This window comes from Phaseolus vulgaris, chromosome 10, assembly GCF_051622355.1.
Source record: "Phaseolus vulgaris cultivar YP4 chromosome 10, ASM5162235v1, whole genome shotgun sequence".
In the NCBI taxonomy this organism is placed as follows: Eukaryota; Viridiplantae; Streptophyta; class Magnoliopsida; order Fabales; family Fabaceae; genus Phaseolus; species Phaseolus vulgaris.
The window spans coordinates 27,470,426-27,541,692 of NC_143507.1; the positions used below are offsets into that span (position 1 = coordinate 27,470,426).

Below are 71,267 nucleotides of genomic sequence, written 5' to 3' on the forward strand. Positions count from 1 at the left end.
GTGCGCGCCGCTTTTCACTTCCGTTCCTCCTCTGGATCTATCTCAAGAACCTGCAAAGAAACGATACGGCGCCGCTGCGGCCGATCGCACTCCGACGCTCAAGTCAGTGACGGTATCACCAAATACTAAGAACTGGAACCGTGCAAACTCTCTCTCTCTCGAACAGCTCTGTCACTCGCAAGCGTAAAGTGTATGAACTGAACGCGCGTACCTTAGAAAATCTGTTAAGAACTCTTATATACCTGGTGGTTTTCTCTCTCCTGGCAGTTACAGACTTGGACACGTGGCTCGCATCCAACTGTACACGTGCCATCATCTGGAGGCTCCCTGACTTGGCGCTGCTTCTACTCTCATTTTGGCTAAGTTACCTATGCATGGTACTGCCCAGTGCATAGCTAACTCAGGAGTGCGATCTCTACTGAAACTGGCGAGTTAGGGCCTTCATACACCTTCCCTGTGGTCTCGCCGGCCGCCTTCATAATCTGCTTCTCCTTCGTCTTCGGCGATGTGCTTATTCTGGCGATCTCCGACTGCCTGGTCGCCTGAGTCTACATCTGGCGACTTCATCTTCAACCTGGCGATCGCCTATTCTGGTAAACTGGAAATCGGAACACGCCAACTTAACAATCGGCGACCACACGTGCCTCCCGACTTCCTTCCCACCTACCAACCTGGCGCCTTGTCAACACGCCTACACTGTAGCAGGATGCCACGTCATCACACCCGTCCACCAGGGCGGTACACAAGCCCCCCAGTCTTAAGCGAAGACTTGTCTAGCGAAAAGACTGAAAGAGCCCTCGTCAACACCGATCTACGTGGCACTGACGCAGAATTCCAAGCGATAGTACTTTCTGCTGCTCTGACGCTCCACCAAACCCTTCGCGCATCGTTCGACACGTGGCTTCATCAACGGCTCTCTTCATCTGCCGTTAGCGCTTCCAAAACTTATTTCGAAAACCCTTAAACCCCTTACGCTCCTACTGTTCCATCACTTTCTTCACACTTGCATACGCTCTCATTTCCCTCTGCGAAAGCTCTCGACGTTCCTCGACGCTCTAGATCACCACCTCCCTTCAACGTTTTCCTGATCATCGAAAGGTAACTACTTTCCTTCATCTGCTGGGTTCCCTTGCATTTTCACCGATTTGCATCATCCTGTAACTGTCTGGTGCATACGTTGTGTGCTGTTTTTCCATTTCTCCTTCTGCGTAACTTAGGGCTTTGTCGATCGTCGCAACGAACTCACATTCGTTCGTCTTTCACCTTCCTTCTATGATCGAGTCAGCCTTTGTAACCCTCCTGATTATTTTTTTTTTTTCTTTCTTCTTCGTTTGCAGTTGCTATCATGACTCGCACGAAGATCACCCCGAATCCCCCTCCATCAGCGCGAAACCCTCCTTCACAAGCACACGACTCAACGCAAGTTCGTGGTGCTCCCTCTTTGCAGGCTGTGAGGCCTGCGTCTTCCCAAACTGCTCTGGCCCAGGCGACTCCACCAAACGCTGGAGGAGCCCCCATCCCTCTGCCAGACTTCAAGACTTTATACCCATGGGCTACTCCAACCCTTCTAAAGGAGACCTCGTCGGTGAACACTGCGGGAGCAGTTCTGCGTTTGACAAAGGGGGACGAGGCCTATCAATCGTTTCATAAGGAGCACGATGAGAGGATGATGGTGCTGCCTTGCCCCGCCGCTCTGCCAGTGTGCGCTGATGACAAAGTGAGCGCCGACGGCCCCTTTTGCTTCGTTTACACAACTTTCTTCAAGAAATTCAAACTCAGATTTCCCCTCACCCGATTCGAGAGGGAACTCTTGACCGAGCTCAACATTGCTGCCGCCCAGCTTCACCCCAACAGCTGGGCGTTTGTTCGAGCCTTCGAAATAACGTGCGCCCACCTGGGGTTGCCCGCGTCGGTGGACGTGTTTCTGTTCCTGTTTGAGGCCAAACACCCAGGAGACCGCCTATGGGTCAGCCTGAATGGCATTGCTGGGAGATCCATTTTTACCATCTTCCAGCAATCATACAAAGATTGGAAGGGGAAGTTAATCCAGGTTCGCGCAAACGATAACGACACTTCCCTTCTCGACGGCTTCCCCTTGTACTGGGTGGACAAGGGGAAAAAGGAGTCCAAGAGCTGCTTCAGGAGGCCCAGAAGTCCTGATAGCATGGGAGCTTTGGACCGAGACCTTTGCCTATTCTGGAAGAGGGTGGCAGATGCCAACATAACATTCTTGACCCCCACCCTGATCTCCTTCGAGTTCTTTGAGGACCAGTTGGAATTCCAAATAGGTTAGGACGCTACACTTTTGTCTTGACATTGCTTCTGATATTGTTTCTGGGCGTCTTGTTCGCACAAGACTTTGGTTTTATCTTTTCTGCATATGCCTGTTTTTGCTGTCTCATTGCCTTGTACACTTACCCCTTTCTCCTTTGAGCTAACTTATGCACTTTCATTTCATGCAGACACCATGTTGGGTAAGAACATGCTCGCCGACTTAAAGGCGCTCGCCCGCAACCACGGGTTGGCGACCGGTTCCCAGACGGTGCCCAACTCGGCGGTCGAGAAGGCCATCATTCATGGGCGATCACTGCCCAAGGAGCCCACCCAACGCAAGAAGCTGGTCCTTAAGAGGCCTAAGCGGAAAGCCCCCCAAGTTGTCCAAGAGGAAGAAGAGGACGACGAGGTCACAGAGGATGGCCTTGTCACGAAAAGGAAGAGGGTGGCACCATCTTCTCCACCTGCTCAACCCCCTCTTCCAACCTCACCACCCCCATCAACGCCTACTCCTCCTCCCTCATTGCCAACACCACAAGCCCCTTCACCACCAGTCCAAGCAGTTCCATTGGCCACTGCGCCACCTGCAACTGAGGCCCCAGAGCCAAATTTCTTGGAGGACCCCCCGAGCTCCTCTACACCACATATATCAGCAGGAGGGGGCCCTCCTTCCAACACTTCAGCTGCAGGAATCGTTCCAATCGGGGATGAGGTCGCTCACACCTCTCCAATCCTAATCACCGAGTCCCCGATTGCGTCGCCACGCCAGGAAGCAACCACTGAAAATATTGCTAAGGAAGGTGGCGACGAGAACCCTCAACAAGCCCCCCTGGCGCCTCTCCAAGCCGCAAACCTTTCCCTCGAGGTCACGAGGATGTGGGAACCTCTGACTGCTAAACTGAAAAACATAGCGGAGGACATCCCATCGATTATAACGAGGGCTGTGGAGAGCTCCACCAGGAGGCTTCAAGATGATCTCTTCAACCTCAGGACTGACAACAGCACCATGAGGCTCGAGGTGGAGAAACTATCTGCCAATCTGACGCTCGCGGAAATGGAGCATTCCCGAGTAGAAGACGCGATGAGCACCGAGCTCAGATTGGCGCGTCAAGAGGCCACCGACCTTCGCCGCAAAATTCATGACCTTGCCCAAGAGAAAGTTGAGCTAGAAAGCAAAATCGTGCCTTTGCGCACCAAGGCGAGCGACCTGGAGGCTCATATTAAAGCTAGTGCCGATAAGGTACAAAAACTGGAGCAAAGGTCGATTGACCGCGAAAAACTACTTGGGCAAGTAGAAAAAGCAAGGGATGACGCCATGGCTGATCTCACCGAGGCGAACAAGGAAAAAGAAAAGATGGCTGCCAAGTTGACCCGAGCTCAAGCGGAATCCAAGAAGGTTGCTGACGACCTTCTTCATGCTCAAGAGACCAACAAACAACTCCGAAAACAGGTCGAAGAGCTGGAGCAGCAGAACAAGGAGCTTAAGCAACAAGTTGAAGAATTTCAAAGGCAAATTGAAGAACTTAAGCTAAGCTCCGCTCAGATTCTGGTTGCTGGATTTGATGCCGCTCGGGAACAATTCGCATGCCTATTCCCTGATCTCTACCTCAGCATGGTGTCGTTAAACAACGAAGTAGTAGATGGAAAGGTCGTTCCCGCCGAAGGCTCAACCAATTCCACCCCATCTGCTTCTTTATAAATTCACTTGTATTTACCTTGTAAAAACTCTTGCATATGTGTTTTGAACAGTTACTTATTTCAATAGCGAAACATGGATATTCTTTCTTCTAACTTCTTTTGAGCGCTTTCACCTTCTTTGTATGTTTAACTTTGCCGAGTTTAACTTAGCGATTTTGCAAACACGACCTTTGGCGTAACTGCTTCGAGCCGATTCAAACTTAAGCAACAATCGCTTTAAACAACTTGTACCCTTGAGGCACTAACCTGATCATAAGAAAAGTTTCCAAGCAACGAACTGTAACTCAATCGCGGTTCAAACAACGTCCCATTCGACCTGCTTTATCAAACAAGTCTTTCAACCTTCTCGCCGTCGCTTTAACTTTTCCCGATCGCCAAAACCTCTTGGTAACACCAGCTTTTCCCAGCCTCATGCTTTGGCAGTCATTTCTTTATCTGGGCAGAAATGCCCTTTGGGATCTTCCTTTACCCCCCTGAACTTCAGAGCTGAAGACCGGCTGGCTAGGCGTTCTCTTCGAACCTACCTTAGCCACCTTTCAAACTTCTTCCGCCCTCTTCGCCATACCTGAACTCGTTCAAGACGAGAAGGATTTTATCTTGCCTATACCCGCATATAAGCGAGAAGGTCTTTAACTCGCCTGAGCTCGCACAACGGCGAGAAGGACTTTATTTGATGCCTCAACTTGCCCAGGGTGTACATCTCCTCCCCCTGGATGCACTGAGGATCTTTTCTTTCTCTCGCCTGCACTCGCTCAACGGCGAGGAGGTCTTTAATTGGCCTTGGCTCGCACAACGGCGATAAGGACTTTATCCGGTGCCTCAACTTGCCCAGGGTGTACATCTCCTCCCCCCTGGATGCACTGAGGACCTTTCTCGCCTGCACCCGCTCAACGGCGAGGAGGTCTTTAACTTGCCTCTACGTTGCCCCGGGAGTTACATCTTCTCGCTCCCAGAAACACGGAGGACTTTTCCTCTTTCTCGCCTGCACTCGCTCAACGGCGAGGAGGTCTTTAACTTGCCTCTACGTTGCCCCGGGAGTTACATCTTCTCGCTCCCAGAAACACGGAGGACTTTTCCTCTTTCTCGCCTGTACTCGCTCGACGGCGAGGAGGTCTTTCGTCTGGTGCCTCCGATCGCCAATAAACGATGAGGACTTAAAACTTAACTGGTGCCTCTAATCGCCGAAAAACGATGAGGACTTTAAAAACTTAACTGGTGCCTCTAATCGCCGAAAAACGATGAGGACTTTAAAACTTTTTTAGAAAGCACGCTATATATATATTTTCTTGCCTCAAATCATGTACAAATGACAAGGTCTTTCTTCAAACTTTCGAAAATAGCACACATGCAATCTGGAAACACCTTATACTTCGAAAGCTCTTCTTTTATTGGGTGGCCTCATTAAAAACCCTCCTTAGGGAAAAAAGAGTGCCCCCTTGAAACTGTTTTAACAGAGACATTGTAATATAACATTGTGTTTGTCTTTACTTACAAAGCTCTTAACTATAGTACAACTTCAGGTGTGTGGCGTTCCAGGTACGAGGGATCGCCCCTCCTTCCAGCGTCTCTAAGCGGTAGGCTCCGTTCCCGAGTGCCTCGGTTATTCTGAACGGTCCAGTCCACTTGGGTGATAGTTTATTCTCCATCTCGTACTAGCGGGCCTTCCTCATCACCAGATCGCCTTCTCTAAACTGCCTTGGCATCACCTTAGAATTGTACCTTCGCTCGACCCTTCTTTTCACCGCCTCAGCCTTCAGCCTTGCCTCCTCCCTGACTTCATCCAGCAGATCCAGGTTCAGCCTTCTCTCTTCATTCGAGTCTTCCTCTACGAAGTTCTGGAATCTCGGTGAGCTTTCCTGGATCCCCACCGGAATCATGGCGTCACACCCATAGACCAAGCTAAACGGGGTCTCATGGGTTCCGGACTGCTCGGTGGTGTGGTACGCCCAGACTATACGGGGCACTTCCTCAGCCCAACTTCCCTTGGCTTTCTCAAGCCTTCTCTTCAAACCTCTCAACAACACCCGATTAGCTGATTCCACCTGGCCATTCGTCTGAGGGTGCTCGACGGATGCAAACACTTGCTGAATTCCAACCCCTTCACAAAGCTTCTTCAACAGGTGGCTTGCAAACTGAGTCCCATTATCTGACACCAGGCGCTTAGGCACTCCAAACCGGCACACGATGTTCTTCCATACAAAGCCTTCGATCTTGTGTGCGGTGATTTGGGCCACTGGTTCTGCTTCAATCCACTTGGTGAAGTACTCAATCGCCACTACCAAGTACTTCATCTGCCTGATCGCCAGTGGGAAAGGTCCCAGGATGTCGATTCCCCAAGTATGAAACGGCCAAGGGCTATAGATCGACTTCAACTCCTCGGGAGGTGCCTTATGCCAATCGGCGTGCTGCTGGCATTGTTTACAGCATTGGGCATACTTCTTGCAATCTTCTCTCATGGATGGCCAATAGTAGCCTGCACGGAGAGTCCTCGCGGCCAGAGCTCGACCCCCGACGTGACTTCCACATATTCCTTCGTGGAGCTCTGCCATAATTCTCGTGCACTTCTCGCCGTGTATACATTCCAGGAGTGGGTGAGTGAACCCAAACCTGTACAGATCGCCATCAATCAATGTATACTTGCTGGAATTTTTCTTTACCTTCCTAGCTTCTGTTGGATCTAGCGGGAGGAGGCCATCTGCCAGGCACCGCTTGTACTGCGTTATCCAAGTGTCTGGCTCATGGGTGGCGCAGACCTGCATCACGTCCACCTTCTCTCTTCGACAAGCTCTAACTCTCGGCGATCTCAGAGTTTCTTGCGTCAAAGACTTGTGGCTTCTCGCTGCTCTCTCCGTCGACCTGCTTATCTGAAGGACCAGGTGATCTGCTACAAATGCCCTCGGCGTCTTCAGAGTTTCTTGAATCATTGTCCTCTGCCTACCCCCCTTGCCTGAACTGGCGAGCTTAGCAAGCAAGTCAGCTCGGGCATTCTGTTCTCGGGGCACATGTACCACTTCAAAAGAGGCAAAGGAACTCTTCAATTCCTGCACATACGCCAAGTAAGCCGCCATTTGTGGATCTTTAGCCTGAAACTTGCCTGTTACTTGCCCTGTGACTAGCAGCGAGTCACTCTTAGCCATCAGCACTCTGGCTCCCATTTCCTTGGCCAGCAGAATCCCGACGATCAGCGCCTCATACTCTGCTTGATTGTTGCTGGCCTTGAAGGCGAATCTCAACGATTGTTCGATCAGCACGTCGTTGGGTCCTTCCAATATTACTCCAGCACCGCTACCCTGCTGGTTCGATGATCCATCCACCGAGAGTACCCAACGGAAGTCGTCACCTTCAACCCGCGTTACCTCTGATGAGAGCTCGACTACAAAATCTGCAAAGATTTGCCCCTTGATCGGGCCTCGGGGCTCATATTTAATGTCAAATTCTGACAACTCGACTGCCCACTTCACCATTCTTCCTGCAACGTCAGGTTTCTTTAAGACCTTCTGGATGGGCAGGTCAGTCATCACCAGTATTGTGAAACTGTGGAAGTAGTGGTGCAACCTCCTCGCCGAAAACACCACAGCCAGCGGAGCCTTCTCAAGGGCCTGATATCTCGTTTCTGGGCCCTGCAACACCTTGCTCACAAAATAAATAGGCTTCTGAGCCTGATCTTGATCCTGGGCGAGCACCGCGCTCACCGCCCTCTCAGTCACAGCGAAATACAACCTGAGAGGGGTTCCCGCCAGTGGCTTGCACAGAACCGGCGGGCTCGCCAGATATTCCTTCAGCTTGACGAAAGCTTCCTCGCATTCTTTCGTCCAAGCGAACTTGTTATTGCGCCGCAGACATTGAAAATAGGGATGCCCCTTTTCTCCGCTAGCTGACACGAAGCGAGATAGGGCTGCCATCCGACCTGTCAGCTGCTGGACTTCTTTCACTGTAGCCGGGCTTCTCATCGCCAAGATGGCGGCACACTTGTCCGGGTTGGCCTCTATTCCCCTTTCAGTCAAAAGAAAACCCAAGAACTTTCCAGCCTCCACGCCGAAAATGCATTTCTCCGGGTTGAGCTTCAACTTGAACTTGGCGATCGTCGTGAATAATTCTTCCAAGTCTGCCACGTGCTTGCTCTTCTCCTGCGAGGTCACGACCATGTCATCGACGTAGGCTTGCACGTTCCTTCCCAGCATCGGTGCAAGTACTCGATCCATCAACCTCTGGTACGTGGCCCCCGCGTTCTTCAGCCCAAACGGCATCACCTTATAGCAGTAGCACGACCTCTCCGTCATGAAGGCTGTTTTTTCTTCATCCATGGGATGCATCTTGATCTGATTATAGCCCGAGAAGGCGTCCAGGAAACTCAGCAGCTTGCACCCTGCAGCACTATCAACCAGGGCATCAATGCTTGGTAAAGGATACGAATCCTTCGGGCAAGCTTTGTTCAGATCGGTGAAATCGACGCACATGCGCCATTTCCCGTTGCTCTTCTTCACCAGCACGACATTCGCCAACCATTCAGGGTACTGGACTTCCCTGATGTGGCCTGCAGCGAGGAGTTTCTGGGTCTCATCCCTGATCGCCTGCCTCCTCTCTTCGTTAAATTTCCTTCTCCTTTGTCGCACCGGTCTCACCATGTTGTCCATCGCCAGATGATGGCACAAGAAGTCGGGATCGATCCCAGGCATGTCCGAAGCGGACCAAGCAAACGCGTCCAGATGCCGCTCAATCACCTTGGCGATCTGGTCCTGGAGATCGATCTCCAGAGATCTTCCGAGCTTGAAAACTTTCCCCCCGATCTCCTTCTCGAGCCACTGCTCGACGGGTTTGGGCCTGGATTCTCTGACGATCACCGCCTTGGCGATTCCCAGTTCCCTCGCCTCCTCGGGGCGATTCCGCGCCTCTTCCTCCTCCAGGCCAGCCTCTCTCTCCCCCAGCTCAGCGTCTACCATCTCTACATCCCTTCCAGCGATATCCTCTGTTGCCGGCGGTCTGGGCTTCACACCGGGAGGTGGGGTGGTTGTTACATAGCTCACGGACCTTTTGTTTTTCAGGCTATTCTCATAGCACCTTTTCGCTTCTTTCTGGTCCGACTTGATCGTGATCACCACCCCTTCCATGGACGGCAGCTTCACCTTCATGTGCCGAGTCGATGGAATTGCACCTATCCTGTTAAGAGTGGGCCTTCCCAACAGGATGTTATATGCTGAAGGGGCGTTTACGATGAGGTACTTGATTTTCTCCGTCCTCGACCCAGCCTCATCGGTAAACGTGGTTCTCAGCTCAATGTACCCCCTGACCTCCACCTGGTCGCCAGCGAACCCATACAAGCACCCTCCATAGGGCCTTAGCTGGTCAAGGGGCAATTCCAGCTGCGTGAAAGTCGGCCAGAACATTACGTCTGCCGAGCTTCCTTGGTCCACCAGAACTCTATGGACCTTCCTTCTCGCCGTGATCAACGAAATAACAATGGGATCGTTGTCATGAGGCACAACGTCCCGAAGATCCTGCTTTGTGAACGTAATGTCCACCTCCGGTGAGTGATCTTCAAACATGTCCACTGCCATCACCGATCGCGCATACTTTTTCCTCTGCGATGCGGTGCATCCACCACCTGAGAAACCCCCTGCAATGGTGTGGATCTCCCCATGGATTGGCATCTCGTGTTGCTGGGCTTCTCCACCTGCCGGCTGGGAACTCGACGCTCCTCCGGTCCTTCTGTCCAGCAGATAGTCGTTTAGGAACCCGCTCTTAACCAGATCGTCGAGCTGGTATCCTAAAGACAAACACGAGTCCAGGTTGTGGCCAAAGCACTGGTGGAACTCGCACCAGGCGTCCGGTTTTGACCCCAGCACCTTGTCGCCCACCTTCTCGGGCGCCTTCAACCTAGCAGATATGTTAGGGATAGCGATCAGGTCCGCTAGTCCCATGACGAATTTGTGCTTAGGCGGGCGATTGTACTCTCGGCGTGCTGGTTGTTGGCGTGCTGGCGGTTGGCGCGCTTGGCTTCTTCCCTTATTTCTCCTATCGTAAGGATAGCGAGTCCTTTGGTCTTTTCTGGCCGCCGCTGCCGTTTCCAGCACCCTCTGTGGCTGGATCCTGGTCTGGGCGCGTGGCCTGGCGGGAGCCACGCTGCCTCTCTTCTCGGCGACTTCACTCTCGTCGGCGATGTGGGCCACCGCAAGTCGCCTGACTTCAGCAAACGTTGCTGGATGAGCCCTGATCAAGGCCTTGCAGAATGGCCCTGGTTGCACGCCCTTCTTGAAGGCATAGACCAGCATTTCTTCATCCTTGGCCGGCGATCTGACCATCTGCGCTCCGAAGCGATTGAGGTAGTCTCTGAGGGACTCCCCATGGTACTGCCTTATATCAAACAGATCATAGGACACCCTGGGCGGTGCCTTGTTCACGATATACTGCTCGACAAAGATTTTCGAGAATTGTTGAAAATTAGTTATGTGGCCATTAGGCAGGCTCACAAACCACTCCATCGCCGTTCCCTGGAGCGTGCTCACGAACATCTTACAGTAGACGGCGTCCGACCCTCCCAACAGCATCATCTGTGTGTGGAACGTGGTCAGATGAGCCTCTGGATCCTCCACGCCGGTAAAAACAGCTTTAACCGGAACCACGCTCGTGGGAATTGGCGTGTCGGTAATCGCCTGAATGAAAGGCATTGGGAAAACACGAGGTGGCGTCGACGGTGCCACCTCTTCAGCTGAAGAACGACCCTGCTGCTCCTGAAGAGCTCGACGCAGCTCCTCAGCTACCTTGCTGAGCTCCTCGTTCCTGGCGCGAGAGGCGACCAGGTCTTCATGTATCCTTGCCTGCTCCACGCGCGAGGCTTCCACAGTCGCCTGCAACGAGCGCATCATTTCTGCCATCTGCGCCATGGTCATGGCGGCGTCGCCTTCAGCTGCGACGGGAGCCACGGGACTGGAACGATTGCTTCTCATCTTTCTCATTAACTTCAGCGAACCACAGAAATACAGCAAATAACACTTCAACCACGAACGAATCAGCGATCAATCGGAGAAAACTCAAGAAACTGCGCAAGAACCCAAGAACACCGCAAACCTTCGCAGAAAACCACCAAAGAACTCTAACTTCCACCAGACAGATCGCGCGCAAGCAACAAAAGACCTCACTCCACCGATTGAAAGACAAACAAACGGCACAAAACACAAACTCACCGAACGAAACTCAAAGAAACTGCAAACGACGGTTGCACCAGCACACAACCGCGCAGAAAACCTCGAAAACTTCCACGAACTCACGCTGTGGATGGGAGCACGTTTTACACGGTCCCACGGTGGGCGCCTGATGATCCTGCCTGTTGACCGGAGCGCTGGAGAATGCCTCGTCAAAGGATCGACGTGCGCGCCGCTTTTCACTTCCGTTCCTCCTCTGGATCTATCTCAAGAACCTGCAAAGAAACGATACGGCGCCGCTGCGGCCGATCGCACTCCGACGCTTAAGTCAGTGACGGTATCACCAAATACTAAGAACTGGAACCGTGCAAACTCTCTCTCTCACGAACAGCTCTGTCACTCGCAAGCGTAAAGTGTATGAACTGAACGCGCGCGTACCTTAGAAAATCTGTTAAGAACTCTTATATACCTGGTGGTTTTCTCTCTCCTGGCAGTTACAGACTTGGACACGTGGCTCGCATCCAACTGTACACGTGCCATCATCTGGAGGCTCCCTGACTTGGCGCTGCTTCTATTCTCATTTTGGCTAAGTTACCTATGCATGGTACTGCCCAGTGCATAGCTAACTCAGGAGTGCGATCTCTACTGAAACTGGCGAGTTAGGGCCTTCATACACCTTCCCTGTGGTCTCGCCGGCCGCCTTCATAATCTGCTTCTCCTTCGTCTTCGGCGATGTGCTTATTCTGGCGATCTCCGACTGCCTGGTCGCCTGAGTCTACATCTGGCGACTTCATCTTCAACCTGGCGATCGCCTATTCTGGTAAACTGGAAATCGGAACACGCCAACTTAACAATCGGCGACCACACGTGCCTCCCGACTTCCTTCCCACCTGCCAACCTGGCGCCTTGTCAACACGCCTACACTGTAGCAGGATGCCACGTCATCGCACCCGACCACCAGGGCGGTACAACAAGTGATGTAAAATGTTTCAAATGCTTAGGAAGGGGACACTATGTTGCGGAATGTCCAACAAAAAAAACTATGTACATGTTATCAAATGGAAAAATAGACAGTGAACCTTTAAGTGAAGAAGAGAAGGAGGATGTAGAGGTGGAGTTGGATGCATTGGAGGGTGATTTGTTGATGATTCGAAGGCTTTTAGGAAGCAAAATGCAAGCTTTGGACCAAACCCAAAGGGAAAATATTTTCCATACTAGATGTTCCATTCAAGGGAAAATATGTTCACTCATAGTTGATGGAGGAATTTGCACCAATGTAGCTAGCTCAAGACTAGTTACCAAATTGAATTTGGAGACAAAACCGCACCCAAGGCCATATAAGCTTCAATAGCTTAGTGAAGATGGAGAGATGACAGTGAGTAAGTAAGTGGAGGTGAACCTATCCATAGGACAATATAATGACAATGTCTTGTGTGATGTGGTTCCAATGGAGGCAACTCACATTTTGTTAGCGAGGCCGTCGCAGTTTGACACCAAGGCTATTCATGATGGTTTCACCAATAAAATCTCTTTTATGCAGAATAATAAGAAGATCATTCTCAAACCCTTATCTCCTAGAGAGGTGTGTGAGGATCAAATCAAATTGAGAGAAAAGAGAGTCCAAGGGAAAAGAGAGATGAGTGAAACACCTAAACAGAGCAAGAGTGAAACACCTAAAAAGAGAGAAACACATGAGAGAAAAATGAGTGGATTACTGAAAGTGAATGAAGTGAAAAAGTTGCTACTTTCTAGCAAACCCCTTTACTTACTTTATTGCAAAAACAATACTTTGGTTGCTGACCATTCTAATAAAATTAATTTTATTTCTAGTGTTGATTCTTTGTTGCAGGAATTCCAGGATGTGTTTCCAACTGATGTTCCTAGAGGACTCCCACCCCTAAGAGGAATTGAACATCACATTGACCTTCTTCCAGGAGCATCTTTGCCTAATAGGCCAGCTTATAGAAGCAACCCTCAAGAGACAAAGGAGATCCAAACTCAAGTAGAAGAACTGATGAACAAAGGATGGCTGCAAGAGAGCATGAGCCCCTGTGCTGATCCAGTTATTTTGGTGCCTAAAAAGGATGGTTCTTGGAGGATGTGCACAGATTGTAGAGCACTCAATAACATTACCATCAAGTATAGACACCCTATTCCTCGGTTAGATGATTTATTGGATGAATTGTACGATGCTTGTATATTTTCAAAAATTGACTTAAGAAGTGGTTACCATCAAATTAGGATTAGGGAGGGGGATGAATGGAAAACTGCGTTTAAAACAAAATATGGATTGTATGAGTGGCGTGTGATGCCATTTGGGCTAACAAATTCCCCAAGCACTTTTATGAGATTAATGAACCATGTTTTGAGAAAATTTTTGAGCAAATTTGTTGTGGTGTATTTTGATGACATCTTGATCTATAGTACTAGTTTGGAATTACATGAGGAACAGTTGTGTGCTGTTTTAAATGTTTTTAGAACAAAAAATTTGTATGCTAATTGTACCGCCCAGGTAGTCGGAAGTGATGACGTGGCAGCAAGCTATAATATAGGCGTGTTGAACGGGATACCTGGCTGACAGAAGGGAAGGAAGTCAGGGGGCTCGTGTAGTCGCCAGTCGTTAAGTTGGCATGCCCCGATCTCTAGCATACCTAAACCGGCGGTCACCAAGTCGTTAAGTTGGCGTGCCCCGATCTCTTACGTTCTGGTCAACAGGCAGGATCATCAGGCGCCCACCGTGGGGCCGTGTAAAACCTGTCCCCATCCACATTGTGAGTTCTTGGAGTTTCTGTAGTTTCTGTGTGGTTGTGTGCTGGTGCAACCATTTTCCACCGTTCATTCAAGCTTTTGTTCGGTGATTTCAAGTTTTCCACCGTTCATTCAAGCTTTTGTTCGGTGAATTCGAGTTTTCCACCGTTCGTTCGAGTTTTGTTCGATGAATTCGAGGTTTCTACCGTTCGTTTGGGTTTTAATCGGTAGTGTGAGGTTTTCCACTGTTCGTTCAAGCTTTCGATCGGTTTTCTTGGAGTTTCTTGCTGTTCGCGCGGTTTTCAATCGGTTGTTCGGTGTTTTTTTCCGTTCGATTGTGTTTCTGGTTAGGGAATCGGGAGCTTGCTGGAGAAGCGGTGGTTTTGTGGTGAAGTTGCAAGTTTCTGTGAAGGTTTCGACGTCCGAATCTATCGGCGTGCTGTTGCAGTTGTGTTTGCGGAGGTTCTAGGGAGTTTGAGAATTTCTAACCGGTTGATTGCTGGATCGATCGTTGCTGGAGGAGGTTTTGTTCGTCGAACTTTGGTTTGCCGAGTTTTCATGAGAAAGATGAGAAGCAACCGTTCAAGTCCCGTTGTGCCAGTTACTGCTGAAGGCGCCATGACCATGGCGCAGATGATGGAGATCATGCGTGCGCTGCAGGCGAATGTGGAGGCCTCGCGCATAGAGCAAGCAAAGATGCATGAGGACCTAGTCGCCTCTCAGGCCAGGAATGAAGAGCTCAGCAAAGTGACTGAGGAGTTGCGCCAAGCTCTTCAGGAGCAGAGAGGACGCCCGGTCGCTGAAGAGGTCGCACCGTCGTCGCCACCTCGCGTTTTCCCTATGCCGTTTGCTCAGGCGATCACAGACACGCCTATCCCTGCGAGCGTGGTACCTGTGAAGGCTACTTTCACCGGCGTGGAAGACCCTGAGGCACATCTCACCACGTTCCACACGCAGATGATGCTGTCAGGAGGCTCGGATGCTGTATATTGCAAAATGTTTGTGAGCACGCTCCAGGGAACAGCGCTGGAATGGTTTGTGAGCTTGCCTACAGGTCACATAACCAATTTCCAACAGTTTTCGAAGCTTTTCGTCGAGCAGTACATTGTGAACAAGGTGCCACCCAGGGTGTCTTATGACCTGTTCGACATAAGGCAATACCAGGGAGAGTCCCTCAGGGACTATCTGAATCGTTTTGGAGCACAGATGGTCCGCTCGCCTGCGAAAGACGAGGAGATGCTGGTATACGCATTCAAAAAGGGCGTGCTGCCGGGACCTTTCTGTGAGGCGCTGATTAGGGCTCACCCCGCCACGTTTGCTGAGGTTAGGCGACTTGCGGTGGCCCACATCGCCGACGAGAGTGAAGTCGCCGAGAAGAGAGGAAGCGTGGCCCCTGCTAGGCCACGTGCCCAGACCAGGATCCAGCCACAGAGGGTGTTGGAGACGGCGGCGGCCAAGAGGGATCAAAGGACTCGTCATCCTTATGACCCAAGAAAAAACAAGGGAAGGGGCCCAGGGCGCCCCAGGGAGTACAATCGCCCGCCAAAGCATAAGTTTGTCATGGTGTTGGCGGATCTGATCGCCATTCCCAACATAGCAGCCAGGCTTAAGGCACCTAAGAAAGTGGGCGACAAGGTGTTAGGACCAAAACCAGACGCCTGGTGCGAGTTCCACCAGAGTTTTGGTCACACCGTTGATTCGTGTTTGGCACTGGGGTACCAGCTCGACGACCTGGTCAAGAGCGGTTTCTTGAATGATTACCTACTGGACAAGAGGACGGGGGGCGCGTCGAGCTCCCAGCCGGCGGGTGGTGAGGCTCAGCAGCATGAGATGCCCACTCATTGAGAGATCCACACCATCGCTGGAGGTTTCTCGGGTGGTGGATGCACCGCATCACAGAGGAAGAAATATGCAAGGTCTGTGATGACGGTGGACATGTTCGAGGACCACTCGCCAGATGTGGACATCACGTTCACGAAAGAAGATCTCAGGGACGTTGTGCCTCACGACAACGATCCCATAGTTATCTCGCTTGTCACAGCGGGAAGGAAGGTTCACCGGGTACTGGTGGACCAAGGAAGCTCGGCAAATGTGATGTTCTGGCCGACTTTCACACAGCTGCAATTACCCGTCGACCAGCTGAGGCCCTATGGAGGGTGCTTGTATGGTTTTGCTGGGGATCAGGTGGAGGTCAGGGGGTACATCGAGTTAAGAACTACATTCACGGATGAGGCGGGCTCGAGGACGGAGAAAATCAAGTACCTCGTCGTGAATGCTCCCTCAACGTACAACATTCTGTTGGGAAGACCGACACTCAACAGAATAGGAGTTGTGCCCTCGACCAGGCACATGAAGGTGAAGTTGCCGTCTATGGAGGGGGTGGTGATCACCATCAAATATGACCAGAAGGAAGCAAAGAAGTGCTATGAGAATAGCCTGAAGAATAAGAGGTCAGTAAGTTACATCACGACCACCCCGCCTCCCAGTGTGAAGCCCAGGTCGACGGCGATGGAGGCGACCGCCGGCAGCGATGTCGTCATGGTAGACGCTGAAGCAAGGGGAGAGAAAGCCGATCGGGAAGAAGAGACGAGGAACCGCCCAGAGGAAGCGAGGGAACTGGGAATCGCCAGGGCGGTGATCGCCAGGGAAACTAGACCCAAACCCGTCGAAGAGTGGCTCGAAAGGGAGATCGGAGGAAAGGTCTTCAAGCTGGGAAGATCTTTGGAGGCTGAACTCCAAGACCAGATCGCCAAGGTGATAGAGCGGCATCTGGATGCTTTTGCATGGTCTGCTTCAGACATGCCGGGAATCGACCTCGACTTCTTGTGCCATCACCTAGCAATGGACAACCAGGTCAAACCAGTGCGGCAGAGAAGAAGGAAGTTTAACGAGGAGAGGAGGCAGGCGATCAGGGATGAAACACAGAAGCTCCTCGCCGCAGGCCATATCAGGGAAGTCCAGTACCCTGAGTGGTTGGCCAATGTCGTGCTGGTGAAGGAAAGCAATGGGAAGTGGCGCATGTGCATCGACTTCACTGACCTGAACAAGGCTTGCCCAAAGGACTCGTATCCTTTGCCAAGCATAGACGCCCTGGTCGACAGCGCTGCAGGGTGTAAGTTGCTCAGTTTCCTGGACGCCTTCTCAGGGTACAACCAGATAAAGATGCATCCCATGGATGAAGAGAAGATCGCCTTCATGACCGAGAGATCGTGCTACTGCTACAAGGTGATGCCCTTTGGGCTGAAGAACGCGGGCGCCACGTACCAAAGATTGATGGATAGGGTACTTGCACCAATGCTGGGAAGGAATGTGCAAGCGTACGTGGATGATATGGTCGTGACCTCGCCGGAAAAGAGCAAGCACGTTGCGGACCTGGAGGAGTTGTTCACCATAATCGCCAAGTTCAGGTTAAAGCTGAACCCCGAGAAGTGCATTTTTGGCGTGGAGGCAGGGAAGTTCTTGGGATTCCTCTTAACTGAAAGAGGAATAGAGGCAAATCCTGATAAGTGTGCTGCCATTTTGGCAATGAGGAGCCCGGCTACTGTGAAGGAGGTGCAGCAACTTATAGGTCGGATGGTCACCCTGTCTCGTTTCGTATCAGCTAGCGGAGAGAAAGGCCATCCGTACTTCCAGTGTTTAAGGCGAAACAATAAGTTTGCCTGGACGAAGGAGTGCGAAGAGGCCTTCGTCAGGCTTAAAGAGTACCTGGCGAGCCCGCCAGTTTTGTGCAAACCCCTGGTAGGAACCCCTCTCAAGTTGTATTTTGCTGTGACTGAGAGGGCGGTGAGTGCGGTGCTCGCCCAAGACCAAGACCAGGCTCAGAAGCCTATTTATTTCGTCAGCAAGGTGTTGCAAGGCCCGGAGGTGAGGTATCAGGCCTTGGAGAAAGCTGCACTGGCTGTGGTATTTTCGGCGAGGAGGTTGCGCCACTATTTTCACAGTTTTACAATACTGGTGATGAACGACTTGCCCATCCAGAAAGTCCTGAAGAAGCCTGATGTAGCTGGGAGGATGGTGAAGTGGGCGGTGGAGCTGTCGGAGTTCGACATCAAGTATGAGCCCCGAGGTCCGATCAAGGGGCAGATTTTGTGGTCGAACTCTGGTCAGAAGCAACACGAGTTGAAGGGGATGATTTTCGTTGGGTGCTCTCGGTGGACGGATCGTCGAACCAGCAGGGTAGCGGTGCTGGAGTCATTCTAGAAGGGGCCAACGGCGTGCTGATAGAACAGTCCCTGAGGTTTGCCTTCAAAGCCAACAACAGTCAAGCAGAGTATGAGGCGTTGATCACCGGAATCTTGCTGGCCAAAGAGATGGGAGCTAGGGTGCTAATGGCTAAGAGTGACTCGTTATTAGTCACGGGACAATTAACAGGCGAGTTCCAGGCCAAGGATCCACAAATGGCGGCTTACTTGGAGTATGTGCAGGAGTTGAAGGGTTCCTTTGTCTCGTTTGAAGTGGTGCATGTGCCCAGAGAGCAGAATGCCCGAGCAGACTTGCTAGCTAAGCTCGCCAGTTCGGGCAAGGGGGGTAGGCAGAGGATGGTGATCCAAGAAACTCTGAAGATGCCTAGAGCATTTGTGGCAGACCACCTGGTTCTTCAGATAAGCAAGTCGATGGAGAAAGCAGCGAGGAGTCACAGGTCCTTGACTCAGGAGACCTTGAGATCGCCGAGAATAAGAGCACGTCGGGGGGAGAGGGTGAACATGACGCAAGGTTGTGCCACACGTGAGCCAGACACATGGATAACCCAGTACCAGCGCTGCCTGGCAGATGGCCTTCTCCCGCTGGATCCGACAGAGGCTAGGAAGGTAAAGAAGAACTCCAACAAGTTCACCATGATTGATGGCGAGTTGTATAGGTTTGGGTTCACACACCCACTCCTGGAATGTGTGCACGGGGAAAAATGTACAAGAATTATGGCCGAGCTCCATGAAGGGATATGTGGAAGTCGCGTCGGGGGTCGAGCTCTGGCTGCAAGAACTCTCCGTGCAGGTTACTACTGGCCAACAATGAGGGAGGACTGCAAGAAGTATGCATAGTGTTGCAAGCAATGTCAATAGCACGCCGATTGGCACAAAGCGCCTCCAGAAGAGTTAAAGTCGATTTACAGCCCTTGGCCGTTTCATACGTGGGGAATTGACATCCTGGGACCTTTCCCATTGGCGATCAGGCAGATGAAGTACTTGGTGGTGGCGATTGAATATTTCACCAAGTGGATCGAAGCAGAACCAGTAGCCCAGATCACCGCACACAAGATCGAGAGCTTTGTATGGAAGAACATCGTGTGCCAGTTTGGTGTGCCTAAGCGCCTGGTGTCAGACAATGGGACTCAGTTTGCAAGTCACCTGCTGAAGAAACTGTGCGAAGAGGTGGGAATTCAGCAGGTGTTTGCATCCGTAGAGCACCCTTAGACAAACGGCCAAGTAGAGTCCGCCAATCGGGTGTTGCTAAGAGGCTTGAAGAGAAGGCTAGAGAAAGCCAAGGGATCGTGGGCTGAGGAGGTACCCCGCATAGTCTAGGCGTACCACACCACCGAGCAGTCAGGAACTCACGAGACCCCGTTTAGCTTGGTCTATGGATGCGACGCAATGATTCCAGTGGAAATCCAGGAGAGCTCGCCGAGATTCCAGCACTTTGTAGCGGAACACTCGAATGAAGAAAGAAGGTTGAATCTGGATTTGCTGGATGAGGTCAGGGAGGAGGCGAGAGTAAAAGGCGAGGCAGTGAAAAGGAGGATCGAACGAAGATACAACTCGAAGGTGATGCCAAGGCAGTTTAAAGAGGGCGACCTAGTGATGAGGAAGGCCCACCAGTACGAGATGGAAAACAAGTTATCGCCTAAGTGGACAGGACCGTTCAGAATAACCGAGGCGCTCGGGAACGGCGCCTACCGCCTAGAAACATTGGAAGGAGGGGCGATTCCTCGCACTTGGAACGCCACACACCTCAAGTTATATTACAGTTAAAGCTTTGTAAGTAGAAACGAACATGAAAAGATTTGCAAGCTTTCTGTTAAAACAGTTTAAAGGGGGCACTCTTTTTTCCCTAAGAAGGGCTTTTAATGAGGCCACCCAATAAAAGAAGAATTTTCAAGCTTACGTTTTTGAGTTTGCATGCATATTTGTGTTGAATGAAGAAAAAGTGCATGCTCTCAGTTAAAGTTTTAAAGTCCCCATCGCTTTTTGGCGATCGGCGGCACAGTTAAAGTTTGAAAGTCCTCATCGTCTTTCGGCGATCGGAGGCACCAGCAATGATTAAAAGACCTCAACGCCCTCGCGCGTTCTGAGGCGAGAAAGAGATTAAAAGTCCTCCTCGACTTTGTGCGAGTGCAGGCGAGAACAGATTAAAAGTCCTTAGTGCATCCAGGGAAGAGGAGATGTAGTTCCTGGGCAAAGTAGAGGCACTAGATAAAGTCCTTCTCTCCGTTGAGCGAGTTCAGGCAAGATAAAGTCCTTCTCGCCGTTGAGTGAGTTCAGGCAAGATAAAGTCCTCCTCGCCGTTGAGCGAGTTCAGGCCAGATAAAGTCCTTCTCGCCGTTGAACGAGTTCAGGCAAGATAAAGTCCTTCTCGCCGTTGAGCGAGTTCAGGCCAGATAAAGTCCTTCTCGCCGTTGAGCGAGTTCAGGCAAGATGAGCTGAAAAGTCAGGGGTGTTTATGACCTTAAGTGGTGGGAAAGGAAGGAAATGCCTTTTCCCTTTTAAGTGAAACATCAATATTGACCCAGTAAGACCAGATCATTGTTCTGAAACTCAGGGAGGTAGAGAAGGATCTGAAAAGCGCCTCTACCCCCAGATGAGGGAACAATGATCAAGTTACGAAGATGAGAAGGGCCACATCGCCAGAATACTACGGCAATCAGAAGAACCACAGGCGATGACAGGAGTAAAGGCCCACTTCGATGGAGCAGATCAGGTGAACTGCATCTTAAAATATCAGTTTGGTTTGAAACTTGCTGTTTAGTATGTAGTTTCACGCTGAAGTTTGTTACCTTAAGTTCACAAGTTATTAAAATGTCATCGTTTGAGAGTTGATAAGTTGCTCAAGCTTTGCTTCGAGTTAACAGTTTGATGAGTTGTTATGAGATTGATGGTTTGCTAAAGTTCAAAGTGCGAGTAAGAAAGCATATGAAGGTTAAAGAATGCGGAGTAAACAGAAAGACGAGGTGCAAAAGCGGAAGAAGTTATAATAGAAGCGGTATCAGTTCAAATGCATAAGAAGAAAAGAAAAAAATTGTTACAAGTAAAGGTCGTACAAACAGAAATAAGCGCTAAATCTCAGGAAACAAGTGGTGGAGGGAAGCAATCAATCTTCAGAAGGCACGATCTTCCCATCCACCACTTCGTTGCAGATCTACACCATGGAGAGGTCGAGCTCGGGGTACTGGCAAGCGATTTGCTCCAGGGCGGCGTCGAACCCGGCGGCAAGGACTTGGGCGGAGCTTTGCCCGAGCTCTTCGGTTTGTTGCTCGAGCTTTTCAGTTTGTTGCTTCAGTTCGTCAGCTTGTTTCTTCAGTTCTTCAGTTTCCAAGCGAGCTTGAGCAAGGTCTTTAGCAACCTTTTTTCCTTCGTCCCGCGCCTGGGCCAGCTCTGCAGCAGTTTTCTTGCTTTCCTCTTGAGCCTTGGCGAGCTCAGCCATGGAGTCGTCCCTTTCCTTCTTGACCTTTCCCAGGAGTACCTCCCGATCAGCCGACCTTTTCTCAAGGTTCTCCACCTTGGCTGCATCCGCTTTTATTGATGCCTCCAAGTTGGCCACCTTGAGCCTGTAGGGAACCAGCTTACTCTCCAGCTCGATTTTCTCTTGAGCTAGGAGGTGCAGTTTCTGGCGCAGATTGGAGGCCTCCTTGCGTGCGCCCCTCAGCTCAACTCTAATGGCGTCCTCCAGCCTTGAGTGATCGCTTTCTGCCATCATCAGATTGCAAGACAATTTTTCTGCCTCAATCCTTATCAGGCGATTCTCCTCCTAGAGCATTGAGATCTCGTCCTGAAGCCTCTTGTTCGAGCTCTTCACAGCCTTTGTTATGATTGAAGGGAGGTCCTCTGCCATCATCTTTAGTTTAGCTGTGAAGGGCCCCCAGAACTCTTCGATCGGGGGGGAAGGCTTGCAGCTGTTGTTGGTGGAGGTGCTGAAGGACTGGTGCTGACTTTCACCACCATCCTCTTGAATTGGTAGAGCGAGGGGGGCTTATTGGCGTGGTGGTGAAGTGGGAGATTCGGTTATGAGAATTGGCGAGTTGTGGGCACCTTCATCTCCACCTGGTGCGGCCCCAGCAATAGAGGTGGTTGAAGGAGGACCCTCTCCAGCAGATACAAACGGCGTGGAGGCGCTTGGAGGGTTCTCTATGAAGTTGGGCTCGCTGCCTTCAACCACAGGGAGCGCGACCGCCAAGGGTGTTGCTTGGACTAGCGGTGTTGGAGCTGGGGGAGAGGCCGATGTTGGTGTTAAAGCATAAAGATACACAGGCTAAGGTTGACAATGTGAGAAAGCAACATAAAAAGGTTGAAGCACAAGTTGAAGAAAAAGGTGAAGGTTCTTCTAAACAAGCTAACAAAGGAAGAAAGAAAGTAATCTTTGATCCTGGAGGTGGGGTCTGAGTACACATGAGGAAAAAAATGTTAACTAGACAAAGAAAATCCAAGCTTCAACCTAAATGGGATGGACCTTTTCAAGTGTCAGAAATGATTAATGACAATGCCTACAAGATTGATCATCCAGGTAAGTACAATATGAGTAGCACTTTTAATGTGTCTGATTTGTCTCCTTTTACTACAGGTGATGAAGCTTTGGATTTAACTTCAAGTCTTTTTCAAGAGGGAGGGAATGATGCAGACATCCTCCAAGGTCTTTCTCAAGAGGGAGGGAATGATGCGGACATCCAAGCCCAAGGGCGGCTAATCTTTTGGAGGCCCACATTTTAAAAAGACTAAGTTGATTACACGCACAACAAGATTGGAATATTAAAATAAAATAATATTATTATTTTATTTGGAGTTAGGATTTGAACTCAGGACCAAGTACAGAGTATCAACCTAACCACTGGGACAAATGATCATTCTTGAAATATAAGTATTGTAATATTGTCTTATTTTCTTACAAACAAGAAAAGACCTCTAGCTAAATTTGTAATTTATACACTGTTGGAACTCATAACAGGGAAACGAATATTTTGACAATTTTAGAGAGTGTTTCTCTGCTAAGGTTTTTCCCTGCATCTTGCGATCTTATCAAGAATCCACCAATTCTTGTGACGATCATCCTTAGGCTTATCAAACTTTTTTTGTGGCACCATCCTTTATCCAGGTTTCTATTGTTACTGTTTTGAATTTATTCCGTTCCGTAATCCTAAATTCCCAATTTTATTGTTATTTCTATTTGAATTCATATCATTAAGGAAAATAGGTTTAGGGTTTAGGGTCAGGAACAACAAACCCTCTTTGTGGTGCAGAGATTTGAAGTAGATTTGGAAGTCAGAGGAGTGGGGAGGAAGTTTGAAGACGGTTGTAATTGGAAGGTTGGAAAAGGGACAAATATTTTGTTCTGGGTAGGATCTGGAGTCTTGAAAAATAGATTCCTGAGGTTGTTTTCTCTATTTGACAATAAGGAGGCAAAGTTAAGCAACTGCGGAGTTTGGGTCAATAATGTTTGGTAGTGGAACTTAACTTGCAGAGGGGAGTTTTTTGCTGGGAAGAATCTCAGGTATGCCAGTTGTTTGAGGTGGTATCCTCTAAGAGCCTCGCCTTGGAGACTATGAGCCTGAAAATTTTTATGTCAAGTCTACTTACAGTTTATTAAGGGGAGAGGAAAAAAAGGATTGTTTGGGGATGTACAACTTTTTCTGAAGGATTAAGGCTCTTCCTTCAGCTCATGTCACTACTTGTAGGGTGATTGAAAACAAGATTGCTACCAAGGTCAACTTGGAGAGACGAGGGGTTTAGGTTGAGAGCAATCTTTGTTGTTTGTGTAGGGTGTCAGAGGAGTGTCGACAAGTCATATGTTCTTCGGTTGTAGAGTCGCTTGGCTAGCTTGAAATCTTTGTTACGCTTGGTTAGAAGTGAGTTCGATAAATCTTCTCTCTCCTGGGTCACATTTCGAGTAGTTTAAAATTCTTGATGCGACCACTTCAATTAATCTTATTTTGGGTAATGTTTGGATTGTGTTGGTAAGCAAGATTTGGAGGCATAAGAATAATTGTTTATTCAATGAAGGAGTGGTAGACTATTCCGAAATTTTCTCCTTGGCATAGGTTAAAGTTTGGTCTTGGATCTCGTCAAAGGTACCTTCAGCGAGTTTCTCATTCTCTGATTGGTGCCTAGAACCTCTTATATGTATGTACTCAATTAATAGTTGTTGATAGGGTGACGAGGTTGGACTTTGAATTTTAAGTCGTTGTTTAGATAGTTGTGGCAAGTTAGGGTTCTTGAGTTGTATGTCTCTTTAGAGAGAGAATGGTTTGTTGAGTGTTTTCCGGTGAGGTTGAGTGTTTCAGTTGAGAAAAGAGTGTTCAATCTATGGTGGATACTTCATTTTTCTTCACAAATTTTCCACCAGATTATTTCGAAAAGGATCTTTGGAAAATTTTCCAAAGATGGGGACGAGTCTTAGATGTTTTTATCTCCAGAAAGCTAAACGCTAGGAATCAGCGTTTTGGGTTTGTAAAATTCCAGAGTATAAGGGATGTGGATGTGTTGGAAAGACAGTTAGACTCTATCTGGATCGGTTATTGAAACTGCGGGTTAACAAGTTGAAATACAGTAAACGTGAATATCCAAAAAAAAAGAGTGGAATCCTAAGCGGGGGTCTTTAACAACTCGGAATGTGTGGATCCAGAGAAAACAAAAACATTCTTTCGTCCAGGTGGTCAAGAGCGGGTGTGAGAGTCCTCCTTTGAAGGCTTCGGTTTTGGATGAAAATTTGATTTCTCATAGTGTCAAGGTTGAATCCCCTTCGTGGTTGGAGAAGTGTTATGTCGGGAGGTTGTCTAAAGCTTCTAATGTTTAGACAGTGAAAGAGTGCTTATTCTTGGGAGGGCTTAGTTTTGTGAGGGTTAGATCACTGGGGGAACAGTTCATCCTTTTGTCAAGTGAATCTTCAAACTCTCTTGAGAAGCTTATTGAAGAAAACAAAGAGTGGTTAGACGGTTTTTTCAATTCACTCTTCCTCTGGTCCGAATCTTTTGTGGGAACTGAAAAGCTCGCCTAAGTCTGATGCTGAGGTATCCCGTTGACGCTCTGGAACAGACAGTGTTTTGAGTTGATTGGAGCTCTAGTTGGTTTGTTATTCAAAGTGGACGAGGCAACCAGCGCTTGGGAGGTTTTAAAAATTGCAAGGTTACATATCAGAATTCCGGTGGGTGAGGTGGCAAATTTAGTTAAAAATGTAAGGATTATCGATACTTTGTATCAAGTTGTTATCGTTGGTTGACTCGCTCGCCGGTTGACTCGAACGACAGTCTCTGGCCCACTTATCTCCTTCTGAGAATCGAACTTCCTTGGTTGAAGAATCTCTCACCTGCAAAGACAAAAGGCGCCTTGACGGTCGTTTGCACTCCGACGCTCAAGTCAGTATTGGGGCAAAGAAACAATGAGTGTATAAAGTAGTTTCAGCCTTAGAAACCATGTACCTTGCTAGGGTTCTTAGCACCCTTTATATAGGTTGCAACTAGGGTTTACTTTTGTTTTGTTACCCAGGTCTAGGGTTCCTTGGAGAATGTCCCTGTGCCGCTATTACACAATCTTAGCATAATCTGGCACATAAGACTTCCCTTAATTGGAGTGCAACGACTAACAGAATGGCCACCAAGGTACCAACTCATGCATCCATGCTACAGGGCCATCTATTCTATGGGTGCCCTAAGTGTTCACGTGCCATGCATGCAGGCTACCCTTTGAAACCCTAACCCTAATGGGCCTTGGCGCCTCCAAGGGTTCTTTACTTATGTCGCGCCCGAATGCGCCATACACCCCACGTGCATGGATCCCTCGTGACTTAGGCTTTCTTATATATGAGTGTTTCATCTAATAACTAATATGATTTTGGGGGCCCACCTTACGTGTCCCCTCTTTACTATCTGACACCAATGTCTGATGTTTGAGATCTTCTCTGAAGTCGATGATCGAGGACTGGTCGGTACACAAGTGTCCTTAGAAGAAAAGATTTGTGCGGCTGACCCTCCTCTTGGATGCCTCCACTCTAAGTGGGGTGAAAATCGAAGGGCGATTCCGAGGCACGTTTTGATGATAGCCTTGAAGAAGAGTTCTCTATTTTAGAGGTTTCTCAATATGGAGTGCGGGTAGAGTAAATGATGGCGAGGAGGTCACCGTGCAATGTCTGACAGCGGAGGGAGAGGGATGCCAAGACGTGATGCATGCAAAGTAATTAATTCCGTCAACAGTGGAGAATGCAAAGCATTTAATTATGTCGTTAGTGGAGCACATAAAGTAATTAATTCTAGTGTTAGTGGAGCACATAAAGTAATTAATTTTGTCAATAGTGGAATTACCCCTCCATTGGGAAGTCAAAACGTTGCTTGGGAAAGAAAAGAGGAGGGTAAAGTATTTTTGGAAGAAGAAATTAAGAATTTGGTTTGGAGTTGTGATTGCTTGAAAAGCCCTGGTTCGGACGACTTTGGTTTTTTAAAATTTAGCTGGGATATTATCAAGAAGGATATCATCTTGGCTGAGAATGAGTTTTCGAAATATGGAAAGTGGCCCAGGGGCACAAATTCTTCTTTCATCTATTTGGTTCCTAAGTCGGATAATCCTCAATAGGTTGATGATTTTAGACCTATTTTTCTTGTTGGGTGCTTATATAAAATTATTTTAAAGTTCCTTTCTTTGAGGTTAAAAAGGTGACCAATAAAGTTATCGACTCTAGGCAATCTGCTTTCCTTGAAGGTAGGGGATTAATGGATAGTGTCCTTGTGGCTAATGAGGTATTAGAGGAAGTAAAGAGGAAGAAGAAGTCTTGCGTAGTTTTTAAGGTGGACTACGAGAAGGCATACAATTCAGTGAAGTGGGAGTTTATGTATTACATGTTAGCCAGGTTGGGATTTTGTGATAAGTTGATCCTGTGGATTAAAGCTTTTTTGGAATCTGCAACTGTTTCTGTTCTTATTAATGGGAGCCCAACTAAGGAATCCTCTCCTCTAAAGGGCTTGAGGCAAGGTGATCCTCTTACTCCATTTTTGTTTCTTATTGTACCGCCCTGGAGGTCGGATGCGATGACGTGGCATCCTGGTACAGTATAGGCGCGTTGACAAGGCGCCAGGTTGGCAGTTGGGAAGGAAGTCGGGAGGCACGTGTAGTCGCCGATAGTTAAGTTGGCGTGTTCCGATCTCCAGCTTACCAGAATAGGCGATCGCCAGGTTAAGGACGAAGTCGCCAGATGTAGACTCGGGCGACCAGGCAGGAGAAGCAGAAGAAGAAGGAGATCGCCAGAATAATCACATTGCCGAAGAGGAAGGAGAAGCAGATTATGAAGGCGGCCGGCGAGACCACAGGGAAGGTGTATGAAGACCCTAACTCGCCAGTTTCAGTAGGGATCGCACTCCTGAGTTAGCTAGGCACTGGGCAGCACCATGCATAGGTAACTTAGCCAAAATGAGAGTAGAAGTAGCGCCAAGTCAGGGAGCCTCCAGATGATGGCACGTGTACGGTTGGATACGAGCCACGTGTCCAAGTCAGTAACTGCCAGGAGAGAGAAAATCACCAGGTATATAAGAGTTCCTAACAGATTTTCTAAGGTACGCACGTTCAGTTCATACACTTTACGCTTGCGAGTGACAGAGCTGTTTGTGAGAGAGATTTGCACGGTTCCAGTTCTTAGTATTTGGTGATACCGTCACTGACTTGAGCGTCGGAGTGCGATCGGCCGCAGCGGCGCCGTATCGTTTCTTTGCAGGTTCTTGAGATAGATCCAGAGGAGGAACGGAAGTGAGAAGCGGCGCGCACGTCGATCCTTTGACGAGGCATTCTCCAGCGCTCCGGTCAACAGGCAGGATCATCAGGCGCCCACCGTGGGGTCGTGTAAAACGTGCTCCCATCCACAGCGTGAGTTCGTGGAGGTTTTCGAGGTTTTCTGCGCGGTTGTGTGCTGGTGCAACCGTCGTTTTTGGTTTCTTTGAGTTTCGTTCGGTGAAGTTTGTGTTTTAAACCGTTTGCTTGTCTTTCAATCGGTGGAGTGAGGTTTTTTGTTGCTTGCGCGCAATCTGTCTGGTGGAAGTTCGAGTTCTTTGGTGGTTTTCTGCGAAGGTTTGCGGTGTTCTTGGATTCTTGCACGGTTTCTTGAATCTTCTCCGATCGATCGCTGATTCGTTCGTGGTTGAAGTGTTATTTGTTGTGTTTCTGTGGTTCGCTGAAGTTAATGAGAAAGATGAGAAGTAATCGTTCCAGTCCAGTGGCTCCCGTCGCAGCTGAAGGCGACGCCGCCATGACCATGGCGCAGATGGCAGAAATGATGCGCTCATTGCAGGCCACTGTAGAAGCCTCGCGCGTCGAGCAGGCAAGGATACATGAAGACCTGGTCGCCTCTCGCGCCAGAAACGAGGAGCTCAGCAAGGTAGCTGAGGAGCTACGTCGAGCTCTTCAGGAGCAGCAGGTTCGTTCTTCCACTGAGGAGGTGGCACCGTCGACACCGCCTCGTGTTTTCCCAATGCCTTTCATTCAGGCGATTACCGACACGCCAATTCCCACGAGCGTGGTCCTGGTTAAAGCTGTTTTTACTGGCGTGGAAGATCCAGAGGCTCATCTGACCACGTTCCACACACAGATGATGCTGTCAGGGGGGTCGGATGCTGTCTATTGTAAGATGTTCGTGAGCACTCTCCAGGGAACGGCGATGGAGTGGTTTGTGAGCCTGCCTAATGGCCACATAACTAATTTTCAGCAACTCTCGAAAATCTTTGTCGAGCAGTATATTGTGAACAAGGCACCGCCCAGAGTGTCCTATGATCTGTTTGATATAAGGCAGTACCATGGGGAGTCCCTCAGAGACTACCTCAATCGCTTCGGAGCGCAGATGGTCAGGTCGCCGGCCAAGGATGAAGAAATGCTGGTTTATGCCTTCAAGAAGGGCGTGCAGCCAGGGCCATTCTGCGAAGCCTTGATCAGGGCTCATCCAGCGACGTTTGCTGAAGTCAGGCGACTTGCGGTGGCTCACATCGCCGACGAGAGTGAGGTCGCTGAGAAGAGAGGCAGTGTGGCTCCCGTCAGGCCACGCGCCCAGACCAGGATCCAGCCACAGAGGGTGCTGGAAACGGCAGCGGCGGCCAGAAAGGATCAAAGGACTCGTTATCCTTACGATAGGAGAAACAAGGGAAGAAGCCAAGCGCGCCAACCGCCAGCACGCCAACAACCAGCGCGCCGGGAATACAATCGCCCGCCTAAGCACAAATTCGTCATGGGGCTAGCGGACCTGATCGCTATCCCTAACATATCTGCTTGATTGAAGGCGCCCGAGAAAGTGGGCGACAAGGTGCTGGGGTCGAAGCCGGACGTCTGGTGCGAGTTCCACCAGTGCTTTGGCCACAACCTGGACTCGTGTTTGTCTTTAGGGTACCAGCTCGACGACCTGGTTAAGAGCGGCTTCCTAAACGACTATCTGCTGGACAGAAGGACCGGAGGAGCGTCGAGTTCCCAGCCGGCAGGGGGAGAAGCCCAGCAACACGAGATGCCTATCCATGGGGAAATCCACACCATTGCAGGGGGTTTCTCAGGTGGTGGATGCACCGCATCGCAGAGGAAAAAGTACGCGCGATCGGTGATGTCGGTGGACATGTTTGAATATCACTCGCCCGAAGTGGACATTACGTTCACCAAGCAGGATCTTCGGGACGTTGTGCCTCACGACAACGATCCCATTGTTATTTCGTTGATCACGGCGGGGAGGAAGGTTCACCGAGTTCTGGTGGACCAAGGAAGTTCGGCAGACATGATGTTCTGGCCGACTTTCACGCAGCTAGAGTTGCCCCTTGACCAGCTGAGGCCCTATGGAGGGTGCTTGTATGGGTTCGCTGGCGACCAGGTGGAAGTCAGGGGGTACATTGAGCTGAGAACCACGTTTACCGATGAGGCTGGGTCGAGGACGGAAAAAATCAAGTACCTCATCGTGAACGCCCCTTCAGCATATAACATCCTGCTGGGAAGGCCCACCCTTAACAGGATAGGCGCAATTCCATCGACTCGGCACATGAAGGTGAAGCTGCCGTCCATGGAAGGGGTGGTAATCACGATAAAGTCTAATCAGAAGGAAGCGAAAAAGTGCTATGAAAATAGCCTGAAAAATAAAAGATCAGTGAGCTATGTCACAACCACCCCACCGCTCGGTGTGAAGCCCAGACCGCCGATAATGGAGGAGGCCGCTGGAAGGGACGTAGAGATGGTAGATGCTGAGCTGGGGGAGAGGGATGCTGCCCTGGAGGAGGAAGAGGCGCGGAATCGCCCGGAGGAAGCAAGGGAACTCGGAATCGCCAAGGCGGTGATCGCCAGAGAGTCCAGGCCCAAACCCGTCGAGCGGTGGCTCGAGAAGGAGATCGGGGGGAAGATTTTCAAGCTCGGAAGATCTCTGGAGGTCGATCTCCAGGACCAGATCGCCAAGGTGATTGAACGACATCTGGACGCGTTTGCCTGGTCTATTTCGGACATGCCCGGGATCGATCCCGACTTCTTGTGCCATCATCTGGCGATGGACAACATGGTGAGACCGGTGCGGCAAAGAAGGAGGAAATTTAATGAAGAAAGGAGGCAGGCGATCAAGGATGAGACCCAGAAACTCCTCGCTGCAGGCCACATCAGGGAAGTCCAGTACCCTGAGTGGCTGGCAAATGTCGTGCTGGTAAAGAAGAGCAACGGGAAATGGCGCATGTGCGTCGATTTCACCGACCTGAATAAGGCTTGCCCAAAGGATTCGTATCCTTTACCAAGCATTGATGCCCTGGTTGATAGTGCTGCAGGGTGCAAGCTGCTGAGTTTCCTGGACGCCTTCTCGGGCTATAATCAGATCAAGATGCATCCCATGGATGAAGAAAAAACAGCCTTCATGACGGAGAGGTCGTGCTACTGCTATAAGGTGATGTCGTTCGGGCTGAAGAACGCGGGGGCCACGTACCAGAGGCTGATGGATCGAGTACTTGCACCGATGCTGGGAAGGAACGTGCAAGCTTACGTCGATGACATGGTCGTGACCTCGCAGGAGAAAAGCAAGCACGTTGCAGACTTGGAAGAATTGTTCACGACGATCGCCAAGTTCAAGTTGAAGCTCAACCCGGAGAAATGCGTTTTCGGCGTGGAGGCTGGAAAATTTTTGGGTTTTCTCTTGACTGAAAGAGGGATAGAGGCCAACCCGGACAAGTGTGCCGCCATCTTGGCGATGAGAAGCCCGACTACAGTGAAAGAAGTCCAGCAGCTGACGGGTCGGATGGCGGCCCTATCCCGCTTCGTGTCAGCAAGCGGAGAAAAGGGACATCCCTATTTCCAGTGTCTGCGGCGCAATAACAAGTTCGCTTGGACGAAAGAGTGCGAGGAAGCTTTCGTCAAGCTGAAGGAATATTTGGCGAGCCCGCCGGTTTTGTGCAAACCACTGGCGGGAATCCCTCTCAGGTTGTATTTCGCTGTGACTGAGAGGGCGGTGAGTGCTGTGCTCGCCCAGGACCAGGATCAGGCTCAGAAACCTATTTATTTCGTGAGTAAAGTGTTGCAGGGCCCAGAAACGAGATATCAGGCCCTGGAGAAGGCTGCATTGGCTGTGGTGTTTTCGGCGAGGAGGTTGCGCCACTATTTCCACAGTTTCACAATACTGGTGATGACTGACCTGCCCATCCAAAAGGTCTTGAAGAAACCTGACGTTGCAGGAAGAATGGTGAAGTGGGCAGTCGAGTTGTCAGAGTTTGACATTAAATATGAGCCTCGAGGCCCGATCAAAGGGCAAATCTTTGCAGATTTTGTAGTCGAGCTCTCTTCAGAGGCGACGCGGGTTGAAGGAGATGATTTCCGTTGGGTACTCTCGGTGGATGGATCGTCAAACCAGCAGGGTAGCGTTGCTGGTGTCATATTGGAAGGACCCAACGGCGTGCTGATCGAACAATCGTTGAGATTCGCCTTCAAAGCCAGCAACAATCAGGCAGAGTATGAGGCGCTGATCGCCGGGATTCTGCTGGCTAAAGAGATGGGAGCCAGAGTGCTGATGGCTAAGAGTGACTCGCTGCTAGTCACAGGGCAAGTAACAGGCGAGTTCCAGGCTAAAGATCCACAAATGGCGGCTTACTTGGCGTATGTGCAGGAATTGAAGAGTTCCTTTGCCTCTTTTGAAGTGGTGCATGTGCCCCGAGAACAGAATGCCCGAGCTGACTTGCTTGCTAAGCTCGCCAGTTCGGGCAAGGGGGGTAGGCAGAGGACAGTGATTCAAGAAACTTTGAAGACGCCGAGGGCATTTGTAGCAGATCACCTGGTCCTTCAGATAAGCAGGTCGACGGAGAGAGCAGCGAGAAGCCATAAGTCTTTGACGCAAGAAACCCTGAGATCGCCAAGAATTAGAGCATGTCGAGGAGAGAAGGTGGACGTGATGCAGGTCTGCGCCACCCACGAGCCAGACACTTGGATAACACAGTACAAGCGGTTCTTGGCAGATGGTCTCCTCCCGCTGGATCCAGCAGAAGCTAGGAAGGTAAAGAAAAATTCCAGCAAGTATACATTGATTGATGGCGATCTGTACAGGTTTGGATTCACTCACCCACTCCTGGAATGTATACACGGCGAGAAGTGCACGAGGATTATGGCAGAGCTCCACGAAGGAATATGTGGAAGTCACGTCGGGGGTCGAGCTCTGGCCGCGAGAACTCTCCGTGCAGGCTACTATTGGCCATCCATGAGAGAAGATTGCAAGAAGTACGCCCAGTGCTGCAAACAATGCCAGCAGCACGCCGATTGGCACAAGGCGCCTCCCGAGGAGTTGAAGTCGATCTATAGCCCTTGGCCGTTTCATACTTGGGGAATCGACATCCTGGGACCTTTTCCACTGGCGATCAGGCAGATGAAGTACTTGGTGGTGGCGATTGAGTATTTCACCAAGTGGATTGAAGTAGAACCAGTGGCCCAGATCACCGCGCACAAGATCGAAGGCTTCGTATGGAAGAATATTGTGTGCCGGTTTGGAGTGCCTAAGCGCCTGGTATCAGATAATGGGACTCAGTTTGCGAGCCACCTGTTGAAGAAGCTTTGCGAAGGGGTCGGAATTCAGCAAGTGTTTGCATCCGTCGAGCACCCTCAGACTAATGGCCAGGTGGAATCAGCTAACCGGGTGTTGCTGAGAGGTTTGAAGAGGAGGCTCGAGAAAGCCAAGGGGAGTTGGGCTGAGGAGGTACCCCGAATAGTTTGGGCGTACCACACCACCGAGCAGTCAGGAACCCATGAGACCCCGTTTAGCTTGGTCTACGGGTGTGATGCCATGATTCCAGTCGAGATTCAGGAGAGCTCGCCGAGATTCCAGAACTTTGTAGAGGAAGACTCGAATGAAGAGAGAAGACTGAACCTGGATCTGCTGGACGAAGTCAGGGAGGAGCAAGGCTGAAGGCTGAGGCGGTGAAGAGAAGGGTCGAGCGAAGGTACAACTCAAAGGTGATGCCAAGGCAGTTTAGAGAAGGCAATCTGGTGATGAGAAAGGCCCACCAGTACGAGATGGAGAATAAGCTATCACCCAAGTGGACTGGACCGTTCAGAATAACCGAGGCACTCGGGAACGGAGCTTATCGCTTGGAGACGTTGGAAGGGGGGGCGATCCCTCGTACCTGGAACGCCACACACCTGAAGTTGTACTATAGCCAAGAGCTTTGTAAGTAAAGACGAACACAAATATTACATTGCAATGTCTCTGTTAAAACAGTTTTAAGGGGGCACTCTTTTTTCCCTAAGGAGGGTTTTTAATGAGGCCACCCAATAAAAGAAGAGTTTTCGAAGTATAAGGTGTTTTCAGATCGCATGTGTGTTATTTCCAAAAGTTTTGAAGAAAGACCTTGTCATTCGTACATGATTTGAGGCACGAAAAGATATGTCGCGTGTTTTCTAAAGTTTTGAAGTCCTCATCGTTTTTCGGCGATTAGAGGCACCAGTTAAGTTTTGAAGTCCTCATCGTTTTTCGGCGATTAGAGGCACCAGTTAAGTTTTTAAAGTCCTCATCGTTTTTCGGCGATCGGAGGCACCAGATGGAAGACCTCAACGCCCTCGCGCGTTTTGAGGCAAGTTAAAAAGACCTCCTCGCCGTTGAGCGAGTGCAGGCGAGAAAGAGAAAAAGTCCTCCGTGCTTCTGGGAGCGAGAAGACGTAACTCCCGGGGCAACGCATAGGCAAGTTAAAGACCTCCTCGCCGTTGTGCGGGCGCAGGCGAGAAAGGTCCTCAGTGCATCCAGGGGGGAGGAGATGTACGCCCTGGGCAAGTTGAGGCACCGGATAAAGTCCTTATCGCCGTTGTGCGAACTAGGGCCCATCAAAGACCTCCTCGCCGTCGAGCGAGTGCAGGCGTGAGAAAGAAAAGGTCCTCAGTGCATCCAGGGGGGAGGAGATGTACACCCTGGGAAAGTTGAGGCACCTGACAAAGTCCTTCTCGCCGATGAGCGAGTTCAGGCGAGTTAAAAGACCTTCTCGCCTGTGCGCGAGTATAGGCAAGATAAAATCCTTCTCGTCTTGAACGAGTTCAGGTATGGCGAAGAGGGTGGAAGAAGCTTGAAAGGTGGCTAAGGTAGGTTCGAAGAGAACGCCTAGCCAGCCAGTCTTAGCTCTGAGGTTCAAGGGGGCAAAGGAAGATCCCAAAGGGCGTTTCTGCCCCAGATAAAGAAACGATTGCCAAAGCGTGAGACTGGGAAAAGTTGGTGTTGCCAAGAGGTCTTGGCGATCGGGAAAAGTTCAAACACGGCGAGAAGATTGAAAGACTTGTTTGATAAAGCAGGTCGAGTGGGACGTTGTTCGAACCAATGATTGAGTTACAGTTCGTTGCTCGGAAGGTATTCTTATGATCAGGTTAGTGCCTCAGGGGTACAAGTTGTTTAAAGCGATTATTGCTTAAGTTTGAATCGACTCGAAGCAGTTACGCCAAAGGTCATGTTTGCAAAATCGCTAAGTTAAACGCAGCGGAGTTAAACATACGAAGAAAGTAAAGCGCTCAAAAGAAGTCGGAAGAAATATCCAAATTTCGCTATTGAAATAAGTAGCAGCTGTTCAAAATACATGTGCAAGGGTTTTTACAGGGTAAATACAATTGAATTCATAAAGAAGCAGATGGGGTAGAATTGGTTGAGCCTTCGGCGGGAACGACCTTCCCATCTACTACTTCGTTGTCTAACGACACCATGCTAAGGTCAAGATCAGGGAAGAGGCAGGCAAACTGTTCTCGAGCGGCATCAAACCCAGCAACCAGAATCTGAGCGGAGCTTAGCTTAAGTTCTTCAATTTGCTTTTGAAATCCTTCAACCTGCTGCTTAAGCTCCTTGTTTTGCTGCTCCAGCTCTTCGACATGTTTTCGGAGTTGTTTGTTGGTCTCTTGAGCTTGAAGAAGGTCGTCAGCCACCTTCTTGGATTCTGTTTGGGCTTGAGCCAACTCGGCAGCCATCTTCACCTTTTCTTTGTTTGCCTCGGAGAGATCGGCCATGGCGTCGTCTCTGGCTTTCTCTACTTGCCCAAGTAGCTTCTCGCGGTCGATCGACCTTTGCTCCAGCCTCAGTACCTTATCCGCATTGGTTTGAATTTGAGCCTCCAGGTCGCTCGCCTTGGTACGTAGGGGCACGATTCTGCTTTCAAGTTCGACTTTTTCTTGGGCAAGTTCGTGGACTTTGCGGCGAAGGTCGACAGCTTCCTTGCGCGCAAGCCTAAGCTCGGTGTTTAGGACATCCTCCACTCGAGAATGTTCCATTTCCGCGAGCGTTAGGCTGAATGACACCTTCTCCACCTCGACCTTCATTGTGCTGTTCTCGGTCTTGAGGTTGTAGATGTCATCCTGTAGCCGCCTGGTGGAGCTCTCCACAGCTCTTGTTATGATTGATGGGATATCCTCTGCAATGGTTTTGAGTTTAGCAGTCAGAGGTTCCCACATCCTCGTCACCTCGAGGGAAAGATTTGCAGCTTGGAGAGGCGCCAGGGGAGCTTGTTGAGGGTTCTCGTCGCCGCCTTCCTTAACAATATTTTCAGTGGTTGCTTCTTGGCGCGGCGACGCAATCGGGGACTCGGTGATTAGGATTGGAGAGGTGTGAGCGACCTCATCCCCGATTGGAACGACTCCTGCAGCTGAGGTGTTGGAAGGAGGGCCCCCTCCTGCTGATATATGTGGAGTAAAGGCGCTCGGGGGGTCCTCTAAGAAGTTTGGCTCTTGGGCCCCAGTTGCAGGTGGCGCAGTGGCCAATGGAACTGCTTGGACTGGTGGTGAAGGGGCTTGTGGTGCTGGTGGTGAAGAAGGAGGAGCGGGTGTTGATGGTGGTGTTGAAGATGGAAGAGGAGGCGGGGCAGGTGGAGAAGATGGTGCCACCCTCTTCCTTTTCGTGACAAGGCCATCCTCTGTGACCTCGTCGTCCTCTTCCTCATCCTCTTGGACAACTTGGGGGGCTTTCCGCTTTGGCCTCTTGAGAACCAGTTTCTTTCGTTGGGTGGGCGCCTTAGGCGGTGAACGCCCCTGGATGATGGCCTTCTCGATCGCTGAGTTGGGAACCGTCTGGGAGCCGGTCGCCAACCCATGATTGCGGGCGAGCGCCTTTAAATCGGCGAGCATGTTCTTACCCAACATAGTGTCTGCATGAAACGAAAGTGCATAAGTTAGCTCAAAGGAGAAAGGGGTAAAGGTACAAGACAATAAGACAGCAAAGCAGGCATATGCAGAAGAGATAAAACCAAAGTCTTGTGTGTATTGCACAAGACGCCCAGAAACAATATCAGAAGCAATGTCAGGATAAAGATATAGCGTCCTAACCTATTTGAAATTCCAGCTGGTCCTCAAAGAACTCGAAGGAAATCAGGGTGGGGGTCAAAAATGTTATGTGGGCATCTGCCACCCTCTTCCAGAAGAGACAAAGGTCTCTGTCCAAAGCTCCCATGCTATCAGGACTTCTGGGTCTCCTGAAGCAGCTCTTGGACTCTTTTTTCCCCTTGTCCACCCAGTACAAGGGGAAACCATCGAGAAGGGAAGGGTCTTTGTCATTTGCGCGAACCTGGATGAACTTCCCCTTCCAATCCTTGTACGACTGCTGGAAGATGGTGAAAATGGATCTCCCAGCAATGGCGTTCAGACTGACCCACAGGCGATCGCCTGGGTGTTTGGCCTCAAACAGAAATAAAAATACGTCCACTGACGCAGGCAACCCCAGGTGGGCGCATGTTACCTCAAAAGCTCGGACAAACGCCCAGCTGTTGGGGTGAAGCTGGGCGGCAGCGATGTTGAGCTCGGTTAAGAGTTCCCTCTCAAATCGAGTGAGAGGGAACCTGAGTTTAACCTTCTTGAAGAGAGTGGTGTAGACGAAGCAGAAGGGCCCGTCGACGCTCACTTTATCATCGACGCACACTGGCAGGGTGGCTGGGCAAGGCAGCACCATCATTCTCTCATCGTGCTCCTTGTGGAATGATTGGTGGGCCTCGTCCCCGTTGGTCAATCGCAGAACCGCTCCCGCGGTGTTCACCGACGACGTCTCCTTTAAGAGGGTTGAGTTAGCCCATGAGTATAACGTCTTGAAGTCTGGCAGTGGGGTGGGGGCTCCTCCAGTGTTTGGTGGAGTCGCCTGGGCCAGAGTGGTTTGAGAAGACGCGGGCCTCACAGCCTGCGAAGAGGGAGCACCACGAACTTGCGTAGAGTCGTGTGCTTGTGAATGGGGGTTTCGCGCTGACGGAGGGGGGTTCGGGGTGATCTTCGTGCGAGTCATGGTAGCAACTGCAAACGAAGGAGGAAGGAAAAATAATCAGGAGGGTTACAAAGGCTGACTCAATCATGAATGGAAGGTGAAAGACGAACGAATGTGAGTTCGTTGCGACAATCGGCAGAGCCCTAAGTCACGCGGAAAGAGAAATGGAAAAACAACCCACAGCGTATGCACCAGACAGTTATAGGATGATGCAAATCGGTGAAAATGCAAGAAAACCCAGCAGATGAAGGAAAGTAGTTACCTTTCGATGATCGGGAGAATGTTAAAGGGAGTTGGTGATCTGGAGCGCCGAGGAACGTCGAGAGTTTTCGCAGAAAGGAGTGAGAGCGTATACGAGTGTAAGGAAAGTGATGGAACAGTAGGAGCGTAAGGGGTTTAAGGGTTTTCGAAATAAGTTTGGAAGCGCTAACGGCAGATGAAGATAGCCGTTGATGAGAGCCACGTGTCGAACGATGCGCGAAGAGTTTGGTGGGGCGTTAGAGCAGCAGAAAGTACTACCGCTTGGAATTCTGCGCCCATGCCACGTAGACCGGTGTTAACAAAGGCTTTTTCAGTCTTCTCGCTGGACAAGTCTTCGCTTAAGACTGGGGGGCTTGTGTACCGCCCTGGAGGTCGGATGCGATGACGTGGCATCCTGGTACAGTATAGGCGCGTTGACAAGGCGCCAGGTTGGCAGTTGGGAAGGAAGTCGGGAGGCACGTGTAGTCGCCGATAGTTAAGTTGGCGTGTTCCGATCTCCAGCTTACCAGAATAGGCGATCGCTAGGTTAAGGACGAAGTCGCCAGATGTAGACTCGGGCGACCAGGCAGGAGAAGCAGAAGAGGAAGGAGATCGCCAGAATAATCACATTGCCGAAGAGGAAGGAGAAGCAGATTATGAAGGCGGCCGGCGAGACCACAGGGAAGGTGTATGAAGACCCTAACTCGCCAGTTTCAGTAGGGATCGCACTCCTGAGTTAGCTAGGCACTGGGCAGCACCATGCATAGGTAACTTAGCCAAAATGAGAGTAGAAGTAGCGCCAAGTCAGGGAGCCTCCAGATGATGGCACGTGTACGGTTGGATACGAGCCACGTGTCCAAGTCAGTAACTGCCAGGAGAGAGAAAATCACCAGGTATATAAGAGTTCCTAACAGATTTTCTAAGGTACGCACGTTCAGTTCATACACTTTACGCTTGCGAGTGACAGAGCTGTTTGTGAGAGAGATTTGCACGGTTCCAGTTCTTAGTATTTGGTGATACCGTCACTGACTTGAGCGTCGGAGTGCGATCGGCCGCAGCGGCGCCGTATCGTTTCTTTGCAGGTTCTTGAGATAGATCCAGAGGAGGAACGGAAGTGAGAAGCGGCGCGCACGTCGATCCTTTGACGAGGCATTCTCCAGCGCTCCGGTCAACAGGCAGGATCACTTATAATGGCCGAAAGATGTTGAAGATGGTTGTTGCCCCTTCAAGATTGTGTTTGATGAAGACTTGTATGTTGTGTTTGATGAAGACATTTATGTTCTTTTCATGTATTTGCGCTTTGCTTTAAGTATGTCTTAGTTAGTGCTTAGAGGTTGTCTAAGAGTAGCTTTTTGCCTATCAAAGTCTAGAATACCGTGGAGAACCAATGTCTATGTTTGAGAGGCAAGTGCTGTGCCGTCTTGATGTCATGTCTGCAGAACAAAGGGCACACTTTGAGGCTACTCATGCAAGGTTCCAACAAGGATCAGTAGTTTTCGAGTTTTCAAGTTTATGTAATGTTGAACAATTTGGTTTTCTGGTTCTGAACTATTATGGTTATAATTTCTGCTTTATACCCCTGTATTCCCTATGCTTATATGCTGTTTGATGAATCCAAAGGGGGAGAAAAATAGCTCACCATGCTAGGTGATGCTAGCTGAAACAGGGAGTTGACTCTGCACCTTTAAACAAATTCTGCTTGTTATGCAATATTGTTGTTTTCTGGTTTAAAGTCTGGTGTAGTGCAGGTACTTAAAGCAACAATGCTATGAGGTTAGCTATGGGGATTTGTCTCCATCAAACAGGGGGAGATTGTTGAAGAGGGTTGCTGCCCCTTCAAGATTGTGTTTGATGAAGACTTGTATGTTGTGTTTGATGAAGACATTTATGTTCTTTTCATGTATTTGCGCTTTGCTTTAAGTATGTCTTAGTTAGTGCTTAGAGGTTGTCTAAGACTAGCTTTTTGCTGTGTAACTCACCTCATAACCACTGGCCATGTGTTAAGAACAAGCATAAGTTTTCTAAAACTGTTTTTCACATGTTTTACACAAAAACACGTTTTACTGCATAAAAATAAATCTGTTCTTTTCTAAATAAACAGATTCATTTTCTTCACTGATGCCTTGGCTAAAGTCTTGTAAAAATTGGATTTTGTGCATCAGGTATTTTGACTAAGTCTTCTTCTTTTCAAAACGACTGAGTTTCAAATTGTTAAACTTTCTCTGTTTTCGTTTTGAAAAATAAATCTGTTCATCTGTAAATGAATAGATTCTTTTTTGCCTCTGGTGCCATATCATACTTAAACGTTTTTCAGTTTTTATCTCAGCACCAGAATGGTTGACTAAGTCTCCTCACTTAACAGATTCTCTAACTGCTTTTGAAAATAAATCAGTTCATTTTATTTTCAATCTGTTCATTTTATAACAGCTTTAACTGTTTTTCAAAATTCTGTTATAAGCTGGCTTTCTATAAAATGCAAACTTGTTTCTGAGTTTAACAACGATTCAAACAGTTCATACATTTGCAAAAAAAAACAAGTTTTGACAGCAGAGAGTTAAGTGTTTTCAAGGATTAGCATTTGTTCTTCAAAGATTTCAAAAATCAAAAAGTGCTTGTTCTTGGTTTGGTTCCAAAAGCTTGGTGTGAGGTGCAGCTACTGTTCTAGCAATCTTGCCTACTGGTTTAAGGCTGATCTTTGTTACCTCAATCAGGTGTAGTCGTTTCACTTCTTATTACTTGTAATAGTTTGGTTGAATCCTCTTCTTGATAGGTGTTCTTGGAGAGTGGATGTGTGTGTGTGAGTGCTGAAATAGGTTTTTTCAGCAAGAGTACCTAAGTTCTTGTAGGTTTCAAGAACAGTGGGAAGTGTACTTGATTGTACTGTGTGTTAGTGAATTCCACCTGTTGTTGGTGAAGACTGGATGTAGCTCAGGTTGAGTGAACCAGTATAATTGCTTGTGTTCATTCTCTCTCTCTCTCTGCAATTTCGTTTCTGCATAATTGATAAAACAGCAAAGAAATAAATCTGTTCAATTGAAAATAAATCTGTTCTTTCTGGGCACTGTGCATACTGTTCTTGATTTCTGAAAAAGGTATTTGAATCTGATAAGAACATACATAATCTGCTAAAACCATTGGAACAGATTGACTGTGATAGGCTGTTCAAGAAACTGTCAATGCTATTAATTGAACCTTAAACAAATTGCTTAAAGTTGAAGCTTGTTGTTTTGTGATTCATTGTTCTTAATTTCTGGAAAATTTCTTGACATCAAGAAGAACACTCATAGTCTGTTAAAAGTCACAGGAACAACTTGTTTGCAAAGGTCACTCAATTAACTAGCAAACTATCAATTGAACCTTAATCACTTGCTTGAAATTAAAGCTTGCTGTTTTTGTGTTTCACTGTTTTTCAAATCTGATATCTGTGTGTGCTGCTGGAAATCCTCACTGCATAGTCTTGTGATTAGCTCTGCTGTATTAAAAGCGTTTCAAACAGAAAAACAGTGCTGAAATAAATCTGTTCATTTCCACATAAATCGATTTATTTTCTGTAAAACTGGGTTAAACACTGTTTCTGCGAAGAAGTTTTAAAAGGTCAATTCACCCCCCCTCTTGAACTTTGGCACTATTAAACCCAACAATTGGTATCAAGAGCTAGGACTTGTATTTTAATCAAGTTTGTTTGTAATAATGTCTGAGTTCAATGTGCTTTTTGCTGAAGGTTCTGCTGTTAATAGACCACCTATGTTTAATGGAATGAATTATGCATTTTGGAAAGTTAGAATGAGAATTTTTATGGAATCCATTGATGCATTAATTTGGGAAGCTGTGGTCAATGGACCTTATGTGCCAATGCAGGTTGTCAAGGATGAACAAGTGGAAAAGCCAAGATCAGAATGGAATGAGACCGAAAGGAGAAAGGCTCAACATGATCTTGTGGCCAAGAACATCATAACCTCTACATTGACAATGGATGAGTTCTTCAGGATATCTCAATGTAAGTCAGCTAAGGAGATGTGGGAAGTCTTAGAAGTGACTCATGAAGGTACTGAAGATGTGAAAAGGTCAAGGAAACATGCACTCATCCAAGAATATGAGCTGTTCAGAATGCAACCCGAGGAGAGCATTGCTGATGTGCAGAAGAGATTCACCCACATTGTGAATCACCTCACTGGCTTGGGAAAAGAATTTGACAGAGAGGAGCTCAACACAAAGATATTGAAGTGCCTCGACAGAAGCTGGCAACCAAAGGTGACAGCTATCTCTGAAAGCCGTGATCTGTCAAAATTGGAAACTGCTGCACTGTTTGGAAAGCTGATGGAGCATGAGCTAGAGCTTAAAAGACTTAAAGAGCAGGAAACAACAGAGAGAAAACCCAAAGGTCTTGCACTGAAAGCAACTGAATTGGATGAGATCAAGGAAGAAAAAGAAGATGCTGAAGATGATGACACAATCAGCCTTCTTACAAAAAGATTCAGCAAATTCTTGAGGAAGAAAAGCAAAAATAGGAACCAGCAGAAAAGAAGGTATCCTAAACCCAATGATTCAAATTCTTCTAAATATACTTGCTTTGGATGTGGCAAAACAGGGCATATCAAAACAGATTGTCCAGACAATCAAACAAGGGACAAATCTGCCAGCAAGAAATTTGAAAGGAACAAAGGAAGAAGAGCCTACATCTCATGGGAGGAAAATGAAGTATCCTCAACTAGCAGCTCTTCAACAGAAGATGAGGAGAATAATTTGTGCTTCATGATGAAGGATGAGGAGTCAAGCTCTGAATCAGTAAGTAATTTTTCTGCTGATTCTGATAACTATGATGATTTGCTTGCTGCCTTCAAGGAAACACATGAGGAAGCCAATAGGCTAGCTGTAATATGCAATAAGCTGCAAAAGGTAAATAATGTGCTTGCACCTAAAGTAAAAACACTTGAGGAAGAATTGCATAAGGCCAAAACAGATTTGGTAAGCCTTGAACTGACTTGCTTGCATGCCTCTATTAAAAACTGTGAAAACTGCAAAAGATTGGAAAAACAAGTGGAATATTTGCTGAAAACCCTTTCCAATTTCACCAAGGGAAGAGAAAACCTTGAGTCTCTCCTTGGATCACAGAATGTTGTTTTCAATAAGAATGGACTTGGTTATACCCCTGGAAATACAACCAATGTCAAAAAGCTTTCAAGTTTTTTTGTTCCAGCAAAATCAGTTTTTTCAGCTTTTAACAGTGGCAAAAAGGCATCTCATGTAACCTGTTTTTACTGCATGAAATCTGGTCATACATCTAGGTCTTGCATTGCTAGAAGACATCTTGTGCCTAAGAACTTAGCTAAATGGCTACCAAAGAGAAGGTGTTAATCTGTGCTGGACCCTATACTGAAAAGGGTACCATTTGTAAATTTTGTATTCTGTTTTGCAGATTGGAAGCAAGAAAAACCAGTGGTACTTGGACAGTGGCTGTTCCAAGCATATGACTGGAGATCTTACAAAGTTCACCAGCTTAAAGCTCAAAGCAGAAGGACATGTGACCTATGGTGATAATAACCGAGGGAGAATTTTGGGCAGAGGAACTGTTGGAACAGGGAATTCAACAACCATTGAGAATGTGTTGTATGTAGAAGGACTCAAGCATAGTCTTCTCAGCATAAGTCAGCTTTGTGACAAAGGATACAAAGTGAATTTTGAGTCAAGTGGCTGCACAATCTCAAGTAATTCATCTAGTAAGGCACTGTTTACTGGTAAGAGAGTGAATAACATTTACTTGTTGAATATCATGGAAACTAACTCTTCAAATGAGTGTTTGCTGTCCAGAAGTGATGAGTCTTGGTTGTGGCACAGGAGGTTAGCTCACATACACACAAATCACTTGAATAAATTGAAATCTAAAGATTTAGTTTCTGGTTTACCTAACATTAAATTTCAGGATAACAGGCTTTGTGATGCTTGTGTGAAAGGTAAATAAATCAAATCCTCTTTCAAGTTAAAGGATATTGTCTCTACAAAAAATCCATTGGATGTGTTACACATGGACTTATTTGGTCCATCTAGAGTTGCTAGCTTGGCTGGAAATTTGTATGCTTTAGTTGTTGTGGATGATTACTCTAGATTTACATGGACTCTATTTCTTGCACATAAACATGATGCTTATTCTGCTTTTAAGAGATTAGCAAAAATTCTGCAAAATGAAAATGGTTGCTGCATTAAATCAATTCGAAGTGATCATGGGGGAGAGTTTCAAAATGCTAAGTTTGAGAGGTTCTGTGAGAAGCATGGGATAGCTCATACCTTTTCAGCCCCTAGGACACCCCAACAAAATGGTGTAGTTGAAAGGAAAAATAGATCACTAGAGGAACTTGCTAGAACTATGTTAAATGAATCTAAGCTACCTAAGTATTTTTGGGCTGATGCTGTTTATACTGCTGGTTATGTCTTAAATAGGACCTTAATAAGACCAATTCTTAAGAAAACCCCATATGAATTGTATAAGGGCAGAAAACCTAGTGTAAGTCACCTTAGAGTATTTGGGTGTAAATGTTTTGTATTGAATAATGGCAAAGAAAATCTTGGTAAGTTTGATGCTAAATCTGATGAAGGTGTGCACATTGGTTATGCTTTGAATGGTCATGCATATAGAGTCTTCAATAAAAGGTTGCTCATAGTAGAAGAATCAATGCATGTTGTTTTTGATGAAACTAATCATAGTATATCTAAAGCTGCTGATGAACCTGACAGTAACGAATTTAAATCTGTTTTAAATCAAAATGAATCGATTCATTTTGATACTGCTGATACACATACTGTACAAGAATCTACTGCAGCTGCAGGTTTGCCAAAAGAGTGGAAAACCCCAAGAGACTTAACCCTTGATAATGTCATTGGGAACATTGAGAAAGGAGTGTCAACTAGAAAATCCTTGAACAATTTCTGTGAAGCAATGGCTTTTGTATCTCAAGTTGAACCCAAGAATTTGAAGGAAGCACTCAAGGACAGCAACTGGATTTTAGCTATGCAGGAGGAACTGAATCAGTTTGCTCTTAATGAGGTCTGGACTCTTGTTCCTAGAATACCTGAGATGAATGTTATTGGAACAAAATGGGTATTTAGAAACAAAATGGATGAGCATGGAGTGATCACCAGAAACAAGGCTAGGCTTGTAGCTAAAGGGTACAATCAAGAAGAAGGAATAGACTATGATGAGACATATGCACCAGTGGCTCGGTTAGAAGCTGTTAGACTGCTGCTTGCTTTTTCATGCATCAAAGGGTTCAAGCTATTTCAAATGGACGTGAAGAGTGCCTTTCTAAATGGCTATATAAATGAAGAGGTATTTGTCTCCCAACCACCAGGTTTTGAAGACCATCAACATCCAGAATATGTGTTCAAACTCCAAAAGGCTCTCTATGGACTCAAGCAAGCTCCTAGGCAATGGTATGAAAGGCTAAGTGATTTTCTCACCTCACAAGGCTATGACAGAGGCACATCAGATAAGACCTTGTTCATTAAGAAGAAAGGAGATGACTCAATTCTAGTCCAAGTATATGTGGATGACATCATTTTTGGATCAAACAATGGAGAATTGCGTGAAGCTTTCGTGAAGGTCATGAAGAGTGAGTTTGAAATGTCAATGATGGGTGAGTTGAACTATTTTCTAGGCTTGCAGGTCAAACAACTCAAGGATGGCATTTTCCTAAGTCAAGCCAAGTATTGCAAGGATCTGCTGAAGAAATTTGAAATGGACAAGTGTAAACCAATCAGCACACCCTTCTCAACAAGCTGTCATTTGGATCATGATGAAGCTAGAATTTCTGTTGATGAAACCAAATACAGAGGACTCATAGGATCACTGCTGTATCTTACTGCCAGCAGGCCAGATATAATGTTTGCAGTGTGCATGTGTGCAAGGTTTCAGTCAGCTCCTAAAGAATCACACTACAATGCTGTCAAAAGGATTTTGAAGTATTTACAAGGAACTAAAGAAGTTGGCTTGTGGTATCCAGGTAACATTTCATTAAGCTTAACTGGGTATTCTGATTCAGATTTTGCAGGTTGCAAAATTGATAGGAAGAGCACAAGTGGAACCTGCCATTTGCTTGGATCAAGCTTGATCTCATGGCAATGCAAAAAGCAGGCTTGTGTAGCTCTTTCCACTGCTGAAGCAGAATACATTGCAGCAGGGAGTTGCTGTGCTCAAACTATATGGCTAAGACAACAATTGAATGATTTTGGTATCTTACTTAACCATATACCTCTGCTGTGTGATAATACAAGTGCAATCAACTTAACCAAAAATCCTGTCATGCATTCAAGAACCAAACACATTGAAATAAGGCATCATTTTCTAAGGGAACACATATCTAATGGAACATGTGATATTAAGTTCATTGGTACTGATTTACAACTTGCTGATTTGTTCACAAAACCATTAGCCAAAGATAGGTTTAATTTTCTGCTTAATGAATTGGGTATTATAAATGTCAATTGTACCTAGCAGTAAAAAATTAAATCTGTTTATTCGCAATTAAATGTGTTTATTTTCTGCACTGATACGCATTGATGACTAGGAAAGAGAAATTCTGATCTTTGACTGCTTGACTGATTTAGTGGGCATTAACCTCTGTACCTTTGACGGTTTTGGTCATGGTTATGTAACCGATTTGATGGTTTGGGTGCTCAATAAGAATTTGAGTGTATGCATCGTGACCCTAAAGATTTGGTGCATATTTTCAAAGATTCTCTGCACAAATTCAGAAGCATAATATCTTCATGCATATCCACTCATAACTGCCATATCAATCCATTTATTCTGCTATAAATCTGTGTGAATACTTGCTACCCACATTGGCCATTCTCTTTCTATTCTCACCATTTGAAATCAAGAAAAGAATTCAGGTTACCATGGCTTCGTCTTCAAGACAAAAACAGAAAGGCAAGGGAAAGCAAACCACTTCTCAAGGTGTGTTAGAAGGATGGTTCGCTGGAAATGAAGAAGGCATCAATGCCTACATTCATGAAACAAGCAGGAAGCAGATCAACATACCCAAGGTGCTGGATTTCAACTGGCTGAAATCTGAAAAACTGGTAGAAACAAGGGCTGTGTTGAAGCACCAGAAACTGAAAAAGTTGCTGGAATTAACGGGTAATGTCTATCCTGACTTGGTTAAAGTGTTTTATACTAACCTCACATTGGATGGGAAGAATTTTGTCTCTTATGTGAAAGGGACAAAGATGAAGATCACAAGTGAGGTGTGGAATTCTGTGGCTGGAATAAAATATGCTGGACTGAAAGTAGGGAAAGCAAATACCAGTGGAATTTCAGAATTCAACAAGCTGCAATATTACAAAAGTTGCATGAGGAATCCTACAGAGAGCATAAACAGATTCCATGCAGGGCATTTGAACCTCACTCCACGTCTAGTTGCATACATCATAGCTTGGCAACTGATTCCAAGAGGAACAAACCATGCTGTCCTACATGAAGAGGATCTCATTCTCCTATATTGCATCATGAACCAGATTAAGGTAAACTGGGTGTTCATTGTCAATGAACACATGCTGAAGTCAAAAAGGTTGGCTGATTACAGATTTCCCTATGCTATTCTTGTTTCCAAATTAATTGATTACTTTGGTATTGATGTTACAAATGAGAGAAATGACCCTATCAAAGCTGTAAGTGAGATTGATACTTCAACTCTCACCAAAATGGGTTTTCACAAAATTGAAAACAAGTGGGTGGTTCTCAAGGAGAAGGACTCTCAAGCAGAACATGAGGATGTGGATGAAGCTGTTTCTATGGATGATGACTCACCTGCTGCCCAATCTGAACATGAGGAAGTTGCTGCAAATGCCATAGTTGCCTATCAAAGTCCAGAATACTGTGGAGAACCAATGTCTATGTTTGAGAGGCAAGTGCTGTGCCGTCTTGATGTCATGTCTGCAGAACAAAGGGCACACTTTGAGGCTACTCATGCAAGGTTCCAACAAGGATCAGTAGTTTTCGAGTTTTCAAGTTTATGTAATGTTGAACAATTTGGTTTTCTGGTTCTGAACTATTATGGTTATAATTTCTGCTTTATACCCCTGTATTCCCTATGCTTATATGCTGTTTGATGAATCCAAAGGGGGAGAAAAATAGCTCACCATGCTAGGTGATGCTAGCTGAAACAGGGAGTTGACTCTGCACCTTTAAACAAATTCTGCTTGTTATGCAATATTGTTGTTTTCTGGTTTAAAGTCTGGTGTAGTGCAGGTACTTAAAGCAACAATGCTATGAGGTTAGCTATGGGGATTTGTCTCCATCAAACAGGGGGAGATTGTTGAAGATGGTTGCTGCCCCTTCAAGATTGTGTTTGATGAAGACTTGTATGTTGTGTTTGATGAAGACATTTATGTTCTTTTCATGTATTTGCGCTTTGCTTTAAGTATGTCTTAGTTAGTGCTTAGAGGTTGTCTAAGACTAGCTTTTTGCTGTGTAACTCACCTCATAACCACTGGCCATGTGTTAAGAACAAGTATAAGTTTTCTAAAACTGTTTTTCACATGTTTTACACAAAAACACGTTTTACTGCATAAAAATAAATCTGTTCTTTTCTAAATAAACAGATTCATTTTCTTCACTGATGCCTTGGCTAAAGTCTTGTAAAAATTGGATTTTGTGCATCAGGTATTTTGACTAAGTCTTCTTCTTTTCAAAACGACTGAGTTTCAAATTGTTAAACTTTCTCTGTTTTCGTTTTGAAAAATAAATCTGTTCATCTGTAAATGAATAGATTCTTTTTTGCCTCTGGTGCCATATCATACTTAAACGTTTTTCAGTTTTTATCTCAGCACCAGAATGGTTGACTAAGTCTCCTCACTTAACAGATTCTCTAACTGCTTTTGAAAATAAATCAGTTCATTTTATTTTCAATCTGTTCATTTTATAACAGCTTTAACTGTTTTTCAAAATTCTGTTATAAGCTGGCTTTCTATAAAATGCAAACTTGTTTCTGAGTTTAACAACGATTCAAACAGTTCATACATTTGCAAAAAAAAACAAGTTTTGACAGCAGAGAGTTAAGTGTTTTCAAGGATTAGCATTTGTTCTTCAAAGATTTCAAAAATCAAAAAGTGCTTGTTCTTGGTTTGGTTCCAAAAGCTTGGTGTGAGGTGCAGCTACTGTTCTAGCAATCTTGCCTACTGGTTTAAGGCTGATCTTTGTTACCTCAATCAGGTGTAGTCGTTTCACTTCTTATTACTTGTAATAGTTTGGTTGAATCCTCTTCTTGATAGGTGTTCTTGGAGAGTGGATGTGTGTGTGTGAGTGCTGAAATAGGTTTTTTCAGCAAGAGTACCTAAGTTCTTGTAGGTTTCAAGAACAGTGGGAAGTGTACTTGATTGTACTGTGTGTTAGTGAATTCCACCTGTTGTTGGTGAAGACTGGATGTAGCTCAGGTTGAGTGAACCAGTATAATTGCTTGTGTTCATTCTCTCTCTCTCTCTGCAATTTCGTTTCTGCATAATTGATAAAACAGCAAAGAAATAAATCTGTTCAATTGAAAATAAATCTGTTCTTTCTGGGCACTGTGCATACTGTTCTTGATTTCTGAAAAAGGTATTTGAATCTGATAAGAACATACATAATCTGCTAAAACCATTGGAACAGATTGACTGTGATAGGCTGTTCAAGAAACTGTCAATGCTATTAATTGAACCTTAAACAAATTGCTTAAAGTTGAAGCTTGTTGTTTTGTGATTCATTGTTCTTAATTTCTGGAAAATTTCTTGACATCAAGAAGAACACTCATAGTCTGTTAAAAGTCACAGGAACAACTTGTTTGCAAAGGTCACTCAATTAACTAGCAAACTATCAATTGAACCTTAATCACTTGCTTGAAATTAAAGCTTGCTGTTTTTGTGTTTCACTGTTTTTCAAATCTGATATCTGTGTGTGCTGCTGGAAATCCTCACTGCATAGTCTTGTGATTAGCTCTGCTGTATTAAAAGCGTTTCAAACAGAAAAACAGTGCTGAAATAAATCTGTTCATTTCCACATAAATCGATTTATTTTCTGTAAAACTGGGTTAAACACTGTTTCTGCGAAGAAGTTTTAAAAGGTCAATTCACCCCCCCTCTTAAACTTTGGCACTATTAAACCCAACAAAAGATTGACTAGGGTTTATAGAAAAACTTATGAGAATGGTTTTCTAAAGAGTTTAGAGGTTGGAAGGAAGAAGGTTAGGGTCAATATGCTTCAATATGCAGATGATACCCTGTTTTTCTGTGAGGAGAATATTAAAAGTGTGTTTATCATTAAGGTTATTTTAAGCTGTTTTGAGTTGGTTTCTAGTTTAAAGGTGAATTTCTTGGAAAACATCATTGGAGGAGTGTGATTGATTTGTTTGCGATCCGGGGATTTAAAGTTATTCTTAATTGCGATGTGATGAGAACACCTTTCAAATATTTGGGTATGCCAGTAGGGGTGTCATTAAGAGAGAGCCTTTTTGGGATGGTGTGGTTGAAAGAATCTAGACTAGAAACTGGAAAGGTCAATTTACTTGTATACCTGGGAGAATCTGCTTGATAAGTTCAGTTCTCTTGTGTGCCTCGTTGTTTTATCTTTCAATGTTTGAGGTACCTTCAGGAGTACTGAAAAAGATAGTGATTTTTCAAGGGAATTTCTCATGGGGTTGGGGATCTGAAGGAAGGAAAATTGTGTGGGCCTCTTGGGATAAGGTTCGTGAGTCTCGGGAAGCTGGCGGGCTTGGTATTAGTAACATCAAGTTTTTTAATTTGTCCTTGTTAAGCAAATGAATTTGGCGGTTGGGTTCTAATAAGGGTGCTTTGTGAAAGGAGGTTTTGAAGTCTAAATATGGAGGTTGGAGAAGTTTGAAAAAGGGTGGGTCAAACAACAAAGTTTCCCTCCGGTGGAGAGATTTGAAGGTGATTTGGAAGTTAGAGGAATGGGGCAGGAGTTTTGAAGACTGTTTTGTTTGGGAAATTGGAAATGGGCAGTCTCTTAAGTTATGGGAGGACAAATGGGTGGGTAATGAAGCCTTAAAGAGTAAATTTCCAAGGCTTTTCTCCCTTAGTGATTCTAAAGAAGCTTCATTAGATTGTTGTGGAACTCGAGTTAATAATGGGTGGGAGTGAAATTTTGTTTGGAGAATGAGTCTTTTTTATTTGGGAGAAGGACCAGGTCGATCAGCTTTTGGAAGTGGTGCAAGACTTTGTGCTCGATTAGGATAAAGTTGATAAGTGAACCTGGAAAGATGTCGCAAGTTTTGAGTTTTCAGTTAAGTCGGCTTATTTCTAAAAGGAGATTTTGAAAGGGAGCATCGTTATTTCTTTAAGGCTTTTTGGAGGATTAAAGTTTTGTCTTCGGCACACCTTGTTGCTTAGAAGGTACTGGAAAGCAAGATCGCAACCAAAGTAAATCTGGCCAAACGTGGGATTATGGTTTAAGATATCATGTGTAGCTTGTGCGGGGAAAAAGAGGAGGATTTTCTTTATCTGCTTTTTGGTTGTCGTTTCGCTTGGTTAGTGTGGAGTCTCTATTACGCTTGGTTAGGGTTGAAAACAATTGATTCTTTTAACCCTCATTCCCACTTTCTATAGTTTAACCTGAGTAATGCTCCTAATTTTGTCAATTTAGTCTTGGAGAATGTCTGGATTGTGGTGGTTAGTGAAATCTGCCATTTTAGGAACAAGGTCTCCTTTAAAGGTGGAGTAGCGGATCATTCAGAAGATTTTTCTTTGAAAAAATTGAAGGTTTGGTCTTGGATCTCATCTAAAATTCTATCTTCTTGTTTTTCTTATTCTGATTGGTGTCTTTAACCTTTGGTTTTCCTACTCTCGATTTAGTTTTGGTTTTAGCTTGATGGTTTATGGTTTCGAGGAATCTTGGTAGAGTAGTTTAGTAGGGTTTAGAGTTCTTTAGTTGGTTTTCTATTAGCGGACTGTTTTTGGTAAGTTGTATAAGGCTTGATTCACCCCTGAAGTATTCCATATTTTTTTAATTCAATATTGCCGATAAAAAAAAGTGTATGTCTCTTTTGCTTTGTAAGAGGGTTAGATCACTCTTAAAGTGAACCACACATTTACTATATATTTTCTTGCTGATAAAAAAAATAGGTAAGTTATATCCTTTTATTTTAAATGATAAATTATGTTTGTAGCTAGTGTTTACCATCAAACCTTGACATTCTAACTTAGCTAAAGATATGAAGAACAATTATATAACTAAGATTTAATAGAGATCAAAACTATATATTCATAACTACAGAGGCAAAAAGTGATTTTAACAATTTTTTATCATATCCAAATTTCATCTTCAGTTATTTATTTCTTGTGGAGACGATCAAACTAATTCTAGCATTTTAAAAGTATAAACTTGCAAACAAACAAACAAATGATAATCATGCTGTCTATGTACCCAAATAGACAAAAAAAGAAAACATAGTTTTATTTAGAAGAAAATATTGGCTAGATATTTTTTTAACGCAATTTTATAATTAAGTAAATGTAGTGACCCCAACTAATGAAGTGTAATCAGTGAATCTCTCTCTTTAATATAATTGACATGAAAATAAACCAAATAATATAAAATGGGTTTGACAGTTGAAAATAAAACATTAGCCCAAGAATCAAACCCATGTTTCTAATTTCCTGAAAACAAAATATTTATGTATGTCAGGGATGGTCCACTGGTACATATAATACTACCACCAGTTAATTTTTATTGCAATTATACTTTATTAATTGTCACAAAAAAAATACTTATATATATCCTTATTCAAGTGGGAACAAAAAATATGATTGTATTCACATTGAAATTTAAATATATTCCTGGCATTGATGTCCATGCATATTTAAAAACATATAAAGATATGAAACTATATTATGGTTTACTCGTTTTTAACCAAGGCATTGACTGAGGAAAGAAAAGGGAAGAGAGAAAAACGTAGCTCAACAAGGAGCTCAAAATTCTTTTGTGTTATAATCTTCAAGGAAATAGTAGCATATAAAGTTGGAAAATCAAGGTGTATAAGAAGATGGGAGAAAGCCGAGTCTCCCACTGTTCCAAGACAAGCCCTTCTAACATTGATGAAGAGGAGTGTGAAAGACATGCCAATGAAGATCAAAGCAAGCAAAACAACAATGGAGGAAGCTCAAGTAACAGCACAGCGGAAGAGAGTGAGAAAAAAATTAGACCTTATATTAGATCCAAGTTACCAAGGCTTCGGTGGACACCTGATCTTCATCTTCGCTTTATTCATGCCGTTCAACGACTTGGAGGACAAGAGAGTGAGTTTCAATTATCCATATTTGTCTTCAATTCCAGCCGAGTTATGCAGGAAAATAATTTTTACTGCTTCGTCTGGTACTGATTTTACATTTTTGGGTGTACAGGAGCAACACCTAAATTGGTTCTTCAATTGATGAATATGAAAGGTTTAAGTATTGCCCATGTCAAGAGTCATTTGCAGGTAATTCTTACAAATAAATTATTAAAATTGTTTACTTAGATTTCTCAGGCTTGGTTTTATTTCTTTTCTTTCCATTCTTTTTGCTAGATGTTTAGGAGCAAAAAGGTGGATGACCGAAATCAAGGTACATGATGTTCTTCTGTATAAAAATTTCAATGTCAATTAGTACTGATTAGGGTTTCTGATTACGTATACCCTAATGAATACAACTTGATTGCATATATGTGACAGTATTTTCCAATCATACCAGTCTTGTTGAAATTGGAGATAAAAATATTTACAATCTTAGTCAACTTTCCATGCTTCAAGCGTATAATCCCAGTCAAAGTTCGTCCTACAGCTACACAAACAATAACTATCCAAGGTTTGCTTCAATTATCTCAGAAACAATTATTTTTTAGATAAAACATAATAGTATTTCATTAAAATAAACTAAACCAAATATGTTTCGATCCATTTGAATGTTCTTTCTTCTTTTTTAGTTATGGATTCGGGGATGCTTCTTTTGGTGTCTACGAAAAACTTGTACATATACCTTTCGATTGGTCAAATGGAATTTCTCAGGCAGGTTCATCCATTTCTGGTGAACAATCAACAAGCAAAACCCGTGAACCAAAATATGAGTTTTTCTCATTCGGTGCTTGTGAATCTCTATTCACAAGATTTAGCAACGTTGATCGCACTCCATCAAACAATATTATTCAACAAAGAGCACAAAACCTCATGCCTATGAATCCAACAACAGAAATGAAGACACTAAAAAGGAAGGCTCAAGATACATCACTTGATTTGAATCTGTCACTGAAACTAAACACAAAGATGGATGCTGAAGGGACAAAATTGGAGGACCATGAAGCTCATAGCAACCTATCTCTCTCATTGTGCTCTCAATCCTCCTCTTCCAATCTTAGCAGAGGTTGAAGGAAGCACAAGATCGATGTGAGGAACACGGGAAAAGGGCCAGTACTCTAGATCTGACTATATGAATGAGACAAATTCTCAGTGAGATCTTGAGGTTACTTGTCAGAAACTATGTTTTTTATAACCAAATTCTTACATTTATCTGACTTAGTTATGTTTGTTTTTTGTCTCTTTCTGTATGTACTGTCAAATAGATGAACTAGCTAGATAAATCATGATTTTAATTCCAATACTGTCTTCTTTTTAATAAGCAATTCCAGCATTTCCTTAACTGTCATATAAAATGCCAAAAGAGAAAATTTATAAAGACCCAATAAAAAAGAAAAAGAAAAACAAAAGTCCAGTTTTTTTAGCATCCCAAGCTAGAATGATTTAGAGATATATGTTTTTAGCTATAGTGAGAAAGCGTAAAACTTGTTCACTACTTTTTGATGTAGAATTACATCCTTATATGTTAAGCAATATTTTCATGTGTTATTGTGTTTAGGGTTTATAAATTATTTTTATTGATATAAATTATTTTTATTGATATGATATGATCCTGTCATCAACTCAAGCGTGGAGGAATTGCTTTGTCGCTTCCTTACCCCGCCTATGCAACTGTGCTATCCGCAAGAATGCTCTTAGAACCTTCTCCGGGAACTTCAAACGCAACCTGCAAAACACACAGACGGCGCCTCTAGCGGCCGTTTGCACTCCGACGCTCAAGTTAGGTCACAGAACCACCAACAAAAATGTCACTGAATCTCTCTCTGATTCTCTTTTTTTCTCTCTCTCTGTGTCTGTGCCTAACAGAATTCTGTTACGCTATCCTCTGCGTGTGTCAGAATTATGTTACGCTATTGTGCGAAAACGTACCAAAATGAGTAAAAACGTGGGTGTGTGTACCTTTCACGACGCGGAGTGCACTTTTATCTTGGTCGCGCCTCTCTCAGATAGTGACACGTGGAGGCATGCAACTCACATCTAACCGTACACGTGCCACTACCTGAAGGGCTCTAGCACATCTCTTTGTGCGCCTAAGTTATTCTCTTGTGGAGTAACTTAGCGCGTTTCTTCCATCTGGGTGAATCGCACACTCCCAGGAGAACGCCAGGTGTGGCTGGACTAGGCACACTCACCAAGCATTGCTCTCTGCATAAACGATTTCCCCTTCACGATGTCATGCACGTAATGGGTTAAGAGAGTCACCAATCACTGACCGGTTTACTAACTCCCTCAGGCCACTCTCGTGCACGACTCTACCGGCGAGCAACTCCTCTTTCTCTGAGATATGATCATGCGAGGTCCATGCGTAACGCTCTCGCTGGGAATCTCAGTCCCAGTTTAACTGTGTGTAACACGAAACCCCGATGACCATGCACCCGATGACTGATCGGTGCTCTATTGCTTCTCGCGTTCTCCCCCCAGGTGTTTATCTTGAAACTGATCTGTCGGTGACCACTCGGTTACCACCCACCGATCACCATTCTGGGTGATCTCCTCCCTGATTTCTCTGCCACCTGATCCACGTGTGACCCTGCGAGTGGTCCACGTGGTTATCTGCTGCTGACGTCATCGACTACCGATGACCTACCGGATCACAAGCCCCCCAGTCTCGAGCTGTGAACTCGTTCTCAGCGAAGAGACTAAGTGGTCGCGCCCTCGGTCCACGTGGCAAGTGGGGCCACATCACGTGCCACCTCACGTGTTGCCTTTTAACGTTATGATTTCCTCCCTTAGTCTCGCGACACGTGGACGCATCAACGGCCAGCGTGGAGTGTCGCTAATGCTTCCCTTATTCAAATAGGCGCGCGCCTTCACTGTTTCATTATCTTCTTCAATACTCCAACTCTCAGACTTACTTCAAATCTCCTCTCTGCGCGCCCAACTTTTTTCAAGCTTTCTACCTCAAGACCTTCCGCGATCATCTAAAGGTATGACTTTTCTTCTTCCTTGATCCATTTAGGTTCTTTTCACCGATTGCATTCACCCTTTTCACTACCATGCATTCATCTTCTCTGTTTTTCTTCTTCTCAACCCGCGCTAGGGTTTTTTGCGTTTCTTCTTCCGTTCATCTGACTTTTTGCTTTCCTCCATTGCAGTTATCTCGCAATGGCTCGCTTGAAGAAAACTGCTCGCATCGTCGCCTCATCCTCTGGTGCACAGCCTTCAGCAAGTGCACCAGCGTCACCTCCACCTGATGCAACTTCCTATCAGGACAACGCCAGGGTCCATGACTGGGCTCCCCTGGCATTGCTGGCCGAAACTTCCACTCAACTACTGAAAGGCCACCTCAAAACCCTTCTGAGCAACGACCCTGATGAGCCCTCCTACGCCATCGACAGGGAGAATGATTTCAACGTTCGTATACGCATTCCTCCTCGAGGAATGCCAATCTGCGCGGACGATAGGGCTACCAATGGGGTGCCCTTCACCTTCATATACTCCGCCATCTTCAAAAGGTTGAAGCTGCGCTTGCCCTTCACCTTCTTTTAGAAGGAGCTGATGATGGAGTTGAACGTCGCCCCTTACCAACTCCATCCGAATGCCTGGGCTTTCATACGGGCATTCGAGATCCTCTACAACTACTTTGGGCATAACGCCTCTGTAGACGTCTTCCTACATTTCTTCGAGGCGAAGAACCCTGGGGATAGGTCCTGGGTCAGCCTGAATGGAGTTGTTGGACGAGTGATCTTGGGCCTGTACCAGCAATCGTTTAAAGATTGGAAGGGCAGGTTCTGCATGATATCTGCTACCCAGCAAAGCCCAACGCTGCTCGAGGGGTTTCCCCTTTATTGGGTTCCTGGAGTCGAGTTTAAGAAGCCCCGGGGCGTTGAAGCCATGGCTCCCTACGAGCGCGAGCTGTGTAGGTTGCTCCTAGGGGCAAAATATAACTCGGCCCTTCTCATCAAACACGAGTTTGATGTGGTGTCTTTGAAAAAGTACATAGGTAGGCTCTTCTTCTTGCACCTCTTAGAATACTTGCACACTCTCATCCATACTTGCATAACATTTTATCCACTTGCATAATTATGCCATCTAACTCTTCTTTTTACCCTTGATGTAGACATGACTTCAGGGAAAGATAGGAGGAGGGCACTACTGGAGCTTGCCCGGACCAGGGGTGCCAAGGAGACTGTTTCTTCCTCCTCTACCACCGAGCCCATCGCGGCTCCACCTCTCTCGGTCGCACCAGCTGAAGGCCCCGAGCCAGAGAAGAAGAGAAGAAGGCTAGCAAAGGCCTTTCCCGCAACTGTTGCGGCCGCTGCTGCTTCTACCCCCTCAATCGAAGAGGAGAGTTCTGGCTCTCCTCTTATACATCGCAAGAGGAAACACCAAGAGGTTGGGGGGGCTTCATCCCTTAGGCCTGGGGAAATCGAAGTGGTGCAGATCGAGGAGGGTTCACCCCCACCTCCTCCTACTCAACCTGCCCGAGCATCAACTTCCTCCCCCTCCCCTCAACGCCTACCATCTCCAACGCCCCAACTTCCGTCTCCAGCATCACTTCCACCCCCACCCCCAGCGGGCGAAGCTATTGGTCAACCCACTCCACCTGCTGGGAGTGATTCTGCCCACTCGGGGGGTTTCTCAAGACTTCCTGCATCACCACCACCGCCAACCTCTGCTGCTACTGCTGAAGGTGGTGAGGCCAGCTCGCAGCCAAGAAGCTCTGGTGCTAGAAATGAAAACTTCAGTCGAGTCATTGCCTTGGTTCGACATTTCATACGCAGCCGGGAGCTTCTCGAATGGAGTGGGCAAGAGGTGGACATGCACTTGGCCAAGCAGATAGTGCTTTCCCTAGAGTTTTCCACCCAGCACCGCAAGCAACTGGTCCTGGAGAAGAGGGTCAAGGAGCTTGAGCACGACAAGGAGTCACTGCAGAGTCACTTTGAGGCTGCCCAAGGGTCCTTAGCCCTGATGAGGGATACGATGGAAAAATCCAAGAAAGAGTACCTATCGCAGGTCCAGGAGACCATCAAGACTGAGATCTTGATGGGGCAAGCTGTCAATACTCTGGACAGCGAAGTGGTGGAGCTGAGGAGCAAGATAATCAACCTGGAGGCTGAGACTTCCTCCCTACGCCAACTGAACTCACAACTAGCGGGGGATCTCAAGTCTACCAAGGAGGAGGCCACTGATGGGGGGAAGAAACTTGAGAAGGCAGTGAGCGAGCTCTCTGCAGTGAAGGTCGAGCTTGCCGAAGCAAAGGGCAAATTGGAAGAAGCTGCCTCTTCCATTGCTTCCCTCACCACTGAGAAGAACGCCTTGGAGACTTCAAAGCAAGAGCTCGAAGCTGAGAACGCCGAACTTATGAACGTGGGTGCTGACGCCCTTGCTGATGGGTTCGAGCTGGCATTCGAGCAGATTCGTTGCGTTCTTCCAGATTTGGACCTTACGTAGTTCAGCATCTACCACAAAGTGGTAGATGGCAAGCTCATTCCTCCTTCTTGAGTTTTCTTCTCGTAATTTCATATTTCTGCATAATTCTTGTACTTTAAACTTGTATAGACCTTGGTGTGAATATATACTTGCTTCAGCTATATGTTTCTTCTCTCGTATCTTCTTAAGCTTCATCTTTCTTTTTGCACACAACTAACTGTTAACTAGCTTAGGTTTAGCGCGATCTATACTCTTTGATCTTGGCCTCTACCTTGATCACGACTAACAACTCCCTTAGCTTTGTCTTTAACAGTTCTTATGCACAACTTCGTACTAGATGACTGACTAGGCATAGTCTGTCTGCTTCGGCTTGTTGTGTAAGAACTTGTTTGGAAAAACTTCCTCCGACAAGGCACTACCCACTAGCATATCCACCAACAACTCATCAGTCATCGTTCTTCGGTCTTCACCTTGCTTCTCTGTCGCTTTAGCGCTAAGTGCATAGAGGACTTTGACATCAATCGTCAGAGGTGATGCCTTGTTTTGGGGGAAGAAGAGTGTTTCTCAATAGCCCCTCTTACCTTCCCCAAGGTCATCAACCTTGGGCGGATCGGGTCGTTCTTTCCCTGCCTCACTCCTGGGGTGAGAAGGGTTTAAACTAAGAGCTTTACTGGGCCATCATTGGTATATGCCAAGTGGGTAAGGACATTTGTCAAAATCCTTCCTTTCCCTCTCTTGGTCTTACTAGCACCCCTGGCTTTTCAAACCCTAGTTGCCTGCACTCACACCTGGGATGAGGAGGACTTAGATTAGCGTCCATACTCGCGCCTAGGGCGAATAAGGCCTAACCGATCACCTGCACTCGCACCTGGGGCGAGGAGGATTTTAACTTGAAAACTCTCGCACACTTGATATGCTGATAATCTTTTCATTGGGTGGCCTCGTTAAAAACCCTCCTTAGGGAAAAGAGTGCCCCCTTATCTGTTCAACTGTTTTCAGTATATACACTGAGTGTGTCTTTAGCGCGAGAACGCAACTACTTTACAACTTAACTGAAATAAAATTTCAAGTGGGTGGCGTTCCACGTTCTGGGGATTGCTCATCCATCCAGAGTTTCCAGCCGATAAGCTCCATGCTCCGATGCCTCAACCACTCTGTATGGACCTGTCCACTTTGGAGACAACTTGTTTTCCATCTCATTCTGATGCGCCTTTCTCATCACCAGATCACCTTCCTGGAAACGCCTGAGCCTCACCTTGGAGTTGTGCCTCCGTTCTACTCTTCTCTTGACGGCTTCAGCACTAACTCGGGCTTCTTCTCGCACTTCGTCCAGTAGGTCGAGATTCACCTTTCGTTCTTCGTTGGATTCTTCGGCAATGAAATTCAAAAACCTGGGGGAGCTCTCCTGTATCTCCACGGGAATCATGGCATCTGTCCCGTAGACAAGGCTAAAGGGTGTCTCATGGGTGCTAGACTGTGGAGTGGTATGGTAGGACCATACGATTCTGGGGACCTCCTCTGCCCAGTTTCCTTTAGCTTTCTCTAGTCTTCGCTTCAGCCCCCTGAGCAGTACTCGGTTGGCTGACTCCACTTGCCCATTGGTTTGTGGGTGTTCCACCGAGGCGAAAACCTGTTGTATCTTTAACTCCTCGCACATCTTCCTTAGCTGATGACTTGTGAGCTGGGTGCCATTGTCGGAGACCAGCCTCTTGGGTACTCCGAAACGACAGACAATGTTCTTCCAGACAAAGTGCTCGACTTTCTGTGCGGTGATATGCGCGACTGGTTCTGCCTCCACCCACTTGGTGAAATACTCGATGGCCACGATGAGGAACTTCATCTGCCTTATCGCCAGGGGAAAAGGTCCTAGGATGTCGATTCCCCATGTGTGAAATGGCCACGGGCTATGGATGGACTTCAACTCCTCGGGAGGTGCCTTATGCCAGTCTGCGTGAAGTTGACACTGTTTGCAACGCTGAGCATACCTCACGCAGTCTTCCTTCAGCGTTGGCCAGTAGTACCCCGCGCGGAGGATCCTACTTGCCAAAGCGCGACCACCTACATGACTTTCACATACCCCCTCGTGTAGCTCTGACATAAGTCTAGTGCATTGCTCGCCATACACGCAGATCTGCACAGGATGAGAAAACCCAAATCTAAACAGGTTCCCATCAATCAAAGTAAACTTACTCGAGCTCCTCTTTATTCTTTTTGCCTCTTTCGGGTCAAGTGGGAGTACACCATCTTCTAAGTACAACTGGTACGGTGTTATCCACGTGTCGGGCTCCCTAACAGCGCAGACTTCCATCGCCTCATCGGTCTTTGCCGGTCGCGCTCTAACCCTCGACGCTTTCAACGTCTCTTGAGTCAGTGAACGATGACCGATCGTCAGACGCTCCATCGATTTGTACACTTGAAGTACCTGGTTGTCTGACACGAACGCTCGCGGTACCTTCAAGGTCTCCTGAATGACGGTCCTCTGTTTTCCCCCCTTGCCTGAGCTAGCCAGCTTGGCAAGCAGGTCTGCTCTGGCATTTTGCTCTCTCGGCACATGAACTAGTTCAAACTCGGTGAAGGACGTCTTCAGGAGGTGTACGTATTCCAGGTAAGCTGCCATCTGGGGATCTTTCGCCTGGAACTCCCCTGTAACTTGCCCGGTGACTAGCAAAGAGTCACTCTTAGCAACCAGACTTCTTGCTCCCATTTCTCTTGCTAGCAACATTCCTGCGATCAGGGCTTCATACTCCGCCTGATTGTTGCTAGCCTTGAAGGCAAAGCGGAGGGACTGCTCGATCAGCACTCCGTTCGGGCCTTCCAAAATGACCCCAGCGCCGCTCCCCTGCTGATTGGAGGAGCCATCCACTGATAATACCCATCGGAAGTCTAAACCTTTTGAAGGTGTCGCGACCGACGACAGCTCGACCTCAAAGTCGGCGAACACCTGCCCCTTTATCGGTCCTCGGGGCTCGTACTGAATGTCGAACTCTGACAATTCCACCGCCCACTTGACCATCCTTCCCGCTACGTCTGGTTTCTTTGGCACCTTTTGGATGGGCAAATCTGTCATTACCACTACTATGAAGCTGTGGAAATAATGTCTGAGTCTTCTCGCTGAAAATACCACCGCCAGGGCAGCCTTCTCGAGGGCTTGGTACCTTGTTTCAGGGCCTTGCAGTACCTTACTCACAAAGTACACAGGCTTCTGAACCTGATCTTGCTCTTGCACCAGGACTGAACTGACTGCTCTCTCCGTTACAGCAAAGTATAGACGAAGAGGGGTGCCCACTTGTGGTTTACGCAAGACTGGTGGGCTTGCCAGGTAGTCCTTCAACTTGATGAAGGCCTCCTTGCACTCCTGTGTCCAAAGGAATCTGCTGTTGCGCTTAAGACACTAGAAGTACGGATGACCTTTCTCCCCTCCAGCGGACATAAACCGAGATAATGCTGCCAACCGACCGGTGAGTTGTTGCACCTCCTTCACCGTCGTTGGACTCCTCATCGCCACGATTGTTGCGCACTTCTCTGAATTAGCTTCGATTCCACGCTCTGTCAGGAGGAAACCCAAGAACTTCCCAGCCTCCACGCCAAAAATACATTTCTCAGGGTTGAGCTTCAACCTGTACTTGGCGATGGTGGTGAATAATTCCTCCAGATCGGCCACATGATGCTCCTTCTCTCGGGATGTGACCACCATGTCATCTACATATGCATGCACGTTCCTTCCAGGCATGGGCGAGAGCACCCTATCCATAAGTCGCTGGTAGGTAGCCCCCGCATTCTTCAGCCCGAACGGCATTACCTTGTAGCAGTAGCAAGACCGTTCAGTCATGAATGCGGTCTTGCATTCATCCCTGGGGTGCATTCTGATCTGGTTGTATCTTGAGAATGCATCCAAGAAGCTGAGTAGCTTCCCCCCTGATGCGCTATCCACTAGAGCGTCTATACTGGGTAGAGGGTAAGAATCTTTGGGGTATGCCTTGTTGAGGTTAGTGAAGTCCACGCACATCCTCCACTTGCCGTTTGGCTTCTGCACCAGTACCACGTTCGCTAGCCACTCAGGGTACTGGATCTCCCTGATGTGCCCTGCGGCAAGGAGCTTTTGCGCTTCGTCGTGGATCACTTTCCTCATTTCTTCGTTGAATTTCCTTCGCCTCTGACGCACAGGTCGAACTTTAGGATCCATCGACAGGCGATGGCAAAGGAAGTCAGGGTCGATTCCTGGCATGTCAGATGCTGACCATGCGAACGCGCCCATGTGCTTCTCGATCACCCCGGCGATCAGCCTTCATTCTTCTTCGCTGAGCGATCCTCCCAACTTGAACCTTTTCCCCCTTATATCTACTTCTACCCACCCCTCAGCTGGGTGGGGTCTTCTCTCGCTGGCGATGACCGCCCTCGCGATCCCTGACTCGCGATGAGTGATCATGCCCTCCTCCTCCGCTTCCACCTGAGCTACCTGGGAGCCCCCCAGCGTAGCATCCTCCATCTCCTGATCGCCATGCGTTCCCCTAACCACCGATCGCTCTTCGAGCACACCTGGTGGTGGTGTTGAGGTGACATGGCATATGCTCCTCTTCTGCCTGAGGTTGTTCTCATAACAGCGTCTAGCCTCAGCCTGATCTGACTTGATGGTTATTACGGTCCCCTCCATCGACGGCAGCTTCAGCTTCATGTGCCTCGTCGATGGCACTGCACCCAACCTATTGAGTGTTCGCCTTCCCAGCAAGATGTTGTACGCAGAAGGGGCGTTCACCACCAAGTACTTTATCTTTTTGGTGCGGGCTGTTGTTCCATCGGTGAACGTCGTCCTCAGCTCAATGTACCCCCGCACCTGTACCTGATCCCTTGCAAAGCCGTAAAGACACCCGGTATACGACCTTAGTTGATCGGGGGACAGCTGCAACTTGTTGAACGTCGGCCAGAACATGACGTCTGCCGAGCTCCCTTGGTCTACGAGCACTCTGTGCACTCGCCTTCCTGTTGTGATGAGGGAGATGACCACAGGATCGTTGTCGTGCGGTACAACGTCCTGTAGATCAGCTTTCTTGAAAGTGATGTCTACCTCGGGGAAATGGCCCTCGTCTACCGAGTCCACGGCCATAACCGATCGAGCATACCTTCTTCTTTGTGATGCGGTGCACCCCCCACCGGAGAAGCCTCCCGCAATCGTTCGCACCTCCTCGTGCACAGGGATTTCATGCTGTTGCTCTCCTGCCTGGGCCCCCGATGCGCGATCACCCTGCACCTCCCGCAGGTAATCTGCCAGGAACCCAGACTTTACCAACTCCGCCAGCTGGTGTCCCAACGCCAAGCAGGAGTGGAGTGTGTGGCCAAAGGCTTGGTGAAACTCACACCACTCATTCTTCTTCCTCCCTAGTACCTTATATGTCTTCTCTGGTACTCGGAGTCTTGCAGCTATGGCAGGAAGGGCGATCAGATCCGCCAACTCTACCATGAAATCGTATCTTGGGGGTGCATTATTCTCCCTTGCACGCCCCCTGCCCTGGTCCTTCCTGGGTGCATAAGGACGAGGTTTCCCCTGCACCTTCTTTCCCTCCTTTGCCTCATGCACCCTCGCTTGCTGTTGTTGCTTCCCCTGTCCTCCACGCGGCTTCGGTGGTGCAGCACTTCCTCTTTTCTCAGAAACCTCTGTCTCTGCCACTATGTGCGCCACCGCGCATCGTCGGATCTCCGCAAAGGTGCTGGGATGGCTCCTGATGAGCGACTCACTGAAGGGACTAGGCAGCACTCCCTTCTTAAACGCATGCACCAGCATATCCTCGTCCTTGTTGGGCAATCTAACCACTTGTGCTCCGAAGCGGTTGAGGTAGTCTTTCAGCGACTCACCTTGATATTGGCGTACATCGAACAGATCGTACGACACCACTGAAGGTGCTCTGTTAACGATGCACTGCTCAGTGATAAGCTTCGAAAACTGATGGAAGGACGTGATATGACCCTCTGGCAGACTCACGAACCATTCCATGGCGATTCCACTCAGTGTACTCATGAACATCTTGCAGTACACGGCATCTGAGCCCCCAGACAACATCATCTGAGTGTGGAACGCCGTCAGATGCGCTTCTGGATCTTCTACCCCCGTGAACGATGCCTTCACTCCCACCAGGTTGGGAGGCACCACGGTTTTCATGATTTCAGGGGAGAATGGCATAGGGAACGCTCTCGGAGGCGATGGTGGCATCGACATCCTTTCTTCAACTGCGCGTTCCTTCTGCGCCTGTAACGTCCTTCTCAGCTCCTCATTAACGCGATTCATCACATCATTCCTACTCTGCGATGCAGCCAACTCCGCCTGCATCTTCTCTTGTTCAGCTCTCGATGCTGCGACATTGTCCTGCAGCGCACGCATCATCTCCAGGACCTGCGCCATTGTCACAGCTCCTTCCTCAGCAGATGGCGTAGGTGATGTTTGTCTGGTTCTCCTCATTTTCTCAGCAAAAAACTTTGAGAAACTTCAGAAACTTTGGTGTGGATGGGACCACGATTCACAGGGCCCCACGGTGGGCGCCAAATGATCCTGTCGTCAACTCAAGCGTGGAGGAATTGCTTTGTCGCTTCCTTACCCCGCCTATGCAACTGTGCTATCCGCAAGAATGCTCTTAGAACCTTCTCCGAGAACTTCAAACGCAACCTGCAAAACACACAGACGGCGCCTCTAGCGGTCGTTTGCACTCCGACGCTCAAGTTAGGTCACAGAACCACCAACAAAAATGTCACTGAATCTCTCTCTGATTCTCTTTTTTTCTCTCTCTCTGTGTCTGTGCCTAACAGAATTGTGTGACGCTATCCTCTGCGTGTGTCAGAATTATGTTACGCTATTGTGCGAAAACGTACCAAAATGAGTAAAAACATGGGTGTGTGTACCTTTCACGACGCGGAGTGCACTTTTATCTTGGTCGCGCCTCTCTCAGATGGTGACACGTGGAGGCATGCAACTCACATCTAACCGTACACGTGCCACTACCTGAAGGGCTCTAGCGCATCTCTTTGTGCGCCTAAGTTATTCCCTTGCGGAGTAACTTAGCGCGTTTCTTCCATCTGGGTGAATCGCACACTCCCAGGAGAACGCCAGGTGTGGCTGGACTAGGCACACTCACCAAGCATTGCTCTCTGCATAAACGATTTCCCCTTCACGATGTCATGCACGTAATGGGTTAAGAGAGTCACCAATCACTGACCGGTTTACTAACTCCCTCAGGCCACTCTCGTGCACGACTCTACCGGCGAGCAACTCCTCTTTCTCTGAGATATGATCATGCGAGGTCCATGCGTAACGCTCTCGCTGGGAATCTCAGTCCCAGTTTAACTGCGTGTAACACGAAACCCCAATGACCATGCACCCGATGACTGATCGGTGCTCTATTGCTTCTCGCGTTCTCCCCCCAGGTGTTTATCTTGGAACTGATATGTTGGTGGCCACTCGGTTACCACCCACCGATCACCGTTCTGGGTGATCTCCTCCCTGATTTCTCTGCCACCTGATCCACGTGTGACCCTGCAATTGGTCCACGTGGTTATCTTCTGCTGACGTCATCGACTACCGATGACCGACCGGATCATGATACATCGTAATGTTAATGTATATTCACAATATGTGAACTAAACGTTTAAGTTTTAGGCAAAATTCTACCAGTCAAAAGCAAACTCGAGGCCTCATCTTTTGTATATAACAGTTTACATAGCATTTGGTAACAAGTGTTTTCGTTGGATAAAAGTCTTGTCATTATAGGTTGATGATGTATAATAATTAAGATTTATATTATTTTATTTTATTTTAGTGCATAAACCAAAATAGGAAATAATTGAAAAAATGGCTCTTACAAGTTTTATTATAAAAACTTTTATAAAGAATTCACCACATTAAAAGTGCTATGAACAAAGAATTCACAGAGGATAGCTGTTATCATTATGAATTTTTGTTTCAACAATCGCACTTCAAAATGAATGGAAATAGGTTTGAATAATACATTTTCAGTAAGATGAAGATTGAGGTTTTTGGGTGATGAAATAAGTGTTTCTGTCTCAAAAAAAATTACTTTTTAACATCTGTCCATTTATGACTATCATCTGTAAAGTATTTTCTGACATGGAGTTGAGAAAACCATTCGTGAACACAAACAAATTTAAAATTTGATTTTAATTTTCATATATTATTATTAAAAATGCTATACTTATATTGTGTTGCTATATAAATTAATAAATTTCAGTTGACACATAATTATGATAAAGTTAAATTTATTAAAAAATATCAAACGAGGATTTTGAAATTAGCTAATAAAATTTAGTGTCAGTCATTTTTTAAACACTTAAGTAAAAGTCGACTCTAAAGCGAAACAAAATTAATCGTAAAAAATTGAGTGGATCAAAACCATCATTTTAAAGTAACATTAAGTGTAGTTAAAATAAATAATTATAATATTTAATAGTGTTGATTTGCGAGATGCAAACGTGTATACTAACATTTAATTTTGTAATAAATAAATAAATTTTAACGTTGGTGTAACTCACAAAAAAAAACGTAATTTTTGAAATAATAATTGAAATAAAAAGTCTAAAAGTGGTGTGTGGCTTAATCGGGGAAAAATTATTATTTTATAATGTTAGCATCAATTAAACCGATTCTTTGTTTATTTATAGCATTGGTTTGGGTGATGCTTATTGAGTTGATGTAAATAAAGAAATAATTAGTAAAGTGGTTCAATAGAATTTCGACTGTTATATGTTTTATTTTTTCCCTTTCTCTCTCGTTTTCCTTTGTTTGGTTTCTCTTCCTTTGAATTTTTAAGGTGTTCTAAATCAAACATTATAGTTGTCATTGTTAGCTCTAAGGTTGAATATTAAGGTTGAATATTCAGTAAGTTGATAAGTAATTTTAATAACTCTGACCTCGTGTTTATGTTGATGAGTAATATTTAGAAACCCTAACACATAGAGGCCTGCAAAATCATATGGTCGTGAGGAGACAAAGAACACTTTATGTTTAGCTAAGGTTTTTAGGATGGAGATGAAACCATTTACCATCATTTCTGTAAAGGTAAGTTCTGTCCCGACCAGTTCTCGGTCATCGATTCCAGAGACTGATCTCAGCCATCGCACACGTGTGCCTGATAATGGAAGTGGGACACGTAAGGAGTGCCCCAGACGCACCTATCAGAGGATTGGTCAGTCTTCGGACATCGGTACAATAGACATCAACGTCAGAAGGAGAGATCGGACCTCGCCAACAGAGAGATCGGACCTCGCCAACAGAGGGAGAGATCGGACGTCGACGGTCTGAACGTTATAGTGGGCCACGTAAGGTGGACCCTAGAATTATAGTAAGTTATCAGCTAAAACGTCAGGTAAGAGGGAAGCCTAAGTCACGAGGAATTCATGCACGTGGTTATCAACTAAAACGTCAGATACGCTAAGATTATGTAAATAGCGGCGCAAGGTCGTTCCCCAAGGAACCCTAGACAAGGGTAATAACACAAAGGAAAAACCTAGTTTCAACCTATATAAAGGGTGTCAAGAACCCTAGCAAGGTACACAGTTTCTAAGATTGAAACTACTTTATACACTTGGTGTTTCTTTGCCCTTATACCTTAGGTTGCCAAGATCTATCAAGACACTTGAGAATCTTGATGTTTAGCTCCTCTTTATCAAAGGTTTTTCCAAGGCTCATTAGATGGTTGATGATGTGAGTGAATCTCTTTTGTACTTCAGCAATTGATTTTCCCTTGAGCATTCTAAACATCTCATACTCTTGTATTAGAGTATGTTTCCTAGCTCTATTCACATCATTTGTTCCTTCATGGGTGACTTCTAGAGTATCCCACATTTTCTTAGTTGATGCACATTGTGAGACCTTGAAAAATTCATCCGAATTCAAAGCAGAGCTTATGATATTCTTGGCAATGCAATCAAACTTGGTCTTTTTATTTTCAGCATCAGTCCATTGAGACCAAGGTTTTTCAATAGAAGATCCATCCTTTTCAAATTTAGGAATAAAAGGGTCATTTTCAATTGCATCCCAAATTCCTTTATCAAGAGATTCAACAAAGATTTTCTTTCTAACTTTCCAAAATTGATAATTCAAACCACATAACTGAGGTGGCCAGTTAATTGAGGCACCCTCCCCAAAAGGTAGTTTTTCAGCCATTGAAAAAAGATTTTAGGATCAAACTTCAAGTACCAAGCTCTTGATGCCAATTATTAGAGCTCTAACCTTAAACGAGAGGGGGGTCACTACAAGAAAAACGCAAATTACATACAGCCAAAATCTGTATGTGTACCGTCCCGTATCCGGGCGTTGACTAAGTCAAGGTCAAAGTCAACGACTGGAGAGTCAAAGTCAACGCAAGGCGTCGCCTAGGTGGAGAGACGCCAAGTGCCAGCATCGCCAAGAGGAAGCGTCGCCAAGACAAGGCGTCGCCTAAGTGAAGGCGCCGCCCAACCAGGGCGTCGCCAGATCAAACAGTGCTAAAGCAAGGCAATCACAGTGTGGTTCCCCGATACCCATGGGTAGGAAAGACCATGGAGGGAGCGACGCCGTGGGAAGGCCTCAGGCCCCGATAGCTCGGGGGAGCGATAAAGAGAAGGAAAAGGTGGCTTCAAGGCCATAGTGATAGCATCAGTGTAGGGCAGCCTGACTCGTGAAGTACCCCTGCCGCCCCAGAGACGCCTTTGGGACAGATACAACCCAAGAGGAAGGTCACGCCCAGGGTAACCGGGTGCAGGGTACGAGAGGAAGGCAGATACGCTCTCAGAGTAAGTGACTAGATGATTGGGGGCATGAGTTGGCACCCAAAAAGTCACCCCTAGCGCAGTAGCACTCCCAAGCAGGAGGACTCACACGTAGAAACGTCCCCAGGTGGGCAGAAATGCCCCCAGATGGGGTCACGGCGTCGTGAGGCCCTCCACGTGTACAACAGGCATGTCAGAATAGAAACACCCTTTAGTCAGGTGCTAGGTAATTAAAGTCATTCAATACAGTTTCCCTTTCGAGCATTCAGGTACTATAATGGCTCCCAAGCGTTTCAACGTCTTAAATGCGCTACGTTTTCTAAATTAAATACGCTGATTGAGTGCGTTACATTTGTAATTAAAGGCGCTTTAAATGCTTGGGTAGTTTAAATAGCGCTGAGAATGTTGGAAACAGGGTTGGAACTTTTGGCAAATTTACCAGAGAACTCTTTAGTTGCTTGCTCGTGCTTCAAGGTTACGTACAAGCGATTGGGGAATATCTTTGCCAGAGGGAGAAAACACACGCACATATACACAGTTCTTTTTACCACCATCAGAGTGCCATACGCGGTGCTCAGAGACGTAGGTGAACAGTTTTGGTGTTTCTTGCTGGCTGACTTGAGCGTCAGAGTGCAAACGGCCGCTAGGGCGCCTCTTTGTCCTCTTTTTTGCAGGAATCCACAGGTAACCAGTGGGAAGGAGTCCCTAGCTGACGGTTGAGGTCGCGCACGAAGACGTCCCGGTCAACCGGACGGAACATTTGGCGCCCACCGTGGGGCTGATATAAAACATCAGTCCCATCACAAGTTCGAGAGAATCTACGAAGTCGCAGTAACGTTGGAGGAGGTTGGAGTGACAATGGCCCCCACCAGACGAAGCACAGCACGCGCAGCCCCAGCACAACTATCCATGCAACAGGTCCTGGAGATAATGCGGGGGCTGCAGCACAACATGGCGGAGTCGAAAATGGAACAGGAACGCATGCAGGCAGATCTTGACACCTCGCATGAGCGGAACGAAGAGCTCCACTGTGTGAATGAGGAGTTGCGCCAGGGCCTGAGAAATGATCGGAGGCGGCCTGGACATGACGAGATGGAGAACCATTCCCCACCAAGGGAGTTTTCCACTCCTTTCTCGCAGGAGATCCTAGACGCAGCGATCCCGAACACGTTCGCAGGACCCAAGGTGATCTTCACCGGGATGGAGGACCCAGAGGCGCACCTTGCTGCATTCCACACACAAATGGTCCTGATAGGCGGTTCTGATGCTGCCAAGTGCAAGCTCTTCATGAGCACCCTGACCGGGATGGCTATGGACTGGTTCATTAGCCTCCCATATCACATCTTTCCGCCAATTGTCGCGATTGTTCAGGGAACAATACTTAGCAAACAAGGCCCCGCCGCCAGTCTCTTACGACCTGTTCGATGTGAAGCAGTATCAAGGGGAGACCCTGAAGGAGTATATCAATCGCTTCGGGGCCCAGGTCGTGAAGGTTGGTACGACAGAGGAGCCTATGATCGTGTACGCGTTTGTGAAAGGCGTATGCCCCCGTCCGTTTGGAGAATCTATCATCCGCAACAGCCCTAGGAATTTTGCTGAACTACGGTGTAGGGCGGTAGAACATATTGCTTCGGAAGGAGAGGTGTGTGTGAAGCGCACCAGCGTCGTGCCCTCACGCCCGAGGGGACCGACACGAGCTCAACCCGTCAGGGTCAATGAGACCACGACGGGAAGAAAGAAGCCAGAGGCGAGACGCCCCTATGAGGCCAGAAAGCCCCAGCCCAGGGGTCCGGTAGGAGGCGATCGCCACCAGAGAAAGAGC

The 71,267-nt window shown here is 46.8% G+C and overlaps 1 protein-coding gene, 1 non-coding gene and 1 pseudogene across 3 annotated transcripts; all 3 read left to right on the forward strand.

Annotated features, from left to right (window-relative positions):
• The first annotated feature begins 12,159 nt into the window (after positions 1–12,159).
• LOC150024705 (uncharacterized) lies at positions 12,160–22,450 on the forward strand (annotated as a pseudogene). Its single transcript, XR_016516155.1, has 2 exons — positions 12,160–13,623; positions 22,229–22,450. The product of XR_016516155.1 is annotated as an uncharacterized LOC150024705 (transcript).
• Positions 22,451–22,456: 6 nt separating this feature from the next.
• Positions 22,457–51,080, forward strand: LOC137816615 (uncharacterized). Its single transcript, XM_068619831.2, has 5 exons — positions 22,457–22,571; positions 22,629–22,697; positions 26,750–27,019; positions 50,572–50,663; positions 50,781–51,080. The coding sequence occupies exons 1-5, from the start codon at positions 22,457–22,459 to the stop codon at positions 51,078–51,080; spliced, it is 846 nt and encodes a 281-aa protein (XP_068475932.2).
• Positions 51,081–52,840: 1,760 nt separating this feature from the next.
• Positions 52,841–54,502, forward strand: LOC137819434 (uncharacterized). Its single transcript, XR_016516354.1, has 5 exons — positions 52,841–53,234; positions 53,340–53,416; positions 53,504–53,540; positions 53,648–53,780; positions 53,899–54,502. It is a non-coding gene; the product is annotated as an uncharacterized LOC137819434 (transcript).
• The last annotated feature ends 16,765 nt before the right edge of the window (positions 54,503–71,267 follow it).

Bases quoted from the DNA above. Each gene is read 5' to 3' on its own strand.
- LOC137816615 (XM_068619831.2), top strand. From the start codon at position 22,457: ATGAGGAAAAAAATGTTAACTAGACAAAGAAAATCCAAGCTTCAACCT. The intron at 22,698-26,749 runs GTCTTTCTCAAG...CTTTCCTTGAAG, and splicing joins TGATGCAGACATCCTCCAAG to GTAGGGGATTAATGGATAGT. The intron at 50,664-50,780 runs GTTCGTGAGTCT...GCTTTGTGAAAG, and splicing joins TGTGGGCCTCTTGGGATAAG to GAGGTTTTGAAGTCTAAATA.